We start from the raw sequence: 72,089 nt of genomic DNA, 5'->3' as shown, positions 1-72,089 counted from the left end.
ATGTCCTTTGGGTGGTAAACCACTCTTGATACACATGGGAAACTGTTGAACGTGAAACTCAGCAGCGTTGCAGTTCTTGTCACAAATCACATGGCACCTACTACCATACCCCGTTCAAATGCACATACATTTTTTGTCTTGCCCATTCACCCTCTGAATGGCACACATACCCAATCCACATCTCAATTGTCTCAAGGCTTAACCTCTCTTGGGTAGGGGGCAGTATTTTTACGTCCGGATGAAAAGCGTGCCCAAAGTAAACTGCCTGTTATTCAGGCCCAGAAGCTAGGATATGCATATAGAAAACACTCTACAGTTTCTAAAACTGTTAAAATTATGTCTGTGAGTATAACAGAACTGATATGGCAGGCGAAACCCAGAGGACAAACCATCCTAGGGCTTCCACTAGATGTCAACTGTCTTTAGAAAGAGTTTCATTCTGGTTTTTGGAAAAATGAGCCAGAAATTGTAGTTTTTCTAAGTGGCTCCCATTTGTCTGTAGTGTTTCCAAGCGTGTGGAAGAGAGTGCGTTCTTTGGTATTTTTCTCCGGTAAAGACAATAACGATCCTCCGTCTTAAATAGTATTGTTTATTTACGTTTTAGGGTACCTAAGATTTGATTATAAACGTTGTTTGACTTGTTTGGAAAAGTTTATTAGTAACGTTTGGGATTAATTTGTATGCATTTTGATGGAGGGAAACTGGGTGGATTATTGACTAAAGCGCGCCAGTTAAACTGAGTTTTTATGGAAATAAAGAAGGACATTATCGAACAAAAGGACCATTTGTGATGTATCTGGGACCTTTTGGAGTGCCAACAGAAGAAGATCATCAAAGGTAAGGCATTTATTATATCGCTATTTCTGACTTTCGTGGAGCACCTGCCTGGTTGAAATAGATTTTTCATGCTTTTGTATGCGGGGCGCTGTCCTCAGATAATCGCATGGTGTGCTTTCGCCATAAAGCCTTTTTGAAATCTGACACAGCGGCTGGATTAACAAGAAGGTAAGCTTTATTTTGATGTATTACACTTGTGATGTTATGAAAGTTAAATATTTATAATTCTGTAGTTTGAATTTCGCGATCTGCAATTTCAGGGACGCTACCGTCCCACCTGCCCATAAGAAGTTAAAAAACCTTCTTTAACTTGTCTCCTCCCCTTCATCGACACTGATTGAAGTGACATCAATAAGGGATCATAGCTTTCACCTGGATTCGCCAGGTCAGTCTATGTCATAGAAAGAGCAGGTGTTCTTAATGATTTGTATACTCAGTTTTTTGTTACAGTAACCTCAAAATGTGGACATGGATGATTTATATATTTTAAGGTTGAAAGTTACACTAGTTTATAAGACAAATTTAACTTAAGGCTATTTACTCTATTACCAGGGCCTGCTCTCGCCTTTTGGCAGCACTAAGCAAGATTTGGTTGCGGGGCCCGCGCCACCTTGCGCCTTAACATTTTAGGTGTCAACCTCTTGATGGTGAAGAGAAGCATTAACATTTTAATTAAAGCTCATCTCCTGCAATTCTACACATGTTGCCATGCTGCGTAGAGAAAATGTTGCAGTTATAAAGCACGTTTCCTGCAATCCTCACAGAGAGAAAAAATTGCAGTTTTAAGTGACGTCCCAGGAAATGTGTGCAATCTCCTCCCCACTAAGAAAAGGCATCTTTCACACTCCCTCTCACACTTTAATCACTTTTTCCTAAAACGACCTGCAAATTCATCTCTTCCCTGATACACTTCCGCAACACAGGAAAGCGGTATTGAACAGGATTGTTAACCACCCAAGCAGTCCCTTGCTAAATCCAGTCAAGGCGGTATCATGGAGTTCCTACCCACCCAAGCAGACCCTCGCTAAATCCAGTCAAGACGGTATTGTGGGCTACTGTCACGTCCTGACCAGAGAGAGCCCTTATTTTCTATGATAGAGTAGGTCAGAGCGTGACTGGGGGTTAGTCTAGTTTATTATTCTATGTGGGGTTCTAGTTTTGTTTTTCTATGTTGGTGATTGGTATGATTCCCAATTAGAGGCAGCTGGTATTCGTTGTCTCTAATTGGGGATCATATTTAAGTAGCATTTTTTCCACGTGTGTGTGGGATATTGTTTTGAGTTAGTGCACGTAGCACCTCTGTAGTCACGGTTCGTTGTTAGTTTATTGCTTATTTGTTTTTGTCTTTGCTAAGTTTCACTTTATCATTAAATTATGTGGAACTCAACATCCGCTGCACCTTGGTCCGATATTTATTCCAATGATCGTGACAGAATATCCCACCACACCAGGACCAAGCAGCGTGCTACAATGCGAAAATAAGTTTGACCTGGGAGGAAATAATGGAAGAACAGGAGATCCTTCCTTGGCAGGAGTCACAGCAGACGCAAGGAGAGAAGGGAGAACAGCGACGACGCCGGGGTTCGTGGCCACAAGGAAAGCCCAAAAGACAGCCCACATTTTGGGGGGAGGCACACGGGGTGGTCGGCGGGGCCGAGGTGTGAACCAGTGACAACATGGGAGGAGGTAGAGAGGTGGTCGGTCGACCCAGGGAGAGTGCCAGAGCCCGCCTGGGAGTCCATAGTACAGAGCGAGGAGGGATACCGGAGAATGGAGTAGGCGAGGAGTATGCAGAAACCCAGGCGTTTGGAGGAGCGTGTTACCAGTCTGGTGCAATCTGTGCCGGTCCCACGCATCAGGCCTCCAGTGCGTCTCCCCAGTCCGGTAGGTCCTGAGCCTGCTCCTCGCACTCGCCCAGATGTACGCCTCCACAGCCCAGTACGTCCTGTGCTAGATCCTCGCACTCGCCGTGCGAAGTGTGTCATCGTTCCGGTACAATTTGTGCCGGCTCTATGCACCAGGACTCCAGTGCGCCTCCACAGCCCAGTGTGTCCTGTGCTAGCTCCTCGTACTTGTCGTGAGAAGTGTGTCATCGAACCGGTACAATTTATGCAGGCTATACGCACCAGGTCCACGGTGCGCCTTCACAGCCCAGTACGTCCTGTTCCTTCTCCCCGCACTCGCCCTGAAGTGCGTGTCATCAGTCTGGTGCCACCTGTACCGGCCCCACGCATCAGGCCTCCAGTGCGCCTCCCCAATCCGGTACGTCCTGTGCCTGCTCCTCGCACTCGCCCTGAGGTGCGTGTCACCAGTCCGGTACCACCAGCGCCGGCCCCACGCACCAGGCTTCCAGCGACGGTCCCCAGTCCAGAGCTTCCGGCGACGGTCCCCAGTCCAGAGCTTCCGGCGCCGGTCCCCAGTCCAGAGCTTCCGGCCATGATTTCCAGTCCAGAGCTTCCGGCGACGTTTCACAGTCCAGTGCTTCCGGCGACGTTTCACAGTCCGGAACCTCCAACGACGGTCCACAGTCCGGAACCTCCTGAGACGGTCCACGGTCCGGAACTTCCTGAGACGGTCCACGGTCCCGAACCTCCTGAGACGGTCCACGGTCCAGAACCTCCTGAGACGGTCAACGGTCCGGTACCTCCTGCGACGGTCAACGGTCAGGAACCTCCAGCTCCATGACCGGAGCCATGGCCATCCACTGACGCGATTTGATAAATCTCGCTAATCTTTCAGAATAAAAGCTTGAAACTATGTCTAAAGACTGTTCACACCCTGAGGAAGCCACAGGAAAAGGAATCTGGTTGAAATCCCTTCAAATGGACGAAAGGCAGGCAATGCAACAGTGATTTTTCAAAATAAGAGTCAATTCCGGGTTGGATTTCCTCAGGTTTTCGCCTGCAAAATCAGTTCTGTTATACTCACAGACAATATTTTGACAGTTTTGGAAACTTTGGAGTATTTTCTATCCTACTCTGTCAATTATATGCATATTCTAGCATCTGGACCTGAGAAATGGGCAGCTTACAATGGGAATGTTATTTTTCCAAACATAAGAATTCTGCCCCCTAGCTTCAAGAGGATAACATAGTCATTCCACTTTCCACATCTTTTAATTAATACCCTTTAGCCTTGGCAACCCTTATCTTTTTGCCTTGCTTAGTTTCCATTCATTATTGGCTCAGACATTAGGGCATAGATTATATTGGTGGCGTGATAGTAATGACACAAACATAAACAGACATGCACACTCCTAATGCAGGTGCATGTCTAATGGTGACTACAACTGCTTAACTAATGTGCCTGTGCAAAGGCCTTCACAAGACCCAGAATGACTAGGCCTGTGTTGATCCAGTTTTGCACAATCACATGGATTCAGCTTACATTCTGCTTACATATGTCTAATGATTTAACCCTATATTGATCCAGCTTTGTACATTCACATGGGCTCAGCCTACCTTCTGCTTACACATGTCTAATAATTAACCCCATATTGATTCTGTTTCACTACTTCTGGGAAAACAGTATAGATACCGGAAAATCACCAAAGCACTGGAAATTCTCATACACTAGCTAACATTGAACCTGGTTGCTTAGCTACCTGCAGATTCATGCAGGATAGTAACATGAGTTGGGATTATGGTTCATTGTTTAGCTAGCTAGCTACATGTCAAAACAAAAGACTCCACATTGCAAGTAAACGTTTCAATAGTATGTTAAGGATGTCACTGTGACAACTGTTGTCACGTTCGTCGTAATGATTGGACCAAGGCGCAGCGTGCGTAGAGTTCCACATCTTTTAATTAATAGAAACTCACCAAACAAAGCAAACAAGCACAAATGACACGTGAAGCTACACAGGCAACTATCTGTAGACAAGATCCCACAAATCACAAATTAGGAAATCGCTACCTAAATATGATCCCCAATCAGAGACAACGATAAACAGCTGCCTCTGATTGGGAACCATATCAGGCCACCATAGAAATACAATTCACCTAGATGGCCCACCCTAGTCACTATCACGCCCCAACCAACATAGAGAATAAACAGCTCTCTATGGTCAGGGCTGACCGTAGAGATCCTTTTTATGTCTCTATTTTGGTTGGTCAGGGCGTGAGTTTGGGTGGGCATTCTATGTCTGGTGTTCTATGTTGTCCTTGTTTTGTATTTCTGTGTGTTTGTTCTGGTATGGTTCTCAATCAGAGGCAGCTGTCTATCGTTGTCTCTGATTGAGAATCATACTTAGGTAGCCTGTTCCCACCTGTGTTGGTGGGTGGTTGTTTCCTGTTTAGTGTTTGTTTCACCTTTCAGGACTGTTCGTTTGTCGTGTTTGTTGTTTTGTCAAGTGTTGCATATTTTATTAAATAATATGAACACTTACCACACTGCACCTTGGTCCTCTTCTCCTTCTTCCGACGACGTGCGTTACAGCGTGAAAACTTTCAATAGACGTAGCTGGTAAATTCGCTCTGGCTATGTACTCCAATTTCAGAGCACTCTCGTCTGAGTGTGCCAGAGCGCAGAATGACTGATGAATTTACGAATGCTCAACACCCGTTGAATATGGTCAGTGTCAGTAAACGTTGGCAAAAAAAAGTGTAATTCAATTGTTGCCAGCAGCACAGTTGCAGTCAACAACACTCTGGATAACATAAAAACAGCCTATCCAGCTCTGCTAGGATGAGTATAATGGTCAGAGTGAGCTGTTCTCTCCTTTGGGTCTGGAAGTAGCTAGCAAGCTAGCCAACATTAGCCAGTTAGCTTGGGTGTTTGACTGCTGTTGTTAGGTCAGAACGTTCGCATCAACCCTACTCCTCGGCCAGAGCGTCCAGTATGCGCTCTGAAAGCTCCATTGTGCTTTTTTTTTACAAACGGACAATCTGACAACGCTCTGAGTTTACGAACGCCCAGAACACACTCCGGCACTCCAGATTAAATTTGCAAACACACCGGTAATACAAACCAGCCTTTGGTCTTGCAATCTTTGGTTGTTTAGTACATGGCCTCACATTTGAATCTTTAAAGAGATGGGTGGGGCTAAAGCTTAAGAGGGTGTGAACCATGCTGTATGTGTGTAGACAAAGAAGAGCTCTCCAGTAGGTGTACCAAAACATTCAAGGGCCATTTTCGCAAAAGTGAGGTTATAAGCTTATCAACTTTCAAAGCAGAATTACTTTCACATTGTTCCTGAACTGTAGTGTATGCTATACCATTTTCTAGCTCTGCGTCTCTGCTTTTATCCAATGTGAAAAACACAATTTCAAATGTTGCTACATAAGACCGAATCGAGAAGGTCGGTCACGTATGTGGTAGTGGAGTAGGGGCCTGAGGGCACAGACTTAGTGTGTTGGGAAATCTGTTATGAATGTATTGAATGATAGGAATGTTATGAAAATAATGTTTTTAAAATTGTATAACAGCCTTAATTTGACGGACCACAGGAAGAGTTAATGGGATCCATAATAAATACAAATATGACAGCTGAGTGATAATGAATAACAAAATCAATGGAGGCACGTGCCCTGTGTGCCCGGTTGGTATTCAGCCTTGATTACCTCAAGTTTAGATAGCTGGCTAGAGTAACTACCAATCTAAAAATTGTTAGCTGTCATGGCTTATCGAGTGACTATCAGTGACTGAAATATGAGAAAAACTGCTGATACACAACCAAATTTCGACCTTTTATACCGCTTATGCCTGGAACCGGTACTATGTATGTAAAAACTAATATTGAATTGTGTTTGGATGACAACGCAAACAAAATGTCAACATTTAAAGGACATGCATCTACTGCTTGGATAGTTCCATCTGAGCCACTGGCTTCATCCCATTCTTTAACTTTTATTTGTGGTCCAACATATCAATGATTTTATTTGTAGAAAACTGGAATTAAAGCCAGATTAAGTCAGTGGCACGGGTGGAACTATCCAAGCAGAAGATACATCTTACTGTTTGCTTCGACAACCAAACGCTTATCACGAAATATCATTACAACCAGAGCATGAAACCATAGGCCTATTTTACTGTCTATTTTTCATTCTGGGTTGAATTGAAACAATAGCTGTTGAGGACTTTGCAAATGCCATATAGGCCTCAATAGCAGCATTGATGATACAGTATATGAGTGCTAAAGTATGTTCACATTTCATTTGCTCTGAAAAACGAACTCTGGACAAGCCTATACTCCACACACAGAGACGCATCAAAGCTCTCCCTCGCCCTCATTTGGCAAATCCGACCATAATTCCATCCTCCTGATTACTGCTTACAAGCAAAAATTAAAGTAGGAAGCACCAGTGACTAGGTCAATAAAAAAGTGGTAAAATGAAGCAGATGCTAAGCTACAGGACTGTTTTGCTAGCACAGACTGGAATATGTTCCGGGACTCCTCCAACGACATTGAGGAGTACACCACATATGTCATTAGCTTCATCAATAAGTGCATCGATGACGTCGTCCCCACAGTGATTGTACATACACCAACTAGAAGCCATGGATTACAGGCAGCATCCGCACTGAGCTAAAGGCTAGAGCTGCCACTTTCAAGGAGCGGGACTCTAAACCAGAAAGGTTATAACAAATCCCGCTATGCCCTCCGACAAACCATCAAACAAGCAAATCATCCGTACAGGACTAAGATCGAGGCATACTACACCAGCTCTGACGCTCGTCGGATGTGGCAGGACTTGTAAACAATTACAGACTACAAAGGGAAGCACAGCCGAGAACTGCCCAGTGACACGTGCCTACCAGATGAGCTGAACTACTTTTATGCTTGCTTCGAGGCATATAACACTGAAACATGCATGAGAGCACCAGCTGTGGACTACAAGAAAAAGAGGACCGAGCACTCCCCCATTCTCATCGACGGGGCTGCAGTGGAGCAGGTTGAGAGCTTCAAGTTCCTTGGTGTCCACATCACCAACAAACTAACATGGTCCAAGCACACCATGACAGTCGTGATGCGGTCACGACAAAACCTATTCCCCTCAGGAGACTGAAAAGATTTGGCATGGGTCCTCAGGTCCTCAAAAGGTTCTACAACTGCACCATCGAGAGCATCCTGACTGGTTGCATCACTGCCTGGTGTGGCAACTGCTCGGCCTCCAACCGCAAGGCACTACAGAGGGTAGTGTTTACGGCCCAGTACATCACTGGGGCCAAGCTTCTTGCCATCCAGGACCTCTATACCAGGCGGTGTCAGAGGAAGGCACTAATAATTGTCAAAGACTCCAGCCACACTAGTCATAGACTGTTCTCTCTGCTACTGCACGGCAAGCAGTACCAGAGCACCAAGTCTAGGTCCAAGGGGCTTCTAAACAGCTTCTACCCCAAGCCATAAGACTCCTGAACATCTAGTCAAATGGTTACCCAGACTATTTGCATTCCCCCCCCCCCCCCCCCCCCCACCCCCCCCACAACAGCCACTCTCTGTTGCCATCTATGCATAGTCACTTTAATAACTCTACCTACATGTACATACTACCTCAACTAACCTGTGCCCCCGCACATTGACTCTGTACCGGCACCCCCCTGTATATATTGTTATATTATATACTTGTTACTTTTATCTGTAATTCTTATCCATATTTTCTTGAAACTGCACTGTTGGTTAGGGGCTCGTAAGTAAGCATTTCACTGTAAGGTCTACAGCTGTTGTATTCGGCGCATGTGACTAATACAATTTGATTTGATTTGACTATGATTGCAACAATGAATCTCGTTTTTAAGTTTTTAAGTGGAGATCTCTCAACAATTATTATCACGATAGTCACATTGGTAATAGTCACATTGGTAATAGTCACATTGGTAATAGTCATAGACATAATTATTTTCAGAGTAGATGCCACGTCACAATACGTTGACAAATTACGTTGAAACAACATTGATTCAATCAGTTTGTGCCCAGTTGGTTAGGTCATCATGTCACGAATGTCGTCGGGAGAAGGAGAGGAGGACCAAGGTGCAGCGTGGTAAGTGTTCATTATTTTAATAAAACAACTGAACACTGAACAAAACAACAAAATCGACAAACGAACAGTCCTGTAAGGTGACGTAAAACGCTAAACAGAAAATAATCACCCACAACTCAAAGTGGGAAAACAGGCTACTTAAATATGGTTCTCAATCAGAGACAACGATAGACAGCTGCCTCTGATTGAGAACCACACACGGCCAAACACAAAGAAATAGACAACATAGAACACCAGACATAGAATGCCCACCCAAACTCACGCCCTGACCAACCAAAATAGAGACATGAAAAGGATCTCTACGTTCAGGGCGTGACACATCATCACAATGGAAAACTTGGGAAACTTTAGAGAATCTTGGAGATCTTTGCGGCTCTTTGAGTCTGACATCTTGGAAATGTGTAAATCCATGCAAATCCAAAGTCTGCTGAGTCGGCTGTTGTGTACGCAGAGGAAAACACAGTGAAAACCTAATGAGCATCTTGTTTCTTCAGGGCTGTTATTTTGAGCTGTGATATGTTTTTCATCCACCAAGATGTTTCTTAATTTTAATAGCTTTGGTTTGCACACACACAAACCAAACTTGGGGCCGGATGGGTATACTACAAGCAAGATCAATGACTTAAGGCCTGCACAGAGTGTACGATTTTAGCCTCCTTATCCAACGATTTTGCCGTCCCAGCAACGTGGTCTCAGAGCATTTCATATTATCCTGTACACAAATCAAAGACACTCCGTTTAGTTTGATATGTTTCGTATGGTATGCATTCATTTGTGGATATCCATCTCCATTTAATTTAAAATGTAATGAATTGCAATTCGTACAATATGTTATGAATTGCAATTAGTACAATATGTTAAGAATTAGCAAAACATAAAATATGTTACAAATTCCAATTTGTTGTGGTTAACATTAGCTAGGGGTTAGGGTTAGGGGTTAAGGTTAGTGGAAGGGTTAGCTAAAGGGTTGAGGTTAGGGTTAGGGGAAGGGTTAGCTAACATGCTAAGTAGTTGCAAAGTGGCTAAAAACGTAGTAAGTAGTTGCAAATTAGTAGTTGTACACCTTGCTAGATGTTAGCGTTATATGCCCTCTCCAACCGCCTTTTGTTTTTGCCTTAAGTAACCTTCTGTCTTATGAAACCCAGACAACATTTCCAAGTTGTGGGCAAATTCTTAGATTGTCGGACATCTTGACTCGTTCAGTGTGACAGGGTCTGCCGACTAAGTACCACTACGTGTGGTCATAGGCTCCAACAAGTTCTGTGTCAGAATTGTATTGGCTCTATCGTGTAGTGTGGTTGGTGTTACGAGACGATTATGGTGACTGACCAATAGGAGTATGCACACAATAATACGATTATTGTGAATAGTCAGTTTAATATAATGGTTTGATTTAAACATTTACATGCTTTGCAAGAATAACAATTTCCCCAATAATCTTGTTTAGGCTACATGACACATCTAAAATCAGGCTACCTGATGGGATTTTGATAAATGGACAAAATAACCAATCAAAATAAGAGTTCTACCACGGCGACCATGTTAGTTTGAGGAAGCCTATTTAAATCTGAGTTCAGCTATATAAAGTTTGCATGTCAAATCAAATCAAATGTATTTATATAGCCCTTCGTACATCAGCTGATATCTCAAAGTGCTGTACAGAAACCCAGCCTAAAACCCCAAACAATGCAGGTGTAGAAGCATGGTGGCTAGGAAAAACTCCCTAGAAAGGACAAAACCTAGGAAGAAACCTAGAGAGGAACCAGGCTATGAGGGGTGACCAGTCCTCTTCTGGCTGTGCCGGGTGGAGATTATAACAGAACATAGCCAAGATGTTCAAATGTTCATAAATGTCACGATCGTCTATGGGTGAGAGAGAGGACCAAGGCGCAGCGTGTGCAAAATACATTCTCTTTTATTTAGAGAAGGGAAAAAACACAAAAACGAACACTGAATACAAACTAAACAAAACAACAAACGACCGTGAAGCTAACGACGTAAGTGCATAGACAAGCAACAAACGTTCAACATAAACAATTACCCACAAAACCCCAATGCCTATGACTGCCTTAAATATGGCTCTCAATTAGAGACAATGAACCATAGCTGCCTCTAATTGAGAACCAATCTAGGCAGCCATAGACATACAAACACCTAGACAAGACACTGACCCATATACCATACAAAACCCCTAGACAATACAAAAACACATACATTCCCCATGTCACACCCTGACCTAACTAAAATAATAAAGAAAACAAAGAATACTAAGGCCAGGGCGTGACAGTACCCCCCCCCCCCCCCCCCCCCCCCAAAGGTGCGGACTCCGGCCGCACAACCTGACATTGAAGGGGAGGGTCCGGGGTGGGCCTTATTATGGCGGCGTCTCGAGTGCGGGACGTGGCCCCCACTCCACCATTGTCAATACCCGCTTTGGTGGCGCCTCTGGAGCGGCGACCCTTGTAGCAAGTCCCGGACTGAAGACCATCCCAGAGGGTGCCACCGGACGGATGGGTAGCTCCGGACTGAGGGGTAGCTCCGGACTGAGGGGTAGCTCCGGACTGAGGGGTAGCTCCGGACTGAGGGACGGCAGCTCCGGACTGAGGGACGGCAGCTCATGGCTGGCTGACGGATCTGGCTGCTCATGGCTGGCTGACGGATCTGGCTGCTCATGGCTGGCTGACGGATCTGGCTGCTCATGGCTGGCTGACGGATCTGGCTGCTCATGGCTGGCTGACGGATCTGGCTGCTCATGGCTGGCTGACGGATCTGGCTGCTCATGGCTGGCTGACGGATCTGGCTGCTCATGGTTGGCGGACGGCTCTGGCTGCTCATGGCTGGCGGACGGCTCGGGCTGATCCTGTCTGGCGGACGGCTCGGGCTGATCCTGTCTGGCCGACGGCTCGGGCTGATCCTGTCTGGCCGACGGCTCGGGCTGATCCTGTCTGGCGGACGGCTCGGGCTGATCCTGTCTGGCGGGCAGCTCTGACGGCTCGGGACAGACGGGCAGCTCTGACGGTGCTTGGCAGACGGGCAGCTCAGACGGTGCTTGGCAGACGGGTAGCTCAGACGGTGCTTGGCAGACGGGCAGCTCAGACGGTGCTTGGCAGACGGGCAGCTCAGACGGTGCTTGGCAGACGGGCAGCTCAGACGGTGCTTGGCAGACGGGCAGCTCAGACGGTGCTTGGCAGACGGGCAGCTCTGACGGTGCTTGGCAGACGGGCAGCTCTGGCCGGCTGAGGCACACTGTATGCCTGGTGCGTGGTGCCGGAACTGGTGGTACCGGGCTGGGGACACGCATCTCAGGGCTAGTGCGGGGAGCAGCAACAGGACGCACAGGACTCTGGGGACACACAGGAGGCTTGGTGCGTGGTGTAGGCACTGGTGGTACTGGGCTGTTGCGGGGAGGTGGCGCCGGAAATACCAGACCGTGCAGGCGTACTGGCTCCCTTGAGCACTGAGCCTGTCCAACCTTACCTGGTTGTATGCTCCCCGTCCCCCGACCAGTGCGAGGAGGTGGAATAACCCGCACCGGGCTATGTAGGCGAACCGGGGACACCATGCGTAAGGCTGGTGCCATGTAAGCCGGCCCGAGGAGACGCACTGGAGACCAGACGCGTTGAGCCGGCTTCATGGCTCCTGGCTCAATACTCAATCTAGCCCGGCCGATACGAGGAGCTGGTATGTACCGCACCGGGCTATGCACACGTACAGGAGACACCATGCGCTCTACTGCGTAACACGGTGTCTGCCCGTACTCTCGCTCTCCACGGTATTTACAGGGAGTAGGCGCAGGTCTCCTACCTGACTTCGCCACACTCCCTTTTAGCCCCCCCCCAATAAATTTTTGGGTTGTACTCGCGGGCTTCCAGCCTTGCTTCCGTGCTGCCTCCTCATATCGCCTCCTCTCGGCTTTAGCTGCCTCCAGCTCTTCACGAGGGAGGCGATATTCTCCCGGTTGTGCCCAAGGTCCCTTTCCATCCAATATCTCCTCCCATGTCCATGAATCCTCTATGCTCTGCTCCCGTTGCTGCTTTACACGCCGCTTGGTCCGATTCTGGTGGGTAATTCTGTCACGATCGTCTATGGGTGAGAGAGAGGACCAAGGCGCAGCGTGTGCAAAATACATTCTCTTTTATTTAGAGAAGGGAAAAAACACAAAAACGAACACTGAATACAAACTAAACAAAACAACAAACTACCGTGAAGCTAACGACGTAAGTGCATAGACAAGCAACAAACGTTCAACATAGACAATTACCCACAAAACCCCAATGCCTATGACTGCCTTAAATATGGCTCTCAATTAGAGACAATGAACCATAGCTGCCTCTAATTGAGAACCAATCTAGGCATCCATAGACATACAAACACCTAGACAAGACACTGACCCATATACCATACAAAACCCCTAGACAATACAAAAACACATACATTCCCCATGTCACACCCTGACCTAACTAAAATAATAAAGAAAACAAAGAATACTAAGGCCAGGGTGTGACAATAAATGACCAGCATGGTCAAATAATAATAATCACAATAGTTATCGAGGGTGCAGCATGTGAAAAGTATTTGTAAGATGCATTCTTTTAGCTTTTCCGAACTTACTTCATTTGCGCATAAGCATAGAGGGAGGCTTGCACTGCTGGTGCTCGGATCAAATACATTGCTACAGTTGATGTAGCCTACCTTAGCTAACGTAGCCTCGCAAGCCAATTGCAGAATGTGATGACAAAACTGAAGCAAATCGTACAATCTGGCCAGGTTAACGTCAAGATTTTAATATGGTAATATTGCACATGTTTCATATTATAATCGTAAAAGACTGAATCCAACATACAGTGTGGGAAGGCCTTTAGCCAGCTAACTTGTCAAAATATTCTCACAACTTTACATTTTTTGAAAGATAAGCATGAAATAGGCATGGTCTAATTGACTCAACAACCGAAAACACCACAAGTTTAGGTTTCTTAATGAACCAGAAAACCATGACTTCATATACAAAGGTTGAGTTCTATCCCAGTGGTAAACGCTAACAATGTTTTGTTTTAACCCTATTCTAAACCTTAATCCATAATTTAACCATTTGGAGTGAATGCCTAAACTTCATTTTTTAACCCTATTGTAACGGCTGTCGCTCTCCTCATCCTCTGTTGAGGTGAGGAGAGAAGGATCTTCAGACCAAAACGCAGCATTTGGGAAATAAGCCATCTTTATTATAAATACGATGGCAACACGAAACGAAACAAAACACTTTCAAAACTACAAAACAAGAAAACGACGTTGACGAAACCTGAACATAAACTTACATAACTAAACATAAACTCACGTACAGGAAACAGACGACATCGAAACGAAACGAAACAAACAAACGCTACAGTCCCGTGTGGCACGAACATACATACTGACAAAGGAGACAATCACCCACAACGAACACTGTGACAACGCCTACCTAAATATGACTCTTAATTAGAGGAACGCCAAACACCTGCCTCTAATTAAGAGCCATACCAGGCAACCCAAAACCAACACAGAAACAGAAAACATAGAATGCCCACCCAACCTCACGTCCTGACCAACTAACACACAAAACAACTAACATAAATAGGTCAGGAACGTGACACCTATCAAAAACCTTACCCCTTAGCTTGGACGTTTGGAGAAATGAAAGATGCTGAGCAGGAGTTCGAGACAGGGTGTCAAAAAACACTTTGACATGTAGAGCAACTTCGAAATTTGACATTTGGAGAAACGTGGATAAACATCAGAATCAAAACTCTGAATCAAATTGGTAAAACTGTGAGATGGTGTTGGTATAACCCACAGTAAAACAGGGCATGACTTTCAGTTTACAAAAAGTATGTTTTTCTAGGGGAGTGTTTGTGTATCAACCAGTCGCAACAACGAGAGGGGCCACTTCACATCTACATTTTTGCAAAAGAGCTTAGATATTGCTTGGATAAAACAGTGTGTACATAGGGTTCTGTCCCAAAATTGTATTTAAAAAGGCAGTAGATCCGCAGTTTGTTACTTTCAGATTTGTTTATCAGTTAGTACCACTTTAATTGCTCTCTAAAAGTGCTGAATCAGAAGCACTGCGGTAATTTCTAGAATACACCGTATCAGTGAGCTAAGTCATATGGATGCAGTTAAAAAAGGCTTTGACATGGTATAGAGCATTTTCCTTTGCTGTGGCAACATCGCAAGCCCGTTAAAAATACACATTTACATAGAAGTTAAATTTGGCATGCTGCAAAATCGCTGCCAATTTATTTAAAAAATACGTAGCCACTGGTCATGCCATATAGTTTTACAGGCCATTGCATTGAATAGCTACATTTGGCATGTATTAACCCACACTAAGGTAAAATCTGCAGGTATGGTTAAAAACAGTATTAGCACAAGTAGAAAATGATCGGCCCCCATACTCCTGCAGCATAAGTAATAATAGGTAGCACCAATGAATCAAACAGTTTAGTTAAACATTTAAAAGCTAGGTAACCCGTAGCAAAGTTAGCACTGTTCGCAAAGTTAGCTATGTATTTAACAGACACATTGTAATCCAAAAATGTATTGATAATCGAGCCCGGATACTTGTACTCACTGGCAACATCTAATGTGGCAGGACCACAGGAGACAATAATAGGCGTTCTAGGTACTGCTGAGCTTTTATAGTGTCCTACCTTAGTTTTGTCTACATGCATATTCAGTTTCCATTGTTCACATCAGTTAAAAACAATATTTAACATTTCATGAAGCTCATCTTCAGTTTCAGAGATAAATACAATGTCATCTGCATATTAAAGAACAGACATTTGTTTGTTGTTTAGACACCTTTTCCAAGAGCTTTGATGGTCAGAGTCAGATCGTTAATATGCATTGAGAACAGAAAAGGTGATCAAATACAACCCTGTTTCACACCAATGTCCAAATGTCTAAATAGATTATCAAAAATAAAGTTCTGTAGGGTTTATATAGTCAGAGCAGCAAAATTCCTGTCACACTAACAACTTTAAACAACATTAAAAAAGGGCATGTGGACCGGACTTAAGAGTTTAGTAATGAACATGATTTCAATTGATAACATTTACCTTTTTCGTTTCCACTGTATCAACAGTGGAAACCGACACCATTAAAGCTGCACTATGCAAAGATCGCTCCGCCATTTCCTGGTTGCTACAATTCTAATAGTTTGGCTAATTTCAGTTTATGTGACAAAACAAGCACGTATAGTGTAGAGAATCAATGTACCATCTAAACAGCTGTGAAATATATTTTCTGTAACCCAAAATGTTGTATTTTCAGCTGTTTGAAGCTGGTGTATAAAACTGAAAGTAAAAGACGCAAAAACTACGTTTAAGAAAGGTAAGCACAGCAATATTGCCCATAGAACAGATCTACTCTTTCTTAGACTTGCTTTCAATGAGAATGACAGATCTATAACCCACATTTCAATGTGAATTTAGTCGGTCGGTCGCCCTACAGTGCTGCTGACCTCTATCATCACACACAGTTGAATCACAGAATGGTCCATTGGTTACAGAGCAAAGAAAGGGATTGTTCTGTCTTCCCCTCTGCCTCCCAGGCCACCCGCGACCTAGGCCACAATATGTTTGTTTTTTAAGCAAACTAACCCAAGAAGATAAGAATCTGAAGTGCTGATAAGTCATTGTTTGTTTAGTGATTTCTTCGTGAATGGTACTTTGTGTGTACTGTATCCGGTGGGACCATTCATTCAATAGGGGAGATTCTATCTTCACAATGACAAGATTCTATTTAGATACTGTAGAGGAAATATTTTGAATAAAATAGTTGTTTTGTGTTGTTCTCATTCTCATCGACGGGGCTGTACTGGAGCAGGTTGAGAGCTTCAAGTTCTTTGATGTCCACATCACCAACAACCTATCATGGTCCAAACACACCAAGACAGTCGTGAAGAGGGCCCGACAACGCCTATTCCCCTCAAGAGACTGAAAAGAGTTGACATGTGGAAGGCCCTAATAATTGCCAAAGACTCTAGCCACCCTAGTCATCGACTGTTCTCTCTGCTACTGCACGGCAAGCGGTCCTGGAGCGCCAAGTCTAGGTGCAAAAGGCTTCTGAACAGCTTCTAGCCCCAAGCCATAAGACTGCTGAACAGCTAATCAAATCTGCATTGACCCCCTCCCACCTTTTTTACGCTGCTGCTACTCGCTGTTTATTATCTATTATCTATTATCCATGCATAGTCACTTTACCCCTACCTACATGTACATATAACCTCAATTACCTCGACGAACCTGTACCCCCGCACATTGACTCGGTACCGGTACCCCCTGTATATAGCCTCCTTGTTGTTATTTTATTGTTGCTCTTTTCTTTTTTTACTTCAGTTGAAGACCTTTACCGACTGGAACCCTATTCCCCGCGTTGTGCACTACTTTAGTACTACAAAGGTAGTGCACTATACAGGGAATAGGGTGCCATATGGGACGTACACCATGAGTTAGCAGCTGTTCTTCATTGTAATTGTCTAATCTTTGGAAAACCTCTTCAACCCCTATTGTCCTTTATCCCTCAGCCTTGGGCCTCTCCTCCCATTACCTGGAACTAACCAGCACAGAGTATGTAGGCTCTTCCGGGTGCTAGGCAACCGGTCATGTGTTAGGCAGGTGTGTGACAGAGATACAAGCTAACATGTTTGTTAGTCCAGTTTACATGAAGCTAATATATCTGAAATAACTGTCCTGTTTCACTCTATTCTGTGTGCATAGCTCGTTCCTACAGATCTGAACAGGTCCCGTGTGGCTCAGTTGGTAGAGCATGGTGCTTGCAACGCCAGGGTTGTGGGTTCAATTCCCACAGGGGGACCAGGGTTCAATTCCCACAGGGGTACCAGGATGTATATGTATGAACTTTCCAATTTGTAAGTCGCTCTGGATAAGAGCGTCTGCTAAATGACTTAAATGTAAATGTGAACATAATTTACACAAATGAAGGACCTCAATCAAAACCCAGTGCCTTTTTGCAAAATACCAGCCAGGACTCCACACACGTCCATACACACTGTCCCATAGGAGTCTATATGTGGATGGTACACCTGGTTGCTGTTTGGATAGGAATGTCTCTCTCTTTCTCTCTGCATATGATTACCAAACAAACATGGGTACGCAGACACAGTTAAAACTAAAGTTATAAAAGTCAATTGTCTGTGTGATGGAACAAAATTCACAAAATTAAGCACACAAGTGGTGTCCCACTGGGCGCAAACTGGTTGAATAAATGCTGTTTCAACCTAATTTAATTTGTCAACGTATTGTTCCATGGAGTCTACATGGAAAATGCATTCGATTAAAAAAATAAAAAAATTGAGGGTGGAAGTTCAACCATGTCATCATTGTAACCAATTTTTTTACATGACAAACTTCACAAACGTTGTATAAAATGTTGAATTTGTACCTTTGAAACATCAGATCTTCAACATTATTTCCACTATGAGAAAATGAATTTCTCTGGGCAGAAACCTCCTATTGTATCGCTGATCTATCTACAGCTATTCATTTGGTCCCCCATCCAGGGTTTTAACCAAGCCCAGCTTAGCTTTGACATTTCTCACTGACTCCCAATGTGCTATCGTGAGAATGCTTATTGAGAGATCTATATATTCACTGTTGCTATTGAAGTCATTCCAATGGGTAGGTTTAATAATCCTGTTAAGGCTGGGGGCGCTGTTGTCACTATTTATGGTAATCGTGTAATTTTTAAAACGGCTTCCTACAAAATTCTTGATCGTACAATATGCATATTATTATTATTATTGGATAGAAAACAGTCTATAGTTTCTATAGGAGTTGAAATTTTGTCTCTAAGTGGAACAGAACCCATTCTACAGCAATTTCCCTGACATGGAGTCAGATTTCAGAAATTTTGGCCACTGTTCTGGAGTCAGTTTTAAGGCCAATGTTATTCCTATGAGTATACGGACACTGCTTACGTCTTCCCCTGGATGCCTTTACGTGATGACGATTTTAATGGGGTCGATTGCGCAATCACAGGCACTATAAATAAAAAAACCTTGTAGCTAGTAACTCTTTTGCAGCTGCGTCTTGCGCGCGCCGGCCACCGACCCGCACTTGTTCCAAGCATTAGTGTGGCGAGTAATCTTTCTCAGGTCATGTTTCTACTCGTTATAGGAGTTAAAAACATCATAAGGTAGTTAATTTAAAGCGTTTTATAGCAATTTATATCCGTTTAGTGCGATTTTGGGACATTTATTTCTGAGACGCTGTGAATCTCTGGGCACGCTTCCAGTTCATGACGAACGCAGTTGGCATTTCCACATGGCAAGAGGACAGCTTTCCACCAAAAGACGATTAGACCCAAGAAAGGATCCTTTGCCCAAGATACTGATGGAAGAACAGCTCAAAGTAGGAACAATTTATTATGATAAATCGTGTTTCTGTCGAGAAATGTTAATCGCTTATGACGCCATCTTGTTTGACGTAGCTTCGCTTGGCGCAAACTGTATTGAAAAGTAAGGATAATTTAAAAAATGTAAATCAGTGATTGTATTAAGAATTAAATTGTCTATCAATCGCTGTCCACCCTATATTTTTTAGTCACGTTTATGAGTATTTATACATACGAGTAGATCACTGTCTAATATGGCGCACCAACATTTTCTCACCAGCTGGGCTACTTTTCCCATTGTCTAACCATGATTTTGGTGGCTAAATATGCACATTTTCGAACAAACTGTATATGTATGTTGTAATGTGATGTTTCAGGGGTGTCATCTGAAGAATTCTGAGAAGGTTAGTGAAAAAAATAATATATTTTGGCGATGTTTACGTTATCGCTCTCTTTGGCTAGAATCAATGCTGGGGTAATGTTTGCACATGTGCTATGCTAATATAACGATTTATTGTGTTTTCGCTGTAAGACACTTAGAAAATCTGAAATATTGTCTGTATTCACAGGATCTGTGTCTTTCGATTAGTGTATGCTGTGTATTTTTACGAAATGTTTGATGATTAGTAGTTAGGTAAACACGTTGCTCATTGTAATTATTCTAGTCCATTTGTGACGGTGGGTGCAATTGTAAACTATGCCATCTACCTGAAATATGCACATTTTTCTAACAAAACCTATCCCATACCATAAATATGTTATCAGACTGTCATCTGATGAGTTTTTTTCTTGGTTAGGGGCTATCAATATCTTAGTTTAGCCGAATTGGTGATAGCTACTGTTGTTGGTGGACAAAGTAAAGATGGTGGATTATGCTAATGTATTTTTAGCTAATAGATTTACATCTTTACATATTGTGTCTTCCCTGTAAAACATTTTAAAAATCGGACATGCTGGCTGGATTCACAAGATCTGTGTCTTTCATTAGCTGTATTGGACTTTAATGTGTGAAAGTTAAATATTTAAAAAAAAAAAAATTTCGCGGCTCTGCCTTTTCAGTGGTGGTGGGGGGGATGTGCCGCTAGCGGCACCCTAGTCCTAGACAGGTTTTAACAGAGCAAATTCAATTATTTCAAATTGAATCTTCCCAGTTAATCATAAATATGTTTGATTCATTTCTCCACCTCAACCAAAAAACTAAGTTAAAGAATAGGAATAAATCAATTGATAATTTTTTTTAAAAGTGCATTTAAAGTTTGATTAGATTAAATTTAGTCTTATTCTTTAATTTAGATTTTTGGTTGAGATTGAGATCTGAATCGAACACATTGGTAGACAAACTGGATGTTGAATTGTGGTTGGTTGTCAACGCAGCCAAATGTCAACATTTTCAAGGCGATGTATCTTCTGCTTGGATAGTTCCATCTGTGCAACTGACTTAACCTGGCTTTAATCCCAGTTTGTCTACAAATTAATCATTTATATGTTTGATTCACGTCTTCAAATTAAAGAACAGGCCTAAATCAAATCAAACTTTAAATGCACTTCACATGAGGTTTGATTTGATTTAGGCCTATTCTTTCACTTTGATTCTTGGTTGAGATGGAGACGTGAATCCAACATGTCAATTATTCATTTGTAGCTAATCTGGAATTAAAACCAGACAACATCAGTGGCACAAAAGATAGGCCAAAAGATATCTCCTTCAAATGTTGATATTGGTTGCGTTCAATTTCAATATCACTTTTGCAATCGAGTAAATAGCCTACTAAATTATCGACAAATTAACAAGTGATACGTTGGATTCACATCTCCAATTGAATACAAATGAAACTATCCAAGCATTATATATCCTTTAAATGTTGATATTTGCTTGTGTTGTCAACCAAACACAATTCAATATTACTTTTGTAAAACATCCTTAACGTTAGACTATTTAATATCTTACAAACTAACGTAATAGTATTCATTCAACCTTACATTGAGTAACACATCCATGGCCACTTTTTGAGGTAGGCCTACAGTAACTGTACATGTCTTACGTAATCACAGAAAGCGTGCATGTTCAAGATAGCATGCAAAAGTGGCAGGTCTGTGAAGATCTTCACAATTGCTATAATAATCTGTGCAGAATCTCAAACAGCATTGATAATTTGCACTATAATTGTAATGCAATCTCAAAGGGGACGAGACAAGCTGGGCAGGGAAGGGAAGGGTTAATAGAGCAGGGAGAGGATGGAGGGAGACAATAGGCAGGTCAATGGCTTGTAAAGCCTGGCTTTAGGGTTGCTGAGAAGCACTTCCGCACTGCATGGTCTCTCTCCACTGACTGTAGCATCATCAGTTTACTGTGTTCTCACGCTCTACTAGTCTATTCACTGCAGATGTCATTCCACAGCATGCACAACAGGTTGCACAAAAAATAACACAGTGGTGGGAACATACTTTAGATTTCGGCATTTGTGCACAATTGGTTTCCTGTCTATAATGTTGAAAATAATTGAATTTTGTGGATTTTAATCTCTTTTTTAACCTTATATTTAATATCTCCACTCCGGCACCATACCAGTGTCTACATAGGGGTGGCCAGGGTTGGGGAATAATGTATTACATGTAAGGGATTACAAAAAACGCTAACTGTAATCCGTTACATTACCTGCAAAAAATATTGTAATCAGGTTACAGATACTTTTGAAAAAGTAGATGATTACTTTGAGGATTACTTTTAAATTCAGAAAGGGTGTTTGATGGATCGCGGGAAAATAGCAGGAATAGACTTTTGTAGGATACCGTCCAAGCTATGTCTTCCAATGCTGCGACTGCTGTCGGCATCCAAAGATTATCAAGCTTGAATAAACGCTTGGAGGTAAGGATGACAGCAGTGGTGTAGTCTACAGTGATAGAGATATCACTTATAATTAGAGGAATCTACATAGCGCATTGATGTGAATCACACTGCTGCTCTCTCATTTAGCTATTTGCACCTTATGGATTGTGGCTGTTCACAAATCTAAATGTGTAGTTGGACCCAATAGTGGTTCAATTCAAGAAGTTTAAACTGCCTATCAATCATTGTTTTTGAAACCAATGGACAACCAGTGAAAAATGTAGTCTTGCAACAACTGCATAGTGCGCATCTCATCCTATTGTCACGCCCTGACCTTAGAGAGCATTTTTATGTCTCTATTTGGGTTGGTCAGGGTGTGATTTGGGGTGGGCATTCTATGTTTTGTTTTCTATGATTTTGTGTTTCTATGTTTTTCCCGGGTATGGTTCTCAATCAGGGACAGCTGTCTATCGTTGCCTCTGATAGACCTTTTTCCCTCCTTTCGTTGTGGGAAGTTGTCTTTGTTTGTGACACTATAGCCTTAAGCTTCACGGTCGTTTTGTATTGTTTATTGTTTTTGTCGGCGTCATTCAAATAAAAAGGAACATGTACGCTCACCACGCTGTACCTTGGTCCACTTCTTTTGACGGCTGTGACACCCATGGAATAAAAGTGGGGCTTTTATTGCTCAATCTAATTCATACTGATAAAAAAAATACATCCGTAGGCCTAATGGACACCTGCTCAAACTCGTACACTTTTGATAGACTTAAAGGGGCAGTCTGTAGTTGCTACATCCATTTTTGGACTTAGAAATTATATATATTAATGTAAAGATATAATTTAATCGTATGAAGTAGAACGTTTTGGTTAGAAGAAGCCTACATAACCAATCCATTAAGTAAAATTGAACATCCATATATGGCCAGCTATGTAAACTTTAACATGGATTTATCCTGCAGTAGATGTGGTTCAATTGGTAACATACATTTATGTCTTCTTCTAAAGCCACTTAAGGGGATAGTAATCTAAAAGTAATCAGATTACGTTACTTAGTATGGGTAATCCAATAGTTACTTTACTGATTACAATTTTGGACGGGTAGCTAGTAATTGTAATGGATTACGTTTAGAAAGTAACCTACCCAACCCTGGGGGTGGCAGGTAGCCTTACAGTTCAGAGTTGGGCCAGTAACAGAAAGGTCACTGGTTTGAATTTGAACCCCTAAAAACTGGTAGGAGTTCTACCTCTAGAAATATGAAATGGTAACACTGGTGCTAGAGCTGCTGAATCAAGTGTACCTATTGTCAACAGCATGAAACAAACGAAGAAGAAATAGTAACACAAGGCTTTGTTGTTTTTTACAAAAATGTTTGGTGATAGACTAGGAATGGCTTGGAGATCGACCGGTTGGTTACCACTGGTCTATGACAAACAAGTAGCATGTTCGTCTGAGGCTACTAATCTCTTCATTTTGCATGATAAAGATGTCAGACACCAGATAGGTGCACTAAAATGTACATAGTATGGCGCCCCTGGAGCAAATTAAGGTTATGTGCCTCGCAGACAGATTTTCCACCTTGTCGGCGTGGGTATTCAAACCAGTGACCTTTTGGTTACTTTTTCTGGTATAATTCAACAATGAAAATTGGACGTTAATCCATATTTGTCTGCTGGGACACAAAATGGCTGTTGACGTAGTTGTAGTCCCTTTTTAAAATTAGCCTACATATTAGAACAATATCTGTATTAAAGGTATAGTTCACTGCAAAACTGAGTTTTTGTTACATACTCAAAGTGCTCTCGTGAAAACTTGACTGCTGACATGGACAATTGTTTGGAACAAACTACATTAAGTGAACTATGCCTTAAAGATGGTTCTAGCCATGAAGCTGCCTCCCTGTGAGTATGAAAGTATTTTTTCCCCATTCTCTGCAGCAGTCCTCATGAGTATGCAGCACTGAGGCAAAGACTAGACAGTGTTGGGTAGTGTCACGCCCTGAACATAGTTTGCTTTGTATGTTTCTATGTTTTGTTTGGTCAGGGTGTGATCTGAGTGGGCATTCTATGTTGTATGTTTAGTTTGTCTGTTTCTGTGTTTGGCCTGATATGGTTCTCAATCAGAGGCAGGTGTTAGTCGTTGTCTCTGATTGGGAACCATATTTAGGTAGCCTGTTTTGTCTTTTGGTTTGTGGGTGATTGTCTATGTTAGTTGCTTGTGTCAGCACATTTCTTATATAGCTTCTTGTTCGTTTATTGTTTTGTATAGTTTGTTCAGTGTTCTCTGTTTATTAAATTCGTGATGAACACATACCACGCTGCATTTTGGTCCTCCGATCCTTCCAACTACTCCTCCTCAGACGAGGAGGAGGACGAACGTGACAGGTAGACTTTGGAAAGCATCTCATTACCTAATCAATTAGTAAATAATATATTTTTTGGGGGACCCTCTCCAACTCTTGGCAAGTGCATAAAAAAAGTCAGTGCCCTAGGGTTAAAAAGTGATATATGCGGCATTCTTAGGACCTCAGTCAAAAACGGACATCTAGAGAACATGGTCGTAAGGATTTTGTAGTGTGTGTCACTGGACTAGAGATCGAGGGGGCATCATAGAATGCAGAGTCTAGCTCAGGCCCATGCAGCCAGCTCAGCAGTTGCCGTCTAGACCAAGTGGCAGCTCAATAATGAATCTGTCTGCTGCTGTTGGACCCCTATAGAAAACTACATTGGGAGGTAATGGACCGAGATTGATTGCGAGAGATGATGGATCAAAGTAGAGGTGACAGACCTAGAAGAGTGTTTGAGGGCTGGATCAATGAACACGCCAGAAGTCTTAAAACAAGATTTGGTAGTTTGAAATTAAAAAGAGTTTACAGAAGTTAGAAGCTACATGGAACGTTTGCCCTCCAAAAGGGGTTCCTAAATAGAGACTCTTCAAAATACCAACTCATTGAACCCAGTGCCCAGTTCAGCATCAACCAACAAACAGTAATCCAAGGACACAAAATGTAATTTATTATAATTTATTGTACATTGTTATTCCGTACCATTGATTCGGAAGAGCTAACAAAAACTAACATTGCCATTTATACAAAATATAAACTATAAAGGGGAATATACATGTGTCATCCTTTCCCACGTGGTTACAGTACAGTAATTTTGTTATGACCAACCCAGGCATTGAAAGGGAGATATGCCAGTTATATCCTCCTTGAAAAAGACCAGAAAATCTTTAGAAATCACTACGCATACAGACTCAAATCCAGTGTCAAAGTTATTCTCTTCACATACAACATATTCTGGTACATTGCCAATAACACAAACTAAAAAGCACCAAATCGTGAAAACCCCATTTAAAACATTTTAATTAAAAGAGGTTTGAATTTCTTTATTAATAATCTCCTATGCACAACCTTCACTTTGGGCACATACAAAACACATTTCAGATTATTTTCCTAGGTATAATTAAAAACTACGATTAGAACTTCTGTACACCAAAGTGGTCCACATTTTGAGAGACATGTGACATGACAACCACCTGCGTCCTCCAGGCCTACATCCCCCAGCATGCCACAGACTGATAACCAGGATTTTTTGATGGAGTTGCTATGGAAACGCAGGTCTTGAGGGATGGCGGAGTATAGTGCTGGAGCAGGAAGCCATGTTGAAGAGTGCCATTCCTTTGATTCTCCATAAGTGATTTGAAGGGGGGGGGGGGGGGGGGGGGGGTGATGGTGGCAGCTTCCTCTCCAACTGACGTTACACCCCCCCCCTCGGAGAAAAATGGCAGCACTAGGATTTTCTTTCTTTTGGGCGAATGAGTGGGTGGGGCGAAATCTTAGATGTAAGCCTAGTGGTCTCTGTTCAGTGCGGTTGAGGGGAGTGGTGGTGGTTGTGGTAATAGGGCGGTGGATCGAGGGTTCAACAGTAGTGGTGCAGGAGGGAGGTCGCCATGACGATGGGGAGCAGGAGACAGAAGGGGCCGGACTGCAGTGACACGCCCGCTCCGGTAGGGGAGGTGGAGTTGGCCGAGCTGCTGTACGTGTCTGTGGCCATGGTGGTGGAGTTGACGCTGGAGCCCGCACTGGTCGCGTTAACCCATGTGGATCCTGTTGTGTTTTGGGAGACCACCTGCAGGCAACCAGGAAGAGGCTTGGTTAAGCGGAAACTCAAATGTAATTCTACAGAATTGGGACAATTCCTCATTGATCCATGACAAACGCACATTTCAGCCAAAGCGGACATCTTCAATATGATGTAATGTCTAGAGGACTTGTGAAATGTTGACACATTTGTGAAATGTGTGGTGTGGGAGGCTGGCTGTGAAAAACTAGCACATAATAGGTTGAACACCAGCTATAGTGGCATGGATATTCTAGGCCAAGCGTGTTAAACAATGGATTGCGATTAGATATTACAATGAAATGGCCATTAAGGTTTGGGGAAAGTAATTATCCCAGCTAGCACATATGGTTCCTTAGACGTTATGGGAATGCATGTTTTTAGTTTCACATTTGTGTCCTGACCAGTAAAAAGTGAACTTATTTTGTTTATGTTCTGAGAACAAGTGAAAATTGCCTGTTCTGGAAACATTTATTTTTAGGTTGGAGTGAGGTTCTGAGAACAATTTACTGTGGTTCCATGAACGTTTTTTTAACACTCAAAATAGAATTTACAGGTTTTTGAATAACTTCCTTAAGTCTTCAAACAATAAGGGAAAGTTAACACTGCTAGCTTATTTTAGGTGATTTTTTTTTTACCTCAAAGCACAGATAGGACACATGAAAGTGTAATTTCCTTAGGCATTGATCATGCAAACACTTTTGTGACATAGCCTCAGTGAGATTCTATAACCTATAATCTTCTGTTTTCTATCCATGGAATTAGGTCATGCCGCCACCAGGATGGAGCTAGCATTCCAGTTATTATATTACAAAGAGTTTCAGCACACACACATACATACATACATACATACATACATACATACATACATACATACATACATACATACATACATACATACATATATATATATATATATATACTCAAAGCTGTTAATTTGAATCGATTCAAACAGACCCAATTTCAAAGGAAACTCATTAAGGTCAGGTGTGGCCAGTTAGTGTGAGTGGCCAACACCTGAACAAACTTCACATGATAGCAGAAAGACTTGTGGATGCTGAGAACGGAATGTATATGTTTTTAAATTACATTCTACTAATGTTGGTTTTTATGGAAAGGAATCTGAATGTTCTCGGAACAATTGAGAACACGACATTAAATAGAACCACGAGGAAACACTATGCTGAAGTATTGAAATTCACAGAGAAAGTTGTTTCTTTAAGTTCTCTTAACATTGACGACATTCCTAATGGTCAAACAGTTGGAGAACGTTCCTGGAACGTAACCAAAATTGAAATGAATGTAACTATGTTTGAACTTTCAGGAAACGTTCTGTTAAAGTAATGAAACACCAAGAAAAGAATGTTGTCAAGTTCCTTAAATGTGCTGAGAATGTTCCAAAGCCAGGCAACTATACTGCACAATTCCCAGAAAGTTGTGGGAAGGTTGTATGCTAAATAACCACAGTTCAACCATGCTCTCACCAAGCTCAGAAACATATTCTCAGAAGTTGTGCACTACAATTTTGTAGTCCAACTTTTCATGTCAAATCCCACAGAAAACTCCTGGATTAGACCAAATATCAGTTGCCTATCCAAGCCAAGCACATTTCCATGGAATGGAAAAATAAAATAGCAAATAAAACGCAATGCACCTTTAAATTACAGACATACACTGGCAATAATTAGGAAAATGTATATCTTCTTTAACAACCAGGTATCACATTGGCCAGTAACACCATACAAAGAGAGAATGATAGTCCAAAAGCAGACGCGCAAACTGTTGGTCTTTGCTACCCGTTTCAGGTTCCGTTTTAGCGCACGGCACTGAAATAAACCCTAACCCTTGGAAAGACTCAGGTGTAGCGTGGGTTTAAATAATTAATTCGCCTAAGTGTTTTTATAACAAAGTGATACAAGAAAGAAATGTGGGATAATTGCAGAAAAGACACCGACATTATATAATTTATATGTTTAGGCCTATAATATGAGAAGTAACGAATACCCTACTGGCCTATTAGGCTACTTTAAGTCCTGTCTACCCAAGCAATATAAAACCTAATCAAAAACAATGTATTATAAGCTTTCGAATTAATAGCCTACCACAAAAATACCGCAAGCAAATGAAAAGCGAATTACTTAATTAAAAAAAAAAAACGTATTTTTCTTATTAATATGAATAATACATGTATTTGTCATACCTGTGTCGATAAACATAGGGCGAAGACAATCACTCCGAGATGAACAACTATCATTTTTGACATCCTGATGATGATCTGGCCACAACTTCAAGCGCAGCCACAGTCCCTCTGAAAATGTGATCACTGAAATAGTCGGACCAACGTTTTATACCAGCATCATGACTGACGTGTGACGTTGAAACTTGGGTCACATACACAAACAACCTGTAAACAAAATAACAATGTAGCCTACTGTAAAAGCATGTGATACACATATTTGTTTTTATATTGGACATATGCCTTGTTAAAATCCACATGGATTGTATATATTTCATACATGTATTTTAATAGATGATTTAATTAGAGTATGTGTCATCAGTGGGAAGGCAAAATTCAGAAGCATTCGTTGGACTACAACCAAACAAAATTTGGCTATTAAAGCCATTATATGGTGCCATTGGATGGAAAGGTCTGCTACACGGACCAACTTCTATTCAGGTATTATCAGATTTTAACATCCAAATGAAGCCACATAAAGTTGCCAAATATTGTCGAATGTTGCAGTTATCAATTCCAGGAATAGAGCTGATTATTTTACATGCCAGAGTCATGTTTGTTCTAGCCTACATCGTATATTTATATCTGGCACGTTCCAAACCCTTGTGTCTTACTGAACGCGATATTACTTTTGACCAACAGGGACATCTCCTGGCTACAGTTGGTAATTAACCTATTTGTGGTCCTATGTGAATTATGTTAGGCTACCTGCGTCTTTGGTTTTTGTTTTACCTTTGTATGGATAGGTTCCTATGACTCATAAAGTAATCTCAAAATGTTCTGTCCGAGCGTTATATGTATACAAATCTAATGGGTCAAATATACATGGGTTTCATCGGCAGAGGTAGCCCAACGCTTCGAACACACCGACAGGGTTTGCCGTAGAACGCAGCATCATCTAGATATGTATGCAACAAAAGTACAACATTCACATTCTGATACCTTTTCTGTTAAGCCGTCTACGCATACAGTTTGAAGCATACAGTCGATAAATCCAAAGTATGCACCACACCGAACGCACTGAAACTGCCTCAGCAACGCAATGCTGCAAGGCAAACGCAGCGTTTCATTGGAAATTAATGTAATGATGGTATACCGAAATGCATTCACTGTCGGTGTGCTCGAAGCGTGACTCCATAGGCTAAACAAGCATCCAAATGGTAAGCCAATTTGCCTCAACAGAAAACAGGGTAATATCGCCCTCTGGTGGCAAGTCAAAGTATCGCAAAATCAAAGACCTTATATAACCGCCCATTGTGAACTTATGGGGGAACCTGTTTGTACCTCACAACGTTCTCGATAATTTTCTAAATTGGCAGGGACAATACACTATAATCATCCCTCTATGGACAGTAATGCAAATAATGATATATTAAGGGTACACTAAATTGCCCTTCTTATGATTGGATTCAGATGTGGGGATTGTAACTTAAGGCCTATAAATACCGTCTTGAGTCTTGGGTCTGGGTCCCCTACAGAGGGGACCCAAGGGACAGCGTTCCCTTCGCTGCCTGTGCTCCCTGCAGAGGCACCAGATGTGCTCTGAGACGGGAAGAGAGGGGGCCTTTTGGAAGGCATCTGATAAGCCCCGTTCCCAAAGCCCAGGCGGATCTCGTATCACCAGTGGCCAGCGGGTCTACGAGGGGAGCGCAACCTGAGCCAGCGCACCGGGATCAGGTTTCTGTTTACATGAGCTGTGGTCCCAGCGTTCCTCGAAACAGAGCAGGGCAGAGGGGGCCGAAGGGAAATGGAAGAGGAGTTGTGTAACACCCCTCTTCCTGTCTTGTCCTGTCTGTCCGTTTGTCTGTCTGAGGTCCATATAGTCACAGAGGGAGGGGAGTGAAAACGGTAAATAAAGATCAGAGAGCGAGGGAGGGAGAGAGGAATGCAACGAGAGAGAGAGAGAGAGGGAGATCAGCAAATCAGACACACAGAGTTGTTAGAGACGTAAAATGTTGCTCCCGAGTAGCGCAGCGGTCTAAGGCACTGCATCACAGTGCTAGAGGCGTCTCTAAAAACCCTGGTTCGATCCCGGGCTGTATCACAACTGGGTGTGATCTGGAGTCCCATAGGGTGGTGCACAATTGGCCCAGCGTCATCTGGGTTAGGGTAGTGTTTGGCCGGGGTAGGACGTCATTAAATAAAGGTAAATTTAAAAAAAGACACTTCTCAGTGGCATAGGCCTATGTGGTCTCACCTAAATGAGGCCCTAGCAGGTCCTACTGTGCCATCCTGAAAATATTGTGTTAAACATTAATTGAATAGGGATTTCAGCAGAGCAGGCACATCATTATAAGACACATCAAGTAGGTGTGTAGTGGCTTCCTTTCCTCTTGACCATAGCCACTAACAAGTGTGTGGTATCACTGACAATACAATAAATAGTGGGTTGCAGGCTACTTTCCATTGTCCCTGTCCAAGGCTGCTATCTCTCTCTTTGATCGAACAGATGTCATTTGAGAAAGCCACAAACATTATGTATGGGTATCATTTGCTCAAACTGACTTTTAACCTATTTATTTAAAGACTGGAATTTAACAGACCGTGTTGGTAGTGTGTTCCCCGCAGATAATACACAGTCCTTGCATTCCTAATGAAATGTATCTGTTGAGGGGTGGGCGCCCGGTGTTGGGTTACAGCCCGGAAGCCCCTCCTTGCTCTCCGGGACAGAGAGAGGGGATTGTTCGTTGGCGGCGGTACCACGGCAGCAGAAGGCCACAGCGCCCAACACGCATGTTCAGTGGAGAGTCAATGGAAGGAGCCCTCAGATGACGGACGCAAACGTCTGGGCATGACAGCCGCTGTCACCGAGAGTGACAGCTTTCGCTCTCTGACGCCGCACCTCGACTAGACCCGAGTGAAGCCCGCCAAAGAAGTGACACGGAGCCAGTCAGAACTATGCCAGAGATGGAAAAAGGGAGACCACCGGAAAATAAACGCAGTAGGAAACCTGCGCATCCCGTCAAGAGAGAGATCAACCAAGAGATGAAGGTGAGAGGAAGTGTTTTGGCTGCTTTTCTTTTTTCGTTGTTCCGTTTGTGAATTCTTTCAAGGGCAGTTTGGGACTATTGAGGCAGTGGGAGAGAGCGCCGTGCGTAGAAATCACAGTTGAAGAGGCACAGAAGCGACGCAAACTTTGATTTATTTCAGTGAAATGATTAGCGCACCTCCCTTTAAAGTTGTTTTATAATTTAATGCCATTATATTATTGAATACTGACGAAATAAAAGTGATAAAACAATTGTGTAACATTAGTCCCATATTGGTGAAATAAGACAGCTATATTAGATTACCTGGCCTTGCCATAATAAACCAACTGTCGGGAAATGTACTTTTCCGGGGGGATAGAAAAGTGTGTGTTTAATTAAAGTGTCAATCTTATGTTATCCAATAGGCTATTTGATATCGTGCACACGGAATTGTAGCCCTTCTTTAGTGACGCCATGTCAGTCCAGCTGTGGCCGCGCGCAATGTCCAGTGGTGTTCCAGATGTGCGTCACCAGCCAGACGGCAAGAACACATAACTTCTTCCCCGCTTCGGCTGTGCACGTACTTGTTGTAGTAGGATAGTCTATTACAATCTAACTTTATAAAATGGAAGGCATTTGGCCAAACATACTGAGTAACACTAGTCACTTGAGACTATCCGCTTAGGACATTTGAGACTTGTGAGTAAAAGGTAAGGAATATCCATGAGCTTCCCCTCCATAGGACAAAAAATAAAGAAGGAGTTTGGGTTTTTATTCTGGTCTTTTTGCTTGAGTGGTTTGGATTGTAGCTTTGATATGCAGGGAGGGGTGTAGAATTACAACTTAACTAATTTTAATCAAAACATGCGAAATGCTATCCGTGCTTGATGTAAGTCAGCCTGGCCTGGATCTGGGCTGGATCTGGGGGTCGGCCCTGGGTTGTTGCCTTTGGCTGGGGCTCTCTCTGTGGTTTGGGATATGGCTTGTCACTCTCACAAAGCAGATGTTTGTCTGAACTGCCAAGAAGAAACAAAAACAACATTGTGTGAAGTAAAGCACGGGGAGGGGAAAGAAAAGACGGGGAGGGGAAAGAAAAGACGCCTGTCTCTGCCTAATGAGAAAATAATGAGACAAAACAACACTTAATTGTAATATAGGAGGACTTGCCCTGATGTAATCATTGATGTAGACTGGGCTTGTCCCATGGCAGGCAGCACTGACAGACTACAACTTTGTGATTCTCAGACATGTACTGTATCTACAGTATAGGCCTTGGGTTATGCGCGGTAATGAACTGGGGCTGTTGGACTTGAAGGCCAGATGTATAAGGGTCGCATAATGAAATAGAGAAAGGGGGGGGAAAGAAAGAAAGACGGACAGACAAAAAGATAGACAGACACAGTTGTTTCTGGGGCATTCTGTCTGCGGGTTGATCCGGTCCGGTCCTGTCCAGCGTTGTGTCAGCTAAAGGATCTATTTCAACACCATAGTCTGACCCACTCCCTCCACGTCAGACCGTAGCACAGCACGGACACCAAATACTTGACTAATCATCATTAGGCATATTTAGCTGGATATGATACCTCTGTGTGCGCACACACACACACACACACACATACACACACACACACACACACACACACACACACACACAGATAGATAGACAGAAAAACACACATACACACAGAGCTCCATTTCTTTGAGGCCCTGGTCCGGAGCAGAGGTCAGTCAGTGTGAGGAAAGCAGGGGAAAAGAATGTGCAGTCAGTACTACAGGCCTAGTACAACACTCCCACAGGCAGGCTGTCCACGCTGGAAAAGGTTGAAACCCGAGAGTGCAGTGTCGGGTATCAGGGCTGGAAGGTGCCGGGCGGAGGGGGCCAAGGAGAGGCAGAGAGAGGAGGGAGGGGACACACAGAGAGGGACTGGAGAGTGCTGGACGCTCGGGAGAGTTGAGGGGAGAGGAGCAGGTCATTCCCAGAACCATGGGACCTAGAGGCGGTGTAGGGTGTCCCGCTCTGATTTCTGCCCATTCCAGATCGTGTTTCTGCTCCAATCCCCGCTCGCCCCCAAAAGCCACAGAGGCGGAGAGGTGGGCGGATGAAGAGACAGGGCGAGACCTTTGTGCTGTTTTTTAAAACATGGTCATTAATTAAAAAAAATAAAAAGCCTGGACGTTCACTTCTCAACACTTTTTTTCTTCTCTGTGTCTCTTTTTTCCCCCTCAATTGAAAGAGATAAACAAATGATGATTCATAGATTTCACAATAGTATTAGGTTGAAAAACTTTTCCGTCTCTGATTTAGCAAGAGTAAACAAACTGGAATCCATCATGGAAAAAGAGTCATACTGTACGCCTCTGTGTTCCCCTATTCATTTCATCCAGGCAGGGCTGGTCTGGAAGTCAAAATAATCCAGCACATTGATTCGGGAGTGGAAGCTCTGGTTACATTTAAAGAGTGGGATGAAAAAGTTCCACTCACAAACCTCAGATGTAAGGTCACTCAAAACTGAAGTTCGTGTTGGCTTAGCATTAGCATGCAGTGTTTCAGTTGCCCCGTCTCCCGCCATGTCACCTGACTGACATAACCGATAATGTTGCCCAGCGATTCCTTTTCCTTTTCTCCCTCTAGACGTTTGCAGAGAGCACCATGAATGAGCTACTAGGCTGGTACGGCTATGACAAGGTGGAGCTCAGGGACAACGAGGCAACCGAGATACGGAATTACCCCAACCGAGAGAGACGCCAGCAGCATGTCTCTGTCCTTAAAGGTGAGAAAAGGCGAGGGTCCCGTTCAGTAGGGCACATCGCAGCAAAACGTTTTGCAACAGATAGTGGAAATCTGTGTTTTAGTTGAACAAGTTCAGGTGGCCCCTTGCCGTTTCAAAATGATTTCTGCCTACTGAACACGACCCAAGATCATTAGTTCAGGTAGTATCTTCCCGTTTCACTCCCTTTCAAAACGTTTCTGCCAACTGAACAAGGCCCAGGTATCTACAACACAGGTAGCATAGTTAACAGAGGTCAGACAGAATTCACGGGTAACCCAATAACAGAGCATACAGGTTGTTCAATCCAGACATAGAATCACTTTAAACATTTGCTAGACATACTTGCAACTTAATTCACCCTTCCTTAATTCACCATTCTTATGTTTCACTTATTATCCCTACAGTAAACCTGTATGGCCGGATTTTTCTCTTTCTAAAATATTCAGTGCCATTGTTGTCTTCGGTCTCTCTTTATCTAGTGTTGTGTTGTCTCTCTTGTCTTGATGTGTGTTTTGTCCTATATATTTTTTATTTATTTTTTATTTTTAATCTTTTGCCTTTTGGTAGGCCGTCATTGTAAATAAGAATTTGTTCTTAACTGGCTTGCCTAGTTAAATAAAGGATAAATAAAAATTAAAAATTAACTTTGTTTTGTCACCGTCCTTTGGGCTGCATATACATTATTTGTTTATATAGAGTGATATTAGTGCCCCAAAAATCTCAACATTTTGAATGCAGATGACATTTATTTTGTCACTTATATAACTCCATACCTATGTTAGAACATAAATTGACTCTCATAAAGTGACCATACATATCCTGTGCCTTCCAGAAAACTCAGTGCCGAAACCCAAGAGCTTGAACAGCAAAGTCAGCCCCTCTGCACTGGCCATGAGGAGTGGAGAGAGAGAATCATCCAGCGTCCCCTCTTCCACTTCCTCTTCCTTCCCCAGCTCCTCCTCGTTGACCAGCCCTAAGGAGCATAAGAGCGCTCCCGTAATTGTCCCCCTTATAAAGCCATCTGCAGGTAGAGCAAACATCACACACGTACACACACACACACAAGCACTTTGTGTGAACAACTGGGTTAGAACCCGGGTCTCCTGCACATCATAAAAGCTAAACGCCTAGTCTTCAGGTCATCATCATCATCACTACCACATGTAGCCTACAATTATTTTATACAGCTGTTGATTGAACACTCGCATGCTCTTAACATGGTCATCTTCATCATCATCATCATTAATCACACTTCGCATGTTGATGTTTCTCTCCTTTGGCTCTGTCCACAGTGGAAGACGTGCAGAATGTGCAGATAGTGTGTGTGTGGTGTCAGAAGGAGGGGGTGAAGCGCTACTCTCTCTGTATGGGCACCGAGCTGAAGAGCTTCTGTAGTGAGAAATGCTTCGCCGCCTGCCGACGTGCCTACTTCAAACGCAACAAGGTGAGGGATTCAACCTTGATTCAACTAGGAGTCAATGGACAATTTTAGGTCTGACAAAACTGATGAAGTTCAGATGGAAATAAAGATAAGCACGCACACACAGACACACACACACACACTTTAATGGTGAGATTTCTGGCAGGTAAACAAACCCTCGGATATGGAATACCACTGTTTTCCTCAGTGAGGTCATCATACCATTGTATTGATAAAAAAATCAAGAGTTTAAAAAGAGTGTGTGGGTGTATGCATGTGGGGTTTTATCCAAGCACAACACAGGTAACACACACACACACACACAAGCTACCCAGGAAAGGGCTGAAAAAAGCCCACATTAATATACAGTGCATTCAGAAAGTACTCAGACCCTTTGACTTTTTCCACATTTTGTTATGTTACAGCCTTATTCTAAAATGTATTAAATAGCTTTTTCTCCCTCATCAATCTACACACAATATCCCATCATGGCAAAGCAAAAACAGGTTTTTAGACATTTTTGCAAAGTTATAAAAAGTGTGTCTGAAGTGTCACATTTACATAAGTATTCAGACCCTTTACTCTGTACTTTGTTGAAGCACCTTTGGCAGTCATTACAGCCTCAAGTCTTCTTGGGTATAAAGCTACAAGTTTGGCACACCTGCAGATCCTCATCCTGTGTTGGATGAGGAGTGTCGGTGCACAGCTATTTTCAGGTGTCTCCAGAGATGTTCGATTGGGTTCAAGTCTGGGCTCTGGCGGGGCCACTCAAGGACATTCAGAGACTTATCCCGAAGCCACTCCTGCGTTGTCTTGGCTGTGTGCTTAGGGCCGTTGTCCTGTTGGAAGGTGAACCTTCAGCCCAGTCCGAGGTCCTAAGCACTCTGGAGCAGGTTTTCAGCAAGGTTCTCTCTGTACTTTGCTCTGGTCATCTTTCGCTCGATCCTGACTAGTCTCCCAGTCCCTGTCGCTGAAAAACATACCCACAGCAGGATGCTGCCACCACCATGCTTCACCGTAGGGATGGTGCCAGGTTTCCCCCAGACGTGACGCTTGGCATTCAGGACAAAGAGTTCAATATTGGTTTCATCAGACCAGAGAATCTTGTTTCTCATGGTCTGAAGGTCCTGTAGGTGCCTCTTGGCAAACTCCAAGTGGGCTTTCATGTGCATTTTACTGAGGAGTGGCTTCTGTCTGGCCACTCTACCATAAAGGCCTGATTGGTGGAGTGCTGTGGAGATGGTTGTCCTTCTGGAAGGGTCTCCCATCTCCACAGAGGAACTCTGGAGCTCTGTCAGAGTGTCCATTGGGTTCTTGGTCACCTCCCTGACCAAGGCCCTTCTCCCCCAATTCCTCAGTTTGGCCGGGCGGCCAGCTCTAGGAAGAGTCTTGGTGGTTACAAACTTATTACATTTAAGAATGATGGAGGCTACTGTGTTCTTGCTGCAGAAATGTTTTTTGTACCCTTCCCCAGATCTGTGCATTGACACAATCCTGTCTTGGAGCTCTACGGACAATTTCTTCAAACTCATGGCTTGGTTTTTAATCTGTGGATTTTTAAAACTGTGGGACCTTATATAGACAGGTGTGTGCCTTTCCAAATCATGTCCAATCAATTGAGTTCACAACAGGTGGACTCCAATCAAGTTGTAGAAACACCTCAATGGTGATCAATAGAAACAGGATGCACCTTAACTCAATTTCGAGTCTAATAGCAAAGGGACTGAATTTTTATGTAAAATAATTTTTTCATTTTTTTACTTTTAATACATTTGCTAAAATTTCTAAAAACCTGTAATCACTTTGTCATTATGGATTATTTGTAACGGTGGTCCTCCTCCTCTTCAACCGAAAAGGAGGAGTAGTGATGGAACCAAGATGCAGCGGATTGTGAAGACATGATTTTAATAAACAAGCCGGAAAAAACACGAAACGAAATACACTTGACTAATTAACAAAAATCACAAAACGGAGTAGACAAACCTGGACATACGAACTTACAATAAAATACGAGAACGCACGAACAGGGAAAATAGCCTACACATAAATGACGATGAACAAACAAACCGAACAGTCCCGTATGGTGCGACAAACACTGACACAGGAGACAACCACCCACAACGAACACTGTGAAACAACCTACCTAAATATGACTCTTAATTAGAGGAACGCCAAACACCTGCCTCTAATTAAGAGCCATACCAGGCAACCCATAAACCCACATAGAAACAGAAAACATAGAATGCCCACCCAAACTCACGTCCTGACCAACTAACACATACAACAAACTAACAGAAATAGGTCAGGAACGTGACATAACCCCCCCCCCATAAGGTGCGAACTCCGGGCGCACCAGCACAAAGTCTAGGGGAGGGTCTGGGTGGGCATCTGACCACGGTGGTGGCTCAGGCTCCGGGCGAGGTCCCCACCCCACCATAGTCAATCCCAGCTTCCATTTCCCCCTATGAATGACCACCCTCATCTTACCCCCACTAAATCCTTTTGGTAACATCGACACCAGGGGCAGCACCGGGACAGAGGGACAGCTCAGGACAGAGGGATAGCTCAGGACAGAGGGATAGATCAGGATAGAGAGGTAGCTCAGGATAGAGAGGTAGCTCAGGATAGAGAGGTAGCTCAGGATAGAGGGGCAACTCCGGGCTGAAAGGCAGCTCCGGACAGAGAGACAGCTCTGAACTGAGGGGCAGTTCTGAATAAATAGCCGCTCTGGGCTGAGGGACAGCTCATGACTGGCTGACGGCTCTGGACGCTCATGGCTGGCTGACGGCTCTGGACGCTCATGGCTGGCTGACGGCTCTGGACGCTCATGGCTGGCTGACGGCTCTGGACGCTCATGGCTGGCTGACGGCTCTGGACGCTCATGGCTGGCTGACGGCTCTGGACGCTCATGGCTGGCTGACGGCTCTGGACGCTCATGGCTCACTGACGGCTCTGGCAGATCCTGTCTGGTTGGCGGCTCTGGCAGATCCTGTCTGGTGGCGGCTCTGGCAGATCCTGTCTGGTTGGCGGCTCTGGCAGATCCTGTCTGGTTGGCGGCTCTGGCAGATCCTGTCTGGTTGGCGGCTCTGGCAGATCCTGACTGACGAATGGCTCTAGCGGCTCCTGACTGACTATCGGCTCTGACGGCTCGGGACAGACGGGCGGCTCTAATGGCTCGGGACAGACGGATGGCTCAGACGGCGCTGGGGAGACGGATGGCTCAGACGGCGCTGGGGAGACGGATGGCTCAGATGGCGCTGGGGAGACGGATGGCTCAGATGGCGCTGCGGAGACGGATGGCTCAGACTGCTCCTGTCTGGCGGAAGGCTCTGGCTGCTCCTGTCTGGCGGAAGGCTCTGTAGGCTCATGGCAGACGGGCAGCTTTGCAGGCTCATGGCAGACAGGCAGTTCATGCGCCGTTGAGCAGACGGCAGACTCTGGCCGGCTGAGACGCACTGTAGGCTTGGTGCGTGGTGCCGGAACTGGAGGCACCTGACTGAGGACACGCACTTCAAGCCTAGTGCGGGGAGCAGGGACAGGACACACTGACCTCTCGAAGCGCACTATAGGCCTGGTGCGTGGTACCGGACTGAGGGCACGCACCTCAGGACGAGTGTGGGGAGAAACAACAGTGTGCACAGGACTTAGGAGACGCACAGGTGGCTTAGTGCGCGGTGCCGGAACTTGAGGCACTGGGCTGGAGACACGCACCATAGGGAGAGTGCGTGGAGGAGGAACAGGGCTCTGAAAACGCACTGGAAGCCTGGTGCGTAGTGTAGACACTGGTGGTACTGGGCTGGGGCGGGGAGGTAGTGCCGGAAATACCGGACCGTGCAGGCGTACTGGCTCCCTTGAGCACCGAGCCTGCCCAACCTTACCTGGTTGAATGCTCCCCGACGCCCGACCAGTGCGGGGAGGTGGAATAATTCGCACCGGGCTATGTAGGCGAACCGGGGACACCATGTTTAAGGCTGGTGCCATGTAAGCCGGCCCGAGGAGACGCACTGGAGACCAGACGTGTTGAGCCGGCCTCATGACACCTGGCTCAATGCCCAATCTAGCCCTACCAGTGCGGGGAGGTGGAATAACCCGCACTGGGCTATGCACTCGTACAGGAGACACCGTGCGCTCTACTGCGTAACACGGCGTCTGCCCGTACTCCCGCTCTCCACGGTAAGCCTGGGAAGTGGGCGCAGGTCTCCTACCTGCCCTCGGCCCACTACCTCTTAGCCCCCCCCCAAGAAATTTTTGGGGTCTCCTCTCGGGCTTCCAGCCATGTCTCCTTGCTGCCTCCTCATACCACCGCTCTTGGGCTCTCGCTGCCTCCATCTCCTCACGAGCGCGGTGATATTCCCCAATGTGAGCCCAGTGTCCTTTACCCTCCAATACTTCCTCCCAAGTCCATGATTCCTGTGTAGCAGGCCACTGCTCGACTTCACGCCGCTTGCTTCTGGATCGGTGGGTGGTTCTGTAACGGTGGTCCTCCTCCTCTTCAACCGAAAAGGAGGAGTAGTGATGGAACCAAGATGCAGCGGATTGTGAAGACATGATTTTAATAAACAAGCCGGAAAAAACACGAAACGAAATACACTTGACTAATTAACAAAAATCACAAAACGGAGTAGACAAACCTGGACATACGAACTTACAATAAAATACGAGAACGCACGAACAGGGAAAATAGCCTACACATAAATGACGATGAACAAACAAACCGAACAGTCCCGTATGGTGCGACAAACACTGACACAGGAGACAACCACCCACAACGAACACTGTGAAACAACCTACCTAAATATGACTCTTAATTAGAGGAACGCCAAACACCTGCCTCTAATTAAGAGCCATACCAGGCAACCCATAAACCAACATAGAAACAGAAAACATAGAATGCCCACCCAAACTCACGTCCTGACCAACTAACACATACAACAAACTAACAGAAATAGGTCAGGAACGTGACATTATTGTGTGTAGATTGATGAAGATTTTTTTTTTAAATCCATTTTAGAATAAGGCTGTAATGTAAGAAAATGTGGAAAAGTTCAATGGGTTTGAATACTTTTCGAATGCACTGTATGTAGCCTTAGAAATATGGTTCATGAAATTAATAACTTGCTAACGTCAGATAACATTTTTATATTAGCCATTTCTGAGACTCACTTGGATAATTCATTTGATGATACAGCAGTAATGATACAAGGATAGAACATCTATAGAATAGACAGCGATGTTTACGGGGGAGGTGTTGCTGTATAAATTCAGAACCATATCCCTGTAATGCTTAGAGAAGATTATTTTTGTCAAGTGTTATTGAAGTGTTGCGGTTGCAGGTTCACCTGGCACATCTAAAGCCTTTTCTTTTGGGGTGTTGCTATAGGCCACCAAGTGCTCACAGTCAGTATCTAAATAATATGTGTCAAATGCTTGATAGTGTATGATGTAAGCAGAGAGGTCTGCTTTCTTGTGGACCTGAATATTGACTTGTTTTCATCAAGCTGTCCACTCAAGAGGAAGCTCCTCACTGTGAGCAGTGCCTGTAATCTGGTTCAGGTTATTAATCACTTGAAAAAGAAAAGAAGAGCCACACACTCTAGGGGCTCAGATGCAATAATTATTAGTAACCTAATTTAGTAATCTAATAATCAACCTTTCGACAAACAAGCTGTCTTCATCAGGTTATTAATCAACCTACCAGGGTGTTTACAAAAGTACAGGAACAAGATCATCCACATGTATTGATCACCTTTTTACTACTACTGTAGAACTTTGTTCTTCTTTGTTCTAAATTGAACGTTGTTCTACATCTAAAGCTGTATCCATACCCATTGGATGCAGTAATAACAATATAGAGGCTATATCCAGGAAAGCCAAAGTTCCAAAAGCTGGGCCTAAAATAATATATCAGAGATCATACAAAATATTATGTGGATGATGTAAAAAATTTGTGATGTGATTAATAAGGAGCATCCAGACACTGCACTTGAGTAATTTTATGAAATTGCTTCTTTCAATTATTGATAAACATGCAACTGTTAAGAACTGACTGTTAGAACTATTAAAGCTCCATGGATTGATGAGAAATTGAAAAAACTGTATGGTTGAAAGAGATGGGGCAAAAACTTCATTATGAAGCCAAGATCAATGATATAAATTAAATTATGGGCAGAAAGACAAATTCAACTCCATCGTTCATCAAATCTGAAGGCTTATTCATCACAAAACCATTTGATTTTAATTTGACTATTTCATTGGAAAAGTGGGCAAACTTAGACAGGAAATGCCAACAACGAACAGTGAGCCATCATACTCATGCATAAAAAACGAATAATGAAAGAAAATCATTACAAGTTTTAATTCTGTGAAGTTAGTGGTTAAGAGGTGGAGAAATTATTGTTATCGATCAAAAATGACAAACCTCCTGGCATTGAAAACAGGTGGAAAGCTACTGGTGATGGTAGCTGACTCTATAGCCACTCCTATCTGTCATATGTTTAATCTGAGCCTAGAGGAAATTTGTTGTCCTCAAGCTTGGAGGGAAGCCAAAGTTATTCCGCTACCCAAGAGTGGTAAAGCCTTTACTGGTTCTAACAGCAGACCTATCCGCTTGCTGCCAGCTCTTAACAAACTGTTGGAAAAAATTCAGCATGCTTATATAGAAGGGCACTTAACATGTACTGCACTGACACAAATGACTGATGATTGGTTGAAAGAAATTGGTAATAAGAAGATTGTGGGAGCTGTACTGTTAAATATCAGTGCAGCCTTTGATATTATTTACCATAACCTGTTATTGAGAAAACATATGTGTTATGGCTTTTCAACCTCTGCCATATCATGGATTCAGAGCTTTCTAATATAACTTAGAGGGCTTTCTTTAATGGAAGCTTCTCTAATGTCAAACATGTAACGTGTGGTGTACCGCAGGGCTGCCCCCTAAGCCCTCTACTCTTTTCTATTTTTACCAATGACCTGCCACTGGCATTAACTTCTTATGGGCAGGTGGGACAGTAACGTCCCACCTGGCCAACATCCGGTGAAATTGCAGAGCGCGAAATTCCAAAAATACCAAATTCAAATATGTAACATTCTTGAAAATATATGCGTTATACATCAAAATAAAGCTTAACTTCTTGTTAATCCAGCTGCTATCAGATTTCAAAAAGGCTTTATGGCGAAAGCAAACCATGTAATTATCTGAGGACAGCGCCCCGCATACAAACACATGAAAATCCTATTTCAACCAGGCAGGTGCGCCACAAAAGTCAGAAATAGTGATATAATTAATGCCTTACCTTTGAAGATCTTCTTCTGTTGGCACTCCAAAATGTCCCAGAAACATCACAAATGGTCCTTTGTTCGATAATGTCCTTCTTTATGTCCCAAAAATGTCAATTTATTTGGCACGTTTGATTCAGAAATACACCGGTTTCAACTCGCCCAACATGCCTACAAAGTATCTAATAAGTTACCTGTAAACTTGGTCCAAACATCTCAAACAACGTTCCTAATCCAACCTCAGGTACCCTAAAACATAAATAATCGATCAAATTTAAGACGGAATAAACTGTTTCTAATACCGGATAAAAACAACGTTAAGCGCGCTCTAGTTCACGTGCACCAAAACAGTAGAGTCCACCTGGAGTGACACTTACAATGAATAGGACAACTTCTTCATTTCTCAAAAGAAAAACATTGAACAATTTCTAAAGACTGTTGACATCTAGTGGAAGCCATAGGAACTGCAACCAGGTTCCTAATAATAAGGGTATCCCATAGAAACCCATTGGAAAATCCTATGACCTCAATTTATTTTTCCCTGGATGGTTTGTTCTCGGGGTTTCGCCTGCCATATCAGTTCTGTTATACTCACTGACATTATTTTAACAGTTTTAGAAACTTTAGAGTGTTTTCTATCCAAATCTACCAATTATATCCTAGCTTCTGGGCCTGAGTAACAGGCAGTTTACTTTGGGCACGCTTTCATCCAGAGGTGAAAATACTGCCCCTTACCCAAGAGAGGTTAAACAAAGCATGTGTGTCCATGTATGCTGATGATCTGTTCATATACGCATCAGCAACCACACCTAATGAAGTCACTGAAACCATTAACAAAGAGTTGCAGTCTGTTTTGGAATGGGTGGGCAATAATAAACTGGTCCTGAACATCTCTAAAACTAAGATCATTGTATGTGGTACAAGTAATTCCCTACGTTCTAGACCTCAGCTGAATCTGGCAATGAATGGTGTGGATGTTGAACAAGTTGAGGAGACTAAATTACTTTATATTGTAAACTGTCATGGTCAAAATATATAGATTCAATGGTTGTAAAGAGGCGGAGAGTTCTGTCCATAAAAAAAATATGCTCAGATTTTTTGACACCACACTCCAGAAAGCAAGTCCCGCAGGCTCTAGTTTTGTTTTATCTTGATTATTGTCCAGTCGTGTGGTCGAGTGCTGCAAGGTTAAGCTGCATCTGGCCCAGAACAGAGCAGCACGTCTTGCTCTTCATTGTAATCAGAGGGCTGATATAAATACTATGCATGCCAGTCTCACTTAGCTAAGAATTGAGGAGAGACTGACTGCATCACTTCTTTTTAAAAGAAACATTAATGTGTTGAAAATCCCAAATTCTTTGGATAGTAAACTTACACACAGCTCTGACACACACGCTTACCCCACCATACATGCTACCAGGGGTCTTTTCACAATCCCCAAATCCAGAACAAATTTAAGAAAGCATACAGTATTATATACTGTATCCTAGTGGTGTAGCCGTCTAAGGTACTGCATCTCAGTGCTGGAGGTGTCACTACAGACCCTGGTTCAATCCCGGGCTGTGTCACAACCGGCCGTGACCGGGAGTCCCATAGTGTGGCGCACAATTGGCCCAGCGTCGTCCGGGTTAAGGGAGGGTTTGCCCGGGGTAGGCCATCATTGTGACAAAAAAAATTGGTCTTAACTGACTTGCCTAGTTAAATATGGTTCAATTAAATAAATACATATAAGAGACATTATTGCATGGAACTGTCCCATCTCATATTGCTCAAATGAACAGCAAACCTGGTTCCATAAACAAATAAAGCAACACCTCACGGCACAACGCCTCTCCCATAGTTGACAAAGCTAGTTTGTGTGTATGTATTCATATGTATTCATCCATTTTTTTAATTGATGTAGTTCTGTGTTTGAGCTGTTCTTGTCCATTAATGTTCTGTGTTATGTCATGTTTCATGTTTTGTGTGGACCGCAGGAAGAGTAGCTGCTGCTTTCGCAACAGCTAATGGGGATACTAATAAAATACAAAGAAAATACACACAGACCCACACACATGCTGGTTTCTAATAGACAGGCCAGTGTTTGGAGCGTGGGAAGGGGTCAAAGTTCGCAGAGGACAGTTAGGGCTCTATTCAATCTGTATCGCTGAAGCATTACCGATTGGGTGATAGAAATGTAAAGGTCATTTTCGTATGCATCGTTTACCAGGAATGCAGTCTCAGCTAACTTGTGAACATTGCCTTTAAATTTCAGTCATGCTGCAATGCTGAACTTCTGCGATACGGATTCAATAAAGCCCTTGGTATCAGTTTCGCCTTAATGGAGAAAGGGCCAGTCATAAATGCGGCTTGGTTCAGGAGGACAGGGGAGGAGTGTCCATACACCACTTCTCTCCCATACACATTACCACCATTTTTCACCCTACATCCAAGACATTGATACCCCCTCTTAGAGGCATGGGGGTGTCAGGCAAGGCTATCCCCATTCAACATTTCTGTTGTTTATGCAGCGCTAGGTTATAGTCACACAACAACTGACAGGGGGAAAAGAGGGAATTGTATGCTGCCTACCTACCAGGCTGCAACAAACCCCTCCATTTTTTGGGTTGGTGGAGGTGGGGATGGAACTGTGGCCATTGGCTTGTCCCTGCTTGTCTCACTGAGGAAGGGCAGGGGGCCTAAGGGCAAGGTATCCACTTTCAGCGCATACCTTACCTGCAGCTGCCTCATGTTTCGTAACTCAACACGACTCAGTGGGTCACAGTGAAGGGGGGTGCTCACTGCTTGCAGATCCACAAAGGATCAGCTTACATGAATCGGGAGGAATGTCCAATATTAATACAGCCGGACCATTGACAATAATATAAGGGTTTTATGTTTGTCATCTACTTTATCTTGTCAAGACTTTCCAAAACGCTCCCTTTGTTTCAGTGACCTCAAAGCCCACAGGTCAACGTACTCTGTTACATTGAACCCCTATGACGAGGCGAATCTTGCAGTGTTTATTTTGGAATTGGTTATGTAAGTTTGCTTTAATGACCACGAGAGCCATCCATGATGACTTAAAGCAAATGCTACCTCATCAAAGCTTGGTGCTTAAATCCCATAGGGGTTCAGCTGAATCCAGGCTGTACTCTAAAACAACTTTAACTCAATCCTGGGACGTGTTCACAACGTTTTAAAACATTTCGCAACGGAGATCAAAAACAACAAGAGTGTTTCTTATTTGACAAATCAGTCCGTTTGTTTGTTTGTTTGTTGCCGAAGAACATGACCGAGCTCTTGATAGTTTGTTATAAGTGTATAATGATGTGGCTTTGCCCCCGTCCGTCAGGCCCGGGATGAGGATCTCAACGGAGGTGAGCAGTCCCCCCAACACACCCATGCCGACGACTCACCCCGTCTGGTGATGAAGATGAACAGCGGTGGGGCCAGAGTAAGAACAGAACACAATCCACATCATGGAAATACTAAAGTTACTCAAAATGTTTTTGCTCAAAGTGTACTAATGAAGTGAAGCATGTTTGTCTTTAAGAGGTATACCGCTACTTCAAAACACTTAGGGGCAGTATCCAGGACACAGATTAAGCCTTAGAATTTACATTTACATTTAAGTCATTTAGCAGACGTTCTTATCCAGAGCGACTTACAAATTGGTGCATTCACCTTATGATATAGGAGTAGGCTTAATCTGTGACTGGGAAACCACCCCTTAAATTGATAGTTCAGCTGTTTTCCATATATAGATATTTGTTACCTTAAAATAGGCTATGGACAAGGAGAGGCTGCAATCCACATTAGGTTTTGTTAAAGTAGTCATAGCCAACAAGTAGCCACATTAGCATTTTGGGACCAATTCCCCATGCAAATTCATCTCTCGTGTTTAGAATATATTACACATAATGCTAAAAAGGGAAGATTGCCTTACATGGAGAATTCATCCCAAATGTTGAAGTCACTTCTTGTCCATTATAGACTGATTAAATGTTTTTGTGCGGAAACAATTAAGAGCCTTTTAGGAATTTTGAGATGGATAAACAAAACCACTCTATTCAAATAATGTTATACAGTACATTCCACATTCAAATAATTGGTTTTCCCTTTTCACGTGGCACTTTAGTAATTCTCCACAGTCACTCTCGCCTGTACCGCAGGTGTGCGACTGGTGCAAACACGTCCGCCACACCAAAGAGTACCTGGACTTCGGCGCAGGCGCAGAACGGCTCCAGTTCTGCAGTAGCAAGTGCTTGAACCAGTACAAGATGGACGTGTTCTACAGAGAGGCCAGGGCAGCTCTCACCAGCTCCAGCCCAGGCCCAGGAAGACCCACCCAGGATGGGAGAACTGAGTCCAGCGGAGGGGGTCAGAACCAGAAACTGCTGACTCCCGAATCGTGGAACAATGGCGCGGGGGTCGTTCGGGGGAGGACCAGGTCACCCAAAGGGTCCATGCCGATCCACAGTACAGCGGCGTCAAGGACTGTGTCACCATCTGAGGCGTCGTCCTCGTCCTCCAAGGTCCCCGTCTCTGGGCTGAGACACCTGGAGAGACATGTCCTGCCCCCGTTGCCACCCCCAGAGGTGGCAAACCACCACCCCGTCCACCCTCCTCCTCCTCACCCCCCCATGGAGCACCACCAGCACCACCAGGCAATTCCTCAGATCCCGCTGCCCTTCATCCGGCCCCCCCTCCACGCCCAAGGCCTGACGAGCCCCCTCGCCAATCCCCACAGGTGCCACCCTGGCCCCCCTTCCAGCCCCATCAACCGGGCCACCCCTCACTCCCCCCACCACCCCCACCTCCAGCCCCCCTCGGCCTCCTCCATGAACCCACCTAGAATGCACCCATACCCGGGGGCCTACTTCCCCGGCCTGCACTCCCCCCCAATGATGGGGCCCCGTGGCCCTGTGCCCATGCCCCCTATGATGAACTTCGGGAGATGGCCGTCCCTAGGCCCCTTCTTCCCTCAGCCCATGGTCCTGGTTCCCTACCCCATTATTGTACCCATCCCCGTCCCCATCCCCATCCCCATCCCTATCCCCATACCCATTTCCCCTAAGGCTCCCCCCTCAGACCCCCAAGGGATCTCCCCCAGTGGGGTTATCCAGCCAGTGCCAGATGGGATGGAGAGGAGATGCTCCAGTGGTGTCAAACTGCCCTCGTCCGGGAGCTCTGTGCCAAACAGATTAAGTAGAACCACCAACCAGGGTCTCCCGTCGCCCTCCGACCACCCTAAAAGGGATATCACAGATTGGGTTAAAACTGAGAGGCAGGCTCCGTCGCCCATGTCAACCCCCCACAGTGCAGCGTCCTCCCCCAGGGCTTGCTACGATGCTTCCCCTTCTTCCACCTCAGTGATTGAGGCACTGTTAGACTTTAAGCTGGGCCAGCAGCAGCAGCCAGAGAGACAGCTCATTCATAGAGTGCTCCAGAGGACCCCGGTCAAGCTGGAGCTCAACCCCCACGAAATGGTGGACATGTCGTGTAAACAGGAGTCCAGAGCGGGGCAAAGCACCAGGGTAGTGGATACCAGAGTGGACCACCACAACCACCACCATGACGTTATCAAACCCACCGCTCCACCATCCCAGTCCCCCCTTCCCCTGCACGACATTTCCTTCCCCCAGAGCCCAAACACACAACTCCCCTCGCACACTCCACCAATGACCAGAGGGGGATGCCGCAGCCCTCCCTGTGATGCCGCCACCTCCTCCTCCCCCCCGATGTCCCCAGACATCCCTAACCGAACGACTACGTCATCATCCCCCGACCCTGCTCCCAGCCCAGACTCCTCCCAGTCCCAGAGAGAGGCCACGCTCCTTGGCCCTGACTCTGTCCTCAGCGAGCTGGAGGCGGTCAAAGAGAACAGCTGCTCCAATGGCCAGGTCCAGGGGAGGGACCAGGGACAGTTCCCTCCCCTCCCCATCAGCCAATCAGAGGAGCCCTCGCCCAGTGGCAACCCTAAAGACCCCCACATCCTCGATGAGGACCACGCCTATGCCCTGCCCAACCCCACCCCTACACCCACCAGGACGGGCAGTTCCCCAGCCACCACCCACACCACACTCCTTCTGCCCAAGCTCAGGGACAAGGGCGCCCTCTGGAGCCCACCGCGTGTGGCTGGACCTGGGGACATGGAGCCTGCTCAGAAGAGACGGTGCCTCCGCATCAGAGATCAGAACAAGTAGAAGAGAGAGGTGGGTGTTGCTTGTTACACAGGCTTTTGGGGCACTGTAACATATGTTATTTTTTTTGGGGGGGGGGGGTCATGGAGATGTTAGGATACCTAGAGGACTCTGAATGAGAAAGACGTAATACAGGTGAAGATTATATGAAGGAACTTCCATATAGATGAAATAACCTTAGAAGAAGGTATACAATTAACTGTTTATATCTATCACCAACAATCAAACACACACACACACACACTCGCGTGCCCTGACAGATCCCCATATAAAACAGTCCAACATCCAAACAAAGCATTGTCACTGTAACAGGCCCTGCATGGTGAGGTGACCTCTTTTCAAAGTGACTCTCTCTGTCTCTCTTCTCTGCTCCTTCGCCTGGCCTAGCTGTAATCCTAGAGCTGTGGGGAGTGCCAAGTTACTGGGATTCTCTCTCTTTGGCGCCCTTCTGTTTCGTGGCCATGCGCATATTGTGTAACAGTGTGTGTGCGCGCGTGTGTGTGCTTTTGGGAATATCCAATTGGCTCCATTGCACCCGGCAAGCTCTAATCAAACATGGTTGATTCAAATACATTTTGAGAACCGAGCTAGCACATTTGGTTCCAAAGCCATACACTTCCTGACCAGTAAAACAGAAGGTTTTTAAGACATTCTGAGAAAGTTTCACCTGTTCTGTGTACATGTTTAGGTTGCAGAGAGGTTCTGATCAGAACTTTTATTGTAGCACGGCATCAGTGAGATTAAAGCCTATGCTCTTCTCTTACTTTACTCACGGTATTAGACCACTGCACCACCAGGGTGGAGGTAACATGCAATGTTTTTTGAACTCATAGAAAGCTATTCATTTTAGTCTGTTCAAACAAACCACATTTCAAAGGAAACAAGCACTCATTAACCCTATCAGTCCCGAGACCCCAGAAAAAAATTGGCTTTTAATTTATCTGATTGTTCAGCCTTTATATTTAGCCTCACAATTAATTGTTTCACCATTTTCTTTTCAGGACAACCAGGGCTACAAGTAGAACAGAAAACAGTTTGTTTGACAAATGAAATTTAAAAAAACAAGGTCCGCCAAAGCAAAAACCTGAGAGAAATGAATTTATATGAATGCTGTAAGTACAGAAATGGTTTGCTCAGTGGGAAATGAACATCCTACTAGTCAGTGACAACTGTGTGGAGTTTGTGACAGAAAATATGTGAGCTTATAGTATTATAGACACTGTGCTGGGATTTCCTATGATCTTCTATATGGAAGAACCACTTACTTTCTAGTGACTCTTGTGTAGCTTGTGAGAGTCATCGAGTGTCATAGAGCAGCACATGTTACATGTGCGTGTTTGTGAGAATCTCAGCTTTATTTGAATAGTTTGTAGCTCAAACCTTTCAGAGTCGGCGGACATTTTTGTAAAGAGACCCGGCCCAAGTCCCTTCGGGATCCACCCTTGTCTCACAAACACCGCTCTAGCTCAGCCCCCATTAATCACAGTGTCCGTGGGTGAGGTCGATTGATCAAGGGTGATCGAGCAGCTCACCCAAAGGATTGGGTACTGCCAAAGTTCCACACTGTGTGATATTCTTTTCTCCCATGAACCACCACTCTTCCAATCCAGCCCTCTTTCTGGCGTTACCTTGGAGACGGTGGCGATCAGCAGACTCGAAGGCGCTGTGAATATGAGAGCCTATGTGTGTGTGTGTGTGTGTGTGTGTGTGTGTGTGTGTGTGTGTGTGTGTGTGTGTGTGTGTGTGTGTGTGTGTGTGTGTGTGTGTGTGTGTGTGTGTGTGTGTGTGTGTGTGTGTGTGTGTGTGTGCTGTGAAAATGAGAGCCAGTCCTCAGTGATAGAGCTCTGGGGCTTCATTAGAAAACTGAGCAGCAGAACCGGAATGATCCGGTTACGTGTGTCACAACGACACTGACATGCAATACTGGCCCTGGCGCCGTTGCTCGGTCTCACTCCCATGTAGGAGTTTAGTGGTGTGCAATCATCTCTTCTAGTCTCATTTAGTAGTGTTTATTGGCGTTCTCTTCTCTCCTCATCTCCCCTATTCTTTCTTATCCTCTCTTTCTACACTCCCGTCCTCTCCTCTTCTACACCTTCTCTCCCCTTTTCTCTCCTCTCCTCTCTTTCTCTTCTCTCCATTTCTCTACTATCTCTCCTCTCTCTTTTCCTTTCCTCTCCTCTCTTATTCCCTTCTCTCACTTCACAGCTTCTTCCTGCCAACCAGATGTTCTATGGAAGACATAAAGTACATTCAAAACCCTAACGACCAATCAGATTGGAACCCTCCTTACTTTCGACAAATCAGATCCGTCTCCAGTTTACCCTTTTCTAATTGTTCATTCAAATGGTTCTTTTGCCACGCAGAGCTGTGTGATTATGTGCTTATCTTTCCGTTTTACATCCTGGGCTTAATGTACACATGATGACAGAGAAGGTTTTGATTTCCAGTTACCTCTACTTCCTCGCTTCTCCCCTCCCATTTCGAAAACCTCAAAAGGTCAAGGGTCATCTTAATAATTGTGTCTGAAAGTGAAAAAGATGGCTATTGGCAGAGAGCGACACATAACCCAATAACTGTTTATCGTATATTCCCAAAAGCCATGTGCCAGAAATATTAAACCATCCTCTTTCAGAGAGGTCCCCGCTTCACCCTTTGTCATTTGTTGTGGTTTCACGTGGTCCACCGGTCCCCTTAGTAACCAATACACATGGAAATCACAGAGTGTTGCCAGCGTTGCGCAGGCGGATTTATTGCTTGGTGTTCTGTGTAAGGGGAGCCTGTGTGTGTGTTTGTGTTTGTGTTTTTGGTTTTACTATCTTATTGGGGACCACAAGTCCTCACAAGGAGAGTAAAACAAGGAAAATTCGGACAAGTGGAAGTTTCCCCAGTCCCCACAAGAAAATATACCATTTTATGCTTAGTGGTTAGGTTAGATTGACAATTAGGGTTAGGGTTACAACTAAGGTTAGGAGTTAGGGTTAGGACCAGTGCTTAATTTGAACCGTAACCTATTTGGCTGGATCTGGTACATCTTGTGGCATGAAGAATAATTGTCTATCACAGAACTAGAATGAGATTCATTCTATGATCACTTTCTATGATCGCTCCCCCTCTCTCTGCTCTAATAGAGCCTGCAGCTCTCTTCTCTCCAGCATTGCACTTTATAATTTATTTCCTTATAGAGGAAAGGGTTCTGGAGGAGCCTGATAAATTGATATAAATTTGCCAAAGTTATAGAGTTACTGCTGTCTGTTCATAAATAAATGAAATAACTACTACACCACACTACACCCCCCCCCCCCCCCCCCAAAAAAGCTATATTACAACCTATGTGATGTGATAATTGGGTTATTTGTTCTATAACCTGTTAATTCATATGCCTTGCGACCGTGATATAGAGGCCTAAAGGCCCAGACAATAAGAAGACACAGTGGCAGAATAAATTCAACCACACCTTTGTTTTATCACCAGATAGCAACCTCTGTCCAGTGAAGTCCACAAAGCATATGGCATGTACAGTAACAGACAGTTAGATTGCCTACAGCATGGCCAAGTCAAGTTAATGTTTCTGGCATTTTAAGACCACTAAACAAATATTGATTTAGAGCCACGGAGAGTTACCACAAGTCACAAAGAAAACAGGAGCTGCCTCCACTATTCCAGCACCATTTCAACTTCAACATTTCAACATCATCAAATCACCTCTTCTTTTGTCTAATACAGTGAAAACTAAAAGATACCAAAAACGATTTAGTCCAATCAACATCAGCTAAATATGACGTGGCTTTTCATGGTTCTGATTTCTTCGTGTGTGTGTGTGTGCGTGCGTGCGTGCGTGCGCGTGCTCGTTCGTGCAAGTAGATAAACATTTTGACTCACCCTACTTGTGGAGAAACAACAATGTCATCCATTCATGTTGACGAAACGGTCTGTCACTCTGGCATACAGTACACGCTTGTATTTGTTGTCCTAGGTTACCTGGCTAAAATGCTTGTTCGCTAGCCTAACTTCCATTCATTGGCAACCTTAGTTAAAATTAGCCTTCAACATTTAGCTACATATTGAACTTCCATCTTCTCAGGCCAGTGGCACAACAATGTATGAATTAATGGTTGGATCAGAATAGCCATTATAATCATTGGTCAGTACGGAGAATTAAGTAAAACCTCATGTCCAAATCTCTATCTCCATCCATAGTTAATTTAGGAAAGGGCCAATTTTAGCTAGCTAGCTAGCCACCGGAAGACAAGAACACAATGAGATGCAACAATTCAAGTTTTTCTGTCAATACCATATGCTCCAAAATCACGGCTGGCTTCCCGTAACACTTTTTTGTTGCGCCGGACCATTTACAGTTAAGCTGGCTCAGTTTAGTTCGACGCTGATTGCCACATTTTTTATACTTTTTTTTATCAAGGGAGGCCAGATGCTCGCTGGCTTCCCTTGCCTTCAATGCTACGGGCGACAACAGAACCAGACAGTGAACCAGACAGAATCAGATAGATACGTAGAGATACACGTAGAGTGACAGAGGGGCGCTGTTTCACACACTCGGTTGCTTACTCCTGTGAGATACGTAAAAGTAAGTAAAATTATGAAACACCGAAAGACAAAATGTCAATTATTTTATTTATATAGTTTTTTTTATTGGTCCATTTTTCAGGGAAGCCTAGCTTCCCTTGGCATCCATGAATACACGCCACTGCTACACCATGAGAACGCCTCAAATTTAGCCAGAGAGGATAAATAGCTTCTTTTAAAATAGCCTAGCTGGGGAGTGTAGCCCAATAACAAGGCATAGCCTACAGTTGGGAACGTGTGGCAAATCTGTCAGTGAACAAACAGCACGCAGACAAAACTGGCCTTTCACAATATTTTAAATAGTCTACAATCGCAGTAAAACCCAGGTTGTAAAGCACATGGCTCCTGCTGAAAAGAAGAATATAACCAGCTGTAGCCTGCCAAAATATTTTATCAACATCCAAATATTGTTGAACAAGGGAGAGAGAGGGGGGAGCTTTAGGCACTAGAGCATATGCCATCACCAGCAAGTGAGCTGTGCGTCATTGGGTGAGTAAGTGAAACTGGAAAGCCTTTTTAGGACTATAATTTCCTCCTCATATTGTAGCATACAATATGTCTCCACACACCTAGGCCTAGGCTACTGATGGATTCAAGATAAGGTCGTTTTTATTGATCTCAGATTATCAGTAAGTCAGTGCCAAAGTAGCCTGTTATTTCAATAATTTGTGCAGTATTATAGTGCTTTCAAGAACACTGGGAACTGAAAAAGACGAGGTCGAATCATGACGTCAGTAATCTTCAGGTCGGAAAGTCGGAGCTCTAGAAAGAGGCCAGAGTTTCCCACTTGGAATTCCGAGTTGGAAGACCATTCAAAACTAATTTTCCCAGTCGGAGCAAATTATTTTCCGAATTTTACAGTTGTCTTGAACGCACTGAAGTCGGAAGTTGAATATTTCCCAGTTCTCAGTTCCGAGTTGTTTTGAAGGTGTAACAGAGTTGGTTATGTTTCCACTTGCCTCTAAAGAAAGGTGTATTTAATGTTCAAGCATTCTTATTGGTTAGTTCAACGCTGATGACAATAAGGCGTGTTGTGATTGGCCCCGCTTGCAGATAGGGGGAGATCGCGAACGTCAGGTCTTCCCAGTATGAAAATGTGATGCAAGGGATTTTGCCATCGACAGCCATCAATACCGTTAAGCCCTGCACAACTAACGTGCTGTTTCCTATTTAACAACAGCAACAGAAATAAATGATGCTCAACTGGGAACACTGGCTGATGTGATTTATATGGACAAAACACAACGCAAGGAGAGTGCGATTTACATCTGTTACAAACGCTGCATAGAAAAATATTTTGCCAAATTCTCCAGTAATGTAAAATGACGTAGAATTGAATGAAATGCGTTTATACAAGGCCAAACATTTCCCGGACCCTAGGCTAGAAAAAATGTTTCCCATGTGTGGAACTTCTGTAAGTGCCTCTACTATATTGCTCTATGTCACAGTGGAAATGTGATGATATGCATGGAATACTTTATTATAAAGAATATTTTTTCTTTCTCATGTGTTCCGGTACCTCAAAGCTCCCCAGGTCACCCCCCTCTCGCGCTAACTTTTTGTTCCGGCACCTCCAAATTTACCAGTTAAGCACTGGTTAGGAGTTAAGGGTTAAGGTTAGGGTTAGGTTGTTAAGGATTAAGGTTAGGAAAAACAGGATATTGAATGGGAATAGTTTTTTGGGTCCCCAAAAGGATAGTAAAACAAACATGTGTGTGTGTGTGCGCGCACGTATGTGTGAGCGTGTGTATACAGTATATGTGTGTGCTGAGGGTGTGTATAGTAACGTGTGTGTGTTTGCATATGTCGCGAGCGCTTATGTGTAATGGGACCCGGTCTGCGTTCACAGTCGGCTGACTTTAGCTTAGTAACTCTCAGTGCAGAGGTTAATATGGCTGTCCACTTCCATTGTGTTCGCTACTAAAAGTTTCTTTTAAAAAACTTTTAAGTCTTTTAGCTCTGACAAAATCAACAGGCCAACTGGAGGATTTCACCTCAGGAAATAGCCCGGCTTCGTCTCAGTTTTCAATGCCTTTATTTGGGCTATTTTATTGCCACGTGTAACTAGATCCCTCCACATGGGTATTTGCAGAGCGTTTGAAACTTAAACAGAGAGGGACAAGGGGAATAGAGAGTTAGAGAGTACAGAGCCATGGCTTCTTGGCCCCTGGTGTGTGTGTGTGTGTGTGTGTGTGTGTGTGTGTGTGTGTGTGTGTGTGTGTGTGTGTGTGTGTGTGTGTGTGTGTGTGTGTGTGTGTGTGTGTGTGTGTGTGTGTGTGTGTGTGTGTGTGTGTGTGTGTGTGTGTGTGTGTGTGTGTGTGTGTGTGCATCCGTCTGTGCATGTGTGAGTGTGTGTTCAGCACAGATGTTCTTGGTTTGATAATAACCTATGTGACAGTTATCTGGGTGTTGACATATCTAAAAGCCTCATTCTCACAGTGTTTATGTTGAGTGGGTGGATTAAGGAAGGGAGGATTGACAGAATAGGAAGGCAGATCTAAGACTATGGTATAGATGTAAATGGAAATACAATTCAAATCTCTTTCTCTCTCTCTCATCCCCCTTTGTTTCGCTCTCTCTTTTTCTCTCTGTCTCTCTTTCACTCTCTCCCTCTCCGTGTCTCTCTCTTCCCTCTCTCTCTCCTTTTATTTCTTTCTCTCGCTCTCTCTCTTTCTCTGTCTCTCGCTCTCTCTCTCTGTATGTGATGAACTGCTTTACTGTTTTACACTGTACAGCGGTACCAGATCCAGTGCCCTGCCCTCTTATGGACATCACCAGAACCAACGCCCTCTCTCCAATCCATTCTTCAGCCAATCAGTCAGCCACCAGGGAGATTGGCCCCGCCCTTCTTCTGACCACGAGGTGCCAATCAAGCAAGCAGTCCAATGGGGGAAGCAGCCCAAGATGTGGACTTCCAGTATATTCACAGCATCTTTGGACTTCAGAGATACCTCCTTCTTTGATCTCTGCCATACTCCATGAGCCTATCAGAGCCCACTCCTCAACCCTATTCAGTGGCTCTACACTAGACGGTAGGCTACTAGGCTCCAATCATCAGCCTTGTGTGGTCTTCTCAGATGGAGCCTGAACCTGATCTCTTTCCTGGGGAAACGGTTTGTTTTCTCTGCCTAGCTCCACACAAAGAGCCACATTGTTCCTCTCCCCCATATCCCACGCTAACTCCCCTACTCGGGTTTTGGGTTACCTGGCCGACGGGGGCTCAGGCTTCAGGAGGAGTGTCTATTTTTTGGTCTGATTGAGGGCCAGGAATATGTGTGTACCCCCCTCTCCTTCTCTCCTCTCCTCTCCACCCTGTAACCCCTGCCCAATTGCAGTATACAGTACACACACCAGTCCTGAAGTGCAACTTCTTACACCAATTGCTCGATAACTTCCTCTTTCCCTCTTATATCGTCACACGAGGGATGAGGGTACACAATTTCAGTTCAAGAATTTATCCTCTGGTATTTGTCTGAACTATTTTAAGGAGGGATGGTATCTCCTGGAGCAATGAAAAAGGGGAACATATGAACTGTAAACAATGTCATATGTTAATGAAAGAGAGAGGGCGCAAGTCCCATATATCAATCTACTGATATAGCTGAGTTGGCAAGGGAAGTTTTGACTTGCCTGAGACTTGAAGACTTGTCCCCAAAATGAATGCCAAGGCTTTGGCTCAAAGGGCTAACACGGTCTTGTGATGTGCAGGAGACCTGGGTTTCAAACCATCACACATGCAGTGATTTATAACACTGACTCAGTCATGGGACTTATTGTCACAGGCATACCATTTATGATCCTTTTTTTTTACCACCAATTGGTCTTTTGACCAATCAGATCAGATCTTTTGCCAATAATTGGGCAGCCTGTGTAAACACGGCCATAGAAGTAGATATTTTGAGTTTCCAAACCCACTCCCTCTGTTGATGCTCCTTACCTTACTCAGATAATGTGCAGTGGGCCCCTTTTGGTGGGTTTCGAACAACAACGTAGGTAGTCATGTTACCAGCCATGGTATTATTTTGAACCGTGAAAGGCTGCAAAATGCAGCTATCAGTATTACAGTTTGATGAGATACTAACTATATGCCTGGTCCCAGATCTATTTGTTCTGTCTTGCCAACTCTTCTAGTCATTGGCATGCCAAACAGTACAAACAGATCTGGGATCAGCGTAGCAAACGCTCCAGTGGGAGCATCATCATCTTGAGGCCTTGCCAACACTCATCATCACATTGTGAGAATTCACTTTTAGTTTTTGCTATACATAGACTTTGACTTTATATTAACTTATGAATGATGCCTCTATAGATCTTCAAAAAGTGCTTTATTGATTTTTTATTTTGATGATGATTATTATGCTGTATTTTGCAAATTCTAACCAGTTTCCAAATGTTTTGTTAGAATTTGTCCAGTAGAGTGCAGTGTCGCTTTTGGAACATACAGGTACCTGCCAAAATAATGGAAACACTTGAGTAAATGAGGGATACAAAGTAAATTGAATGCAGGTGGTTCCACACGTGTGGTTCCTGAGTTAATTATGCAATTACCATCCCATCATGCTTAGGGTCATATATAAAAAATAATGGGCAAGCCGTTATTTTGGCTGCCATGGCTATGCCCCCATAGGATGACAATGCCCCCATCCACAGGTCACGAATTGTCAATAAGGGGTTTAATGAGCATGAAAACGATGTAAGCCATAATGCCATGGCCGTCTCAGTCACCAGATCTCAAGCCAATTAAACACGTATGGGAGATTCTGGAGCGGCGCCTGAGACAAAACACAAAACAAAATATTTTTTTTTTGTGGAAGAATGGTGTCACATCCCTCCAATAGAGTTCCAGACACTTGTAGAATATACGCCAAAGCACATTGAAGCTGTTCTGGTTTGTGGTGTCCCAATGGCCTATTAAGACACTTTATGTTCTGGTATCTTTTATTTTGGAAGTTACCTTACCTGTAGCAGCTGCCTCTTTTTTATATACATAACTAGCCGTCTCCAATACCTTCGGTAAATAGATAGGCTATTTTCATTAACACAGACATGTATTAATTCACCTTCATTCAGTAAACAACCATACATTTAGTACCAATACAAGCCTGTCTTTTTCATGCCAATTTCAGCAATGGCTCGATCTATTCATCGATCCTGCCACAGATCACCTGTTGCCATCCCATAGCCAAAATAGAACATTGTCACAACCCCCCCCCCACACACACACACACACACACACACACACACATACACACATACACCTCTGCCATCTCAGAACTGCATTCCAAAGAGCACATGCCCAATCAGCGTATGTGTAGCCGCGGTGACAACAAGCTCATTCCAGTCAACAGGCTTACCTTAGGTCGTGCCTATAGAATCATTGTCATCTTAGTCCATGCCCAGGGGACTGTGTCACAAACTATTATGACTCAGCAGTGGTGTCACTCTATACTAATGCCTGGCATATCCTGCAGTAGTCCCCTAGCCATTCCTTAGCGGCCAAAAAGTCAACAAAAAACTGCCATAGTATATTGCACATCTACCAATACCTACCATTTCTGGCCAGTATCAGTTTGGGAAGATAAAAATGTAAAGTTGTCTGAAACCTATATATTGTGGACTCTGTGGACACTTGTTGAACATATAGGGTACTGTATAATTGACAATTCAGATCGTTTTTTATGTAAATGAATATGATAAACTGGGAGCTCATTGGTGAAGACCTGTTTGTAAAGTGAATAAAGGCTATTCTGACAGTAACATCCTCATGTGTTATTCAAGTCTGATGTCGTCTTTTACTTTGTATACCACAAAAAATATACTTTCAATGTAAAATGGTCCAAGTATAGCAACCAAAGTCAAAACTATTGACTGAAACATAACATCCGGATGTAGGCTGGATGACATTCTCTCTGCCATACCTTGGTTGTTTCCCAAATGGCATCCTAGTCACTCAGTTAATGAAGTTGTTCAAATGTAACACATTTGACCTAATGCCTCTCTTATGATGTTGGTGTCAGTATTTTATATTAATACACAGAGACAGAGATGGAGCGATAAAGAGAAGACTCATTTACACCTTGCGCTTACATGTGGTTTCGGGATTGGATTAACATGATCCGATCACTATCTGATCAAGGTTTGTTGCGTCTACACGTGATATTTAAATGTGTCTGGGATCAGTCCACTGTGTCTGCATTGTGACCAGATTTCCTGGTGCCTCCCTGTATGCAAATTATTTGACAGATATTCTTTCAAAATAATGTGAATGTATTTACTTGAACAGTTAGGCCTAATGATGTCATAAGTTGATGGGGCTACCTATCAATGATTTTAGAGGCCGATATAATGATGATTTAAATGGTATTTTTATTTTTATTTAACTAGGCAAGTCAGTAAAGAACAAATTCTTATTTACAATGACGGCCTACACCGGCCAATCCCGGACGACGCCGGGTCGATTGTGTCCAATCACAGCTGGTTGTGATACAGCCTGGATTCAAACCAGGATGTCTGTAGTGACACCTAGCACTGATGCAGTACCTTAGACCGCTGCGCCACTCAGGAGACCCAAGTGATTTAAATGGCAATCGAGCTCTGTTTACACTTGATTGATATGCAGATAGCAAATGGTCCCTGGACATGTCTACACGCTTACGCTTACACTACTGTTCAAAAGTTTGGGGCCACTTAGAAATGTCCTTGTTTTTAAAAAAAAATCTAATTTTATGTCCATTCAAATAACATCAAATTGATTGTAAATGTTGTCAATGATTATTGTAGCTGGAAACAGCTGATTTTTTAATGGAATATCTACATAGGCGTAAAGAGGCCCATTATCAGCAACCATCACTCCTGTGTTCCAATGGCACATTGTGTTAGCTAATCCAAGTTTATCATTTTAAAAGGCTAATTGATCATTAGAAAAGCCTTTTTCAATTATGTTAGCACAGCTGAAAACTGTTGTACTGATTAAAGAAGCAATAAAACTGGCCATCTTTAGACTAGTTGAGTATCTGGAGCATCAGCATTTGTGGGTTCGATTACAGGCTCCAAATGGCCAGGAACAAATAACTTTCTATTCTTGTTCTGAGAAATTAAGAATATTCCATAAGAGAAATTGTCAAGAAAATGAAGATCTCGTACAATGCTGTGTACTACTCCCTTCACAGAACATCGTAAACTGGCTCTAACCAGAATAGACAGAGGAGTGGAAGGCCCCGGTGCACAACTGAGCAGGAGGACAAGTACATTAGAGTGTCTAGTTTGAGAAACAGACACCCTCACAAGTCCTCAACTGGCAGCTTCATTAAATAGTACACGTAAAACACCAGTCTCAACGTCAATAGTGAAGAGGCGACTCCGGGATGCTGGTCTTCTAGGCAGAGTTCCTCTGTCCAGTGTCTGTGCTCTTTTGTCCATCTTAATTTCTGAGATATGGCTTTTTCTTTGCAACTCTGCCTTGAAGGAAAACAAGAGCTCTTCTTCGCTGCACCTTCGAGAGCATCCTGACCGGTTGCATCACTGCCTGGTATGGCAACTGCTCAGCCTCTGACTGCAAGGCACTACAGAAGGTAATGCGTACGGCCCAGTACATCACTGGGTCAAAGCTTCCTGGAATCCGGGACCTTATACCAGGTGGTATCAGAGGAAGGCCCTAAAAATTGTCAAAGACTCCAGCCACCCTAGTCATAAACTGTTCTCTCTGCTACCAAAGTCAAGGTCCAAGAAGCTTCTCAACAGCTTCTACCCCCAAGCCATAAGACTCCTGAACATCTAGTCAAATGGCTACCCAGACTATTTGCATTTACCCCCCCTCTTTACACCACTGCTACTCTCTGTTGTCATCTATGCATAGTGCATTTAATAACTTTACCTACATGTACATACCACCTCAACTAACTGGTGCCCACGCACATTGACACTGTATCGCACCCCCCCCCCCCCCCCCCCCGGTATATAGTCTCGCTATTGTTATTTTACTGCTGCTTTTTAGTTACGTGTTTCTTTGACCTCTTATTCTTATCTGTATTTCATTTAAACTGCATTGTTGGTTAGGGGCTCGTAAGTAAGCATTTTACTGCAAGGTCTACACCTATTGAATTCGGCGCATGTGACTAATAACATTTATTTTATTTGCGCAGAGGAGACTGCGTGAATCAGGCCTTCATGGTCGAATTGCTGCAACAAAACCACTACTAAAGGACACCCACAGAAAGAAGAGACTTGCTTGGTGCAAGATACACGAGCAATGGACATAAGACCGTGGGAATCTGTCCTTTGGTCTGATGAGTCCAAATTTGCAATTTTGGATTCCAACTACCGCGTCCTTATTAGACACAGAGTAGGTGAACGGATGATCTCTGCATGTGCGGTTCCCACAGTGAAGCATGGAGGAGGAGGTGTGATGGTGTGGGGGTGCTTTGCTAGTGACACTGTCAGTGATTTATTTAGAATTCAAGGCACACTTAACCAGCATGGCTACCACAGCATTCTGCAGCGATACGCCATCGCATCTGGTTTATGCTTAGTGGGACTATCATTTGTTTTACAAGGGTTATTTTGTAAGGGCTATTTGACCAAGAAGAAGAGTGATGGAATGCTGCATCAGATGACCTGGCCTCCACAATCCCCCGACCTCAACCAAATTGAGATGTTTGGGATGAGTGAAGGAAAAGCAGCCAACAAGTGCTCAGCATTTGTGGGAACTCCTTCAAGACTGTTGGAATAGCATTCCAGGTGAAGCTGGTTGAGAGAATGCCAAGATTGTACAAAGCTGTCATCAAAGCAAAGGGTATCTACTGAAGAATTTCAAATATAAAATGGATTTTCTGCTTCACTGTAGCCCTGTTGATGAGAATGGGGGCGTGCTCGGTCCTCTTTTTTCCTGTAGTCCACAATAATCTCCTTCATCTTCACATTGAGGGAGAGGTTGTTGTCCTGGCACCTCACGGCCAGGTCTCTGACCTCCTCCCTATAGGCTGTCTTGTCGTTGTCGGTGATCAGGCCAACCTCTGTTGTGTCATCGGAAAACTTTATGATGTTGTTGGAGTTGTGTCTGGCCATGCAGTCATGAGTGAACAGGGAGTACAGGAGGGGATTGAGCATGCACCCCTGAGGGGCCCCTGTGTTGAGGATCAGCGTGGCAGATGTGTTGTTACCTACCCTTACCACCTGGGGGTGGCCCGTCAGGAAGTCCAGGATCCAGTTGCGGAGGGAGGTGTTTAGTCCCAGGGTCCTTAGCTTATTGGTGAGCTTTGAGGGCACTACGGTGTTGAACGCAGAGCTGTAGTCAATGAACAGCAACTCTCTAGGTATATAGTGTGGTGTACGGCTTATCATGAGATACTCTACCTCAGGCGAGCAAAACCTCGAGACTTCCTTAGATATCATGCACCAGCTGTTGTTTACAAATATACACAGACCGCCACCCCTTGTCTTACCAGAGGCTGCTGTTCTGTCCTGCCGATACAGTATAAAACCCGCCAGCTGTATGTTGTTCATGTCGTGGTTCAGGCACGACTCGGTGAAACATAAGATATTACAGTTTTTAATGTGCCGTTGGTAGTTTAATCTTGCTCGTAGGTCATTGATTTTCTTTTCAAATGATTGCATGTTTGCCAATAGAACAGATGGCAGTGGGGGTTTACTCGCTCGCCTACGAATTCTCAGAAGGCAGACCGACCGCCCCCTTTTTCTCCGTCTTCTCTTCACGCAAATGACGATGATTTGGGCCTGTTCCCGGGAAAGCAGTATATCCTTCACGTCGGACTCGTTAAAAGGAAAAAGCTTCTACCAGTTCATGGTGAGTCATCGCTGTTCTGATGTCCAGAAGTTATTTTCGGTCATAAGAGACGGAAGCAGCAACATTATGTACAAAATAAGTTTAAAGAAATAAGATACAAACACAAAAAAAGCTAACAAAATAACACTGTTGGTTAGGAGCACGTAAAACGTCAGCCATCCCCTCCAGCGCCATTCTACAATTCGCATTGCAGAATGATATATGACATTGTACACAATTGTGCACAATTTTCGGGTACCCGTTTTGGCTTGTGAGAACTTTTTTCAAAACTACTGACTGAAATGATACACAACCTCTTCAACTGTAGTCTCTACAGGGCCCCTGACTACCTCTGGTGTTGATCACAATGGTTTTTTAATTGTCTACACATGTCTAAAAATGTGGGCACAATCAGAAAGTGGACAACAAGACAAAGGATGCATGATTGAGTAGCCTAAAGCTTAACGATTATTATAGTTATCATTCACCAACAAGATAGCACGAATAAAAAATATATTTTGAGCCGCAAATACTGTATGTCATCAGCTTTTTATAGCCTATTACAGGCTAGAGAAGACTCACAGGCTACCAAGTAAGCAAAATTACATTGAAAAAACATATTTTCCAGACGTTGAAGTTCGGTTCATTTTGGGTTCTGCATGAAAGGGTAAAATACGAAATATGTGTTTTCTGTGTTAAAAATTGTTTTTTTTCCGGACGTTGAAAATAGGTATTTTCCGGGTAGTGAAATCAACGTAATTTCCTATTCTGAATGATAGTTGAAATTATGTATTTTCCAGACTTTGAAAATATGAATTTCTGGACGTTGAAAATATGTATTTCCCGATGTTTAAATCAGTTATTTTTCAGTTCTGAATGAAAGTTTTTTACAGACTTTGAAAATGCATATTTTTTGGTCATTGATTCTACACATACATTCTCAATGAAGTATTATATCACAATAAAACTTTTAAAATCCATTTAATGTAAGTGAGAAGAGATTGCAACATATAATATAATTGTTATTGCTCCCATCCGTCACCTGCACTTATGCTATATTTTTCAAAGCTTTAAAACTGACAGCGATGCAATGAATTTCTAAGTTCGCAACCTACAGAATTAACCAACAGACTAGTTTCACTACAGTAACATTCTCAGTAACAGTTACAAAAATATTTTTCCTTGCTATGACTGTGATTTGTTGTTGTTTATCTACCTTAGTTGAATGCACTGACTGTAAGTCGCTCTGGATAATAACGTTTTCTGAATGACCAAAATGTAAATGAAAAACAAACACTTGCAAAGCATTCTGGATATTATTCTAACGAGCTCCGCCCCAAAACAAGTACCAAGTCTGAATGTCTAGACTTTGTTTCACAAGTTTGAACATCACAATACAGTATGGCACAGTTCAGTACAGTAGAGCATAGTAAAGTATAGTGGAGTACAGTACAGTATGGTACGGCACAGGACGGTAGTTTTATTCAGTAGAGTACAGTATGGTGCAGTTTAATTCAGTCGAGGAGTGTACAGTACAGTTTAATTCAGTAGAGTACAGTTTAGTTCAGCAGAGTAGAGTACATCAGAGTAAAGTAGGTTACAATAGAGTACATTATACTGTATTATAAACTGTCTGGTTCAAGCCCTGAATGCTGATTGGCTGACAGCCGTGGTATATCAGTCCATATACCACAGGTATGACAAAACATGTATTTTTACTGCTCTAATTACATTGGTAACCAGTTTATAACAACAATAAGACACCTTGGTGGTTTGTGATATATGGCAAATAGAGGCCGGTGCGGACCATGCCAAATCTGAACCAAACATAGACGTCTATGATTGGTTCAGAAGTCGAAATCAGGACCCCAATAAAATACATCCAAAAGACATTGGGATTTGTCCGTGCTTTATGGTAGTCTACAGAGCTACACATGAGCGTTCCAAAACTATTGAAAGTTATGGCGAGCATGAGCTGTGACGGTAAAATCAATCAATGAGATAAGAGGAGAGGAATTCCTGTCAATGAAGAAACTTTCCATTTACACCAAGATAATACTTGAGTCATGCTGAGCGGAGTTCATGAGTTCAACAAGGTTGCAACAGTCGACACTGTCATATGATAAACACCACCAAATGAATGAGTGAATTCTACGCGGGGAGATTCTGGCAGGATTTGAGTTTGAAAACCAACTTTAATGTCGAATAAACGAATAATGAAAATAAATGATTAACCCGTTTATACCGCCAAAACAGCGCGTGTTCAGTGGAGCTGTCAGTTTTTATTGCTCATTCAACCAACCAGCAGCAAAATATTGAGTTGTCTCGAGCACTGCGAGCCAGCGTTTTAAAGGGCCACGGCAGGTATTGACAAGTTTGTTGTCCGAACATTTCAGCTTGCCATTATATACCATTGACGAACCTGGATTCACTAAATTATTATCATGTCGTCGGGAGTGGAGAAAAGGCTGGACAGCCGAAGGAAAAAGTTGGAATTCATGGTCAGAGACCTGAAGTCAGCGTTAAACTTGGAGAGTTTACTGGTAAGGTTGTAACAATACATACAGTGGGGAGAACAAGTATTTGATACATTGCCGATTTTGCAGGTTTTCCTACTTACAAAGCATGTAGAGGCCTGTAATTTTTATCATAGGTACACTTCAACTGTGAGAGACGGAATCTAAAACAAAAATCCAGAAAATCACATTGTATGATTTTTAAGTAATTAATTTGCATTTTATTGCATGACATAAGTATTTGATCACCTACCAACCAGTAAGAATTCCGGCTCTCACAGACCTGTTAGTTTTTCTTTAAGAAGCCCACCTGTTCTCCACTCATTACCTGTATTAACTGCACCTGTTTGAACTCGTTACCTGTATGTAAAGACATACAGGTAACGAGTGTAAAGACACCTGTCCACACACTCAATCAAACAGACTCCAACCTCTCCACAATGGCCAAGACCAGAGAGCTGTGTAAGGACATCAGGGAAAAATTGTAGACCTGCACAAGGCTGGGATGGGCTACAGGACAATAGGCAAGCAGCTTGGTGAGAAGGAAACAACTGTTGGCGCAATTATTAGAAAATGGAAGAAGTTCAAGATGACAGTCAATCACCCTCGTTCTGAGGCTCCATGCAAGTTCTCACCTCGTGGGGTATCAATGATCATGAGGAAGGTGAGGGATCAGCCCAGAACTACACGGCAGGACCTGGTCAATGACCTGAAGAGAGCTGGGACCACAGTCTCAAAGAAAACCATTAGTAACACACTATGCTGTCATGGATTAAAATCCTGCAGCGCACACAAGGTCCCCCTGCTCAAGCCAGCGCATGTCCAGGCCTGTCTGAAGTTTGCCAATGACCATCTGGATGATCCAGAGGAGGAATGGGAGAAGGTCAAGTGGTCTGATGAGACAAAAATAGAGCTTTTTGGTCTAAACTCCACTCGCCGTGTTTGGAGGAAGAAGAACGATGAGTACAACCCTAAGAACACCATCCCAACCGTGAAGCATGGAGGCGGAAACATCATTCTTTGGGAATGCTTTTCTGCAAAGGGGACAGGACGACTGCACCGTATTGAGGGGAGGATGGATGGGGCCATGTATCGCGAGATCTTGGCCAACAACCTCCTTCCCTCAGTAAGAGCATTGAAGATGGGTCGTGGCTGGGTCTTCCAGCATGACAACGACCCGAAACACACAGCCAGGGCAACTAAGGAGTGGCTCCGTAAGAAGCATCTCAAGGTCCTGGAGTGGCCTAGCCAGTCTCCAGACCTGAACCCAATAGAAAATCTTTGGAGGGAGCTGAAAGTCCGTATTGCCCAGCGACAGCCCCGAAACCTGAAGGATCTGGAGAAGGTCTGTATGGAGAAGTGGGCCAAAATCCCTGCTGCAGTGTGCGCAAACCTGGTCAAGAACTACAGGAAACGTATGACCTCTGTAATTGCAAACAAAGGTTTCTGTACCAAATATTAAGTTCTGCTTTTCTGATGTATCAAATACTTATGTCATGCAATAAAATGCAAATGATTTACTTAAAAATCATACAATGTGATTTTCTGGATTTTTGTTTTAGATTCCGTCTCTCACAGTTGAAGTGTACCTATAATAAAAATTACAGACCTCTACATGCTTTGTAAGTAGAAAAACCTGCAAAATCGGCAGTGTATCAAATACTTGTTCTCCCCACTGTATTACATAATTCAAGGATTCTGAAAATGTTCATAAGTGTGGTTAATTTGTGTACATTTCACTGTTTTCAAAATATATTGTTCAAAACAAGCTGTTCAGTTACCCGATGCTCTGCCATCAGCAGCTCCGACCTCTGACCTGCCGCCCAGCGCTATTACATTGCTTACTGTTGGGGGGAACTGCAGTAATGATTGAAAATCATCACATCATTTTCACAGTTAGCTCCTTTTTTTTCACTTGTCGCATCTGTGCTTGTTGCATTTCCCCTGTGCTTGTGTCACTGATGCACTCGTGAGCTGGCTGCGCACTGCTCGTTCTAAAAATATAACTTTTGGTCATCAAAACAGTGGCAGCATGTGCCGCAATGGAGATTTCTGTTTTTACATGCACAAGTGAAATAGGTGTTTATGCTGTTCTTTAAATGCACAGATCACTTTATATATATTCCCAGAGAAACTAGTAATCATGTCATGCTGTTTTGTTGACAATATGTCAGACATAAATAAATCACAAATCACATGAAATAAATTATGATCTTCAGAAAGCAACAAAATAGCTAGGGGTTTACAATGATGGTGAAATTTGGGTTAAAATCTTCCTATAACTGACACAGGGTTGATGGAGTGACGTGTGTGTGTGTGTGTGTGTGTGTGTGTGTGTGTGTGTGTGTGTGTGTGTGTGTGTGTGTGTGTGTGTGTGTGTGTGTGTGTGTGTGTGTGTGTGTGTGTGTGTGTGTGTGTGTGTGTCATAACTCATCATGTAACTCGCCCCTCCAGGTCCGTCACAAGGCATCTCAGAAGGTGTACGCCATGAAAAAGCTGAGCAAGTCTGAGACGATCAAGCACTCTGCCTTCTTCTGGGAGGAGAGAGACATCATGGCTTTCTCCAACAGCCCCTGGGTCATCCAGGTGAAAGGGAGGCTGAGAGTCACACACACAAACACACGCACACATATGCAAACATGTGCACACCTTCACGCATGTACAGTACACGCACAGACCTACAGTCATCTCCAAAATTATTGGCACCCTTGATACATAATACAAATACCGAGTGATCCCCATAATCTCCAAAGTGTTCTCTTTCAATTGCTACCATAGTCATGCATATGCTTTTTATATTTCTTCTGTTAGAAACATTTCAATTTGTTCGTATCCATATAGGCCTTTTTCCACAAGTATAAAGGGTTAAAGAACTATTGTGGAACTACTTCCATGTAGGGCTGCACGATATGAGCCAAAAAATCGAATTGTGATTTTCTTACCAAATATTGCGATTGTGATTTGACTTGAGGTATAGATCAACACACTTGGGTGAACTGTTGGAATCATAGAAATACAATTATGTATATTAAGAAGCTGTAAAGTGTAAGTGTAAAGCAGCATCGTTCTTGTTGGTCACAATCTGTTCACTGCATTTGACCTCACAGAACAGCATGAAAACTTACAGTGAATCAAACTGAGGAGGAGGAACTGCACTGCCTAATTGACAGGGGTGGGGCTTGGTGTGTGCTGGAAGCAGCCACAAGAGGAGAGAAGAAGAGGGACTATAAACAGAGTCAACTTTAATAACGGACGTTACACTGGGTGGCGTTTCAAAAATATTGCATGCAATATGGGTATTACACACGTCAATATTGCGATTTCGATGTGAATTCAATTACTTGCGCAGCCCTACTTCCATGGCTTCCTGTTTCACTGGGGTATAAAAATGACTTAAGAAGCATGTGAATTCCTTCTGTTATCCATCACCAGGCAAAGAAATCACAAATGAAAAGAGACAAATGGCTGTTGACTTTCATATATCAGGCAATGGGTAGAAAAATCTACTGAAAAAACAAATGCACCATTTACCAATGTTACGGCAACAATTAAGAGGTTTAAAACCACTGCAACAGTGGTAGACTTGCCTGGTAGAGGACCCAGGTGTATCACACAGTGAGCACGGTTACATGAGCACAATAATACTTTGCACGAAGAACGATTTCCCTAATCATCCTGTTTACATGGACACATCTCAAATCAGGCTACTGATGGGACTTTGATAAATACTGCAAATTGCCAAAATAAATGTTGTACCACAGTAGCCATGTTATTTTTGCTAAGACTTATTTGATTCTGAGATTGGACATAGAAGGTTTGTATGCGGAAACTATTTATAAGATGCGTACTTTACTTGCACATAATAGGAGGAGGCTTGCGATAACCGGTGTTGGCACGTGTGCAGATCAAATACACAGCTGGAATGCTGATTTAAGCTGTTTACATGTCCTAATCATTTGAAAGATTACTCAGAAATCCAGGTGTTTTATTCGGCGTATGCTTACTTCGATTATGATCAACATTTTGCAATGGTCTCCGGACTTGAACCACATTGAAAACCAATCCAATTTTTTTTTTAAGAGGGCAGTCCATAAGTGCAGACCGAAGGATATCAGGGATATGTACAAATGTTGTATGGAGTAATGGTCGAAGATCCCTCCCCATGTGTTCTTCAATCTAAGAAAACATTATAGAAAAATAAAACATTAATAAAACATTATAGAAAAAGGCTAAGTGATATTATCATCATAAGGGGAGGGTGCACAAATAATTTAAAAGTTCTTTTTTAGTTCTTTTTTTTCTCTGAGCGATGGTATGAGTATACAATAATATAATTTCCCAATAAATGTAGCTCAGTATTTCTATTTATTTTATACAGGATAGACACACACACAAACACACACACACACTCCTCTCACTTTCTCTTAATGTGAATCAATCATTGTTGTCATATAAACTCAGCCAAAAAAGAAACGTCCCTTTTTCAGGACCCCAAAGATAATTCGTAAAAAATCCAAATAACTTCACAGATCTTCATTGTAAAGGGTTTAAACACTGTTTCCCATGCTTGTTCAATGAACCATAAACAATTAATGAACATGCACCTGTGGAACGGTTGTTAAGACACTAACAGCTTACAGACGGTAGGCAATTAAGGTCACAGTTATGAAAACTTAGGACACTAAAAAGGCCTTTCTACCGACTCTGAAAACACCAAAAGAAAGATGCCCAGGGTCCCTGCTCATCTGCGTGAAGGTGCCTTAGGGATGCTGCAAGGAGGACTGCAGATGTGGCCAGGGCAATGAATTGCAATGTCCGTACTGTGAGATGCCTAAGACAGCGCTACAGGGAGACAGGACGGACAGACGATCGTCCTCACAGTGGCAGACCACGTGTAACAACACCTGCACAGGATCGGTACATCCGAACATCACACCTGTGGGACAGGTACAGGATGGCAACAGCAACTGCCCGAGTTACATCAGGAACGCACAATCCCTCCATCAGTGCTCAGACTGTCCACAAGAGGCTGGACTGAGGGCTTGTAGGCCTGTTGTAAGGCAGTTTCTCACCAGACATCACCGGCAACAATGTCGCCTATGGACACAAACCACCGTCTCTGGACCAGACAGGACTGGCAAAAAGTGCTCTTCACTGATGAGTCGCGGTTTTGTCTCACCTGGGGTGATGGTCGGATTCGCGTTTATCGTCGAAGAAATGAGCGTTACACCGAGGCTTGTACTCTGGAGCGGGATCGATTTGGAGATGGTCTGGGGCGGTGTGTCACAGCATCATCGGACTGAGCCTGTTGTCATTGCAGGCAATCTCAATGCTGTGCATTACAGGGAAGACATCCTCCTCCCTCATGTGGTACCCTTCCTGCAGGCTCATCCTGATATGACCCTCCATCATGACAATGCCACCAGCCATACTGCTCATCTTGTGCGTGATTTCTTGCAAGACAGGAATGCCAATGCTCTGCCATGGCCAGCGAAGAGCCCGGATCTCAATCCCATTGAGCACCTCTGGGACCTGTTGGATCGGAGGGTGAGGGCTAGGGCCATTCCCCCCATTCCCCCCAGTTTACAATTGGCTCATTCATCCCCCTCCTCTCCCCTGTAACTATTCCCCAGGTCGTTGCTGCAAATGAGAACGTGTTCTCAGTCAACTTACCTGGTAAAATAACGGTAAAAAAAAATTATATATATATATATAAATAAATAAATGTCCGGGAACTTGCAGGTGCCTTGGTGGAAGAGTGGGGTAACATCTCACAGCAAGAACAGGCAAATTTGGTGCAGTCCATGAGGAGGAGATGCACTGCAGTACTTAATGCAACTGGTGGCCACACCAGATACTGACTGTTACTTTTGATTTTAACCACTCCCCCCACCCCCCCCCCTCCCCTTTGTTCAGGGACACATTATTCCATTTCTGTTAGTCATGTGTCTGTGTAACTTGTTCAGTTTATGTCTCAGTTGTTGAATCTTATGTTCCTACAAATATTTACACATATTAAGTTTGCTGAAAATAAACACAGTTGACAGTGAGAGGACGTTTCTTTTTTGCTGAGTTTACTATCCTATCCACATGTTTTTCAGCTGTGCTGTGCTGTGCTTTCCAAGATGACCGCCACCTTTACATGGTTATGGAGTATATGCCCGGTGGAGACCTGGTCACCTTGACCATGTGTTA

At 43.6% G+C, this 72,089-nt stretch overlaps 2 protein-coding genes across 2 annotated transcripts in view; both read left to right on the top strand.

Moving 5' to 3' along the window:
- Positions 1–31,044: 31,044 nt before the first annotated feature.
- On the top strand, positions 31,045–59,354 carry LOC129824859 (sine oculis-binding protein homolog B-like). Its single transcript, XM_055884389.1, has 7 exons — positions 31,045–31,384; positions 33,995–34,133; positions 34,966–35,160; positions 35,426–35,577; positions 46,166–46,267; positions 46,965–49,028; positions 56,333–59,354. Exons 1-6 carry the CDS (start codon positions 31,292–31,294, stop codon positions 49,017–49,019), a joined length of 2,736 nt encoding a protein of 911 aa, XP_055740364.1. The 5' UTR covers positions 31,045–31,291; the 3' UTR covers positions 49,020–49,028; positions 56,333–59,354.
- Positions 59,355–65,476: 6,122 nt separating this feature from the next.
- LOC129824858 (rho-associated protein kinase 2-like) overlaps positions 65,477–72,089 on the top strand; it is a 69,494-nt gene continuing 62,881 nt past the window's right edge. The window contains exons 1-3 of the mRNA XM_055884388.1: positions 65,477–65,921; positions 68,349–68,479; positions 72,000–72,083. Of these exons, the coding sequence (XP_055740363.1) occupies positions 65,823–65,921; positions 68,349–68,479; positions 72,000–72,083 (314 nt within the window). The 5' untranslated portion in view covers positions 65,477–65,822. The remainder of the gene's footprint in view (positions 65,922–68,348; positions 68,480–71,999; positions 72,084–72,089) is intronic.

The sequence above is a fragment of the Salvelinus fontinalis genome, chromosome 27, assembly GCF_029448725.1.
Source record: "Salvelinus fontinalis isolate EN_2023a chromosome 27, ASM2944872v1, whole genome shotgun sequence".
Taxonomy (NCBI): Eukaryota; Metazoa; Chordata; class Actinopteri; order Salmoniformes; family Salmonidae; genus Salvelinus; species Salvelinus fontinalis.
Note: the sequence above shows the minus strand (reverse complement) of the source record. Positions and strands in the feature narration are given on the sequence as shown.

Bases quoted from the DNA above. Each gene is read 5' to 3' on its own strand.
- LOC129824859 (XM_055884389.1), top strand. From the start codon at position 31,292: ATGCCAGAGATGGAAAAAGGGAGACCACCGGAAAATAAACGCAGTAGG. The intron at 35,161-35,425 runs GTAGAGCAAACA...CTCTGTCCACAG, and splicing joins CCTTATAAAGCCATCTGCAG to TGGAAGACGTGCAGAATGTG. The intron at 35,578-46,165 runs GTGAGGGATTCA...CCCGTCCGTCAG, and splicing joins CCTACTTCAAACGCAACAAG to GCCCGGGATGAGGATCTCAA.